Genomic DNA, 72,089 nt, shown 5'->3' with positions numbered 1-72,089 from the left:
ATAACAGTTAAAATTATTTTTAATGTTAATTATAAATACTGTTATTTTAACATATTCATTGTTGCCTACATTTCTGTGGAAACAATGGAATGTATTTCAAATTCATTGTTGTCCATATTAGTAATTATTAGATTTAAAATTTTTATTTTATAAAACTTAAATTGTTAAATTTTTTAAATTAATTTTGTGAATTTCAATATAAGTTTTGTTTTTAAAAGACTCTATTATGCATGGAACAATTATTTCAGCCACGTATTCATAATTAGTTAATACTTATTTATAATTAGTTAATATGTATTTTATTAATGATACAATGCAATCTAAAAATATGAATGTGCCTTAATATTTTCAAAATCAATTATTTTTCTTAATTGTTCTCTTTAAATGCTTTTGCCCTTTTTGAATGTGTCTGAGATTACGCATGTATATGTATATTGTGTTGGGGGCAGAGCTTGACCCTTTTTTTTGTTTTTTATTAGAGTTTACAGTTTTTATTAAAAAAATTTCAAATTTTGTGGTGGTTACTGAGTAAATTTACACATATTTTTAAAATTTTAATTAAATTATTTCTTTATTTCTTTATTTTTTATTTTTTTATTTTTTATTTTATAATCTTAAATTGCAATTTCAAACTATTTAATTTTTCGTTACCGTTTTTTTTGTTTTTTATTTGATTTTAGAGTTTTTATTAAAAAATTTCAACTTTTGTGGTGGTTACCGAGTAAGTTTACACATATTTTTAAAATTTTAATTAAATTATTTCTTTATTTTTTATTTTTTATTTTATAATCTTAAATTGCAATTTCAAACTATTTAATTTTTCGTTACCGTTTTTTTTGTTTTTTATTTGATTTTGCAGTTTTTATTAAAAAATTTCAACTTTTGTGGTGGTTACCGAGTAAGTTTACACATATTTTTAAAATTTTAATTAAATTATTTCTTTATTTTTTATTTTTTAATTTATAATCTTAAATTGCAATTTCAAACTATTTAATTTTTCGTTACCGTTTTTTTTGTTTTTTATTTGATTTTGCAGTTTTTATTAAAAAATTTCAACTTTTGTGGTGGTTACTGAGTAAGTTTACACATATTTTTAAAATTTTAATTAAATTATTTCTTTATTTTTTATTTTTTATTTTATAATCTTAAATTGCAATTTCAAACTATTTAATTTTTCGTTATTTATAAACTAATTTTAAAAAGGATAATGAAATTTTTGGAAAATAGTTACGTTGATTGGTGAAGAATTATCCGTTTGTTTGAATATTTTATCACTAACCACTTCTTTTATTTAGGATAGAAGTGGGAAGTTAATGTGCAGTTAAAATATTTTTTTATTTCTTTTTTTTCATTATTATTAAATAAAAATGTGCAGTTAGATGGTTCAAATTTTAAAAATACCTTTCCAAAAAAAAGGACCACAACGTTGAGCTTTTTTAAAAAATATATTTTTTTATTTTATTTTTAATTTTCTTTTTAGTGTTTGAAATTTCTATTATATTTTTTTTGAATTCCAATTAATTTTAATAATTTACAATTTTTTTTTTTTTTGGTAGTTCTGACAATAAACATTATAAATTTTTTAAGAGTCCAAAACGTGTTAAAAATATATATAACAATTATCTTTTTATTTATTAGTTTTATTTTCATTATTTGATGATTTATGTTTTTACGGGTTTATTTAAAAAAATATTTTTATTTTTATATTTTTAGATTTTAATTTAATTCTTCTTTGTGGTAAGTTTTTTTTTTGATTTTTATAATATACAGATAAATTATATATCTATATATAGATTATTATTATTATTATTATTATAATAATAATTATTATTCTATTATTATTATTATTATTATTATTATTGTTGTTGTTATCTATATTTCTTTTTCTTTATATGAGGAGATTGTGGAAAGATGGTTAAAATTTAAAATATATCTTTCCACAAAAAAAGGACCACAACGTTAGAGTTTTTTTTTTTAATAAATACATACACATAATTAATTTTAATTTTTAAAAAATATGATTTAGTGTGGTGCTGACATGTGACACTTTTTCTTCTCCTTTTATATGTGCAGTTAGATGGTTCAAATTTAAATTTTTAATTAAATTATTTCTTTTTTTATTTATATTTTATAATCTTAAATTGTAATTTCAAACTATTTAATTTTTAGTTATTTATAAACTAATTTTAATAAACTTTATTATAACATCTTTTAAAACAATTTTAGAAGTAGAGAGTTGACGTCTGCGGTTAGAATTTTTTTAGTTTTTTCTTTTTAATATTTTTTACGTGTAATTTAGTAGAAGTAGATAATGTTAATAAGCTTCATTATAACACCTTTTATATATGCTTGCACTATTATTTTTTTTAAATAGCATTCTTTTTCCGTCTATTTTTTAAATACAGATTAAAAAGGATTAATTAAAATTTGTAAATTGTATTTTAATTTTAATTAATAGATTATATAAAATTAATTTTATGTAATTATTAAATTAGTGATCATAATCTGAAGTTGCATATATATATATATATATATATATATATATATATATATATAAGTATAAAAAAACTATTAAAAAATAAAAAATAAAACAAAAATTAATGGACTTATAAAACATATAATTAACTTTCAGATTATTTAAAATATAATATATTTAATTTCTAATATGTACATATGTATATATTTTCCTGGAAAAAAAATGCTCAATTTTAAAAGTTTTTGACTAATTCTCTACTCGTTGAAAGAGTGAAAGATTAACATTGAACTATGGAGATGATCTTCATGTAATTTTTCAATGTTACTGAGAGATTCATCGACACTATCTAGGCCACTAATGTTATTTCATGAAACTATCTTCATTGATGTCTTTGATTTTATGCTTTGATCAATAAACTTACTTTCTTGGTTGCTTCCATTTAAAAAAAAATAAAGATAAAACTTACGTGAATTTATGATTGCTTTAAAAAACTTTCAAGTATATATGCAAAATCTTGTAAATATTCAACCTAAAGATAAATTATTTCACATCTAAATATTATCATACTAAATATTAAAAATCAAAAAATAATCCATAGTCACAACATAATTTTTTTTTAAAATAATACATTCATTTTTGAGAGTTTTCAATTTCTTTCATAATTTATTTATCATTTTTTTAATCCTCTATATAGTACATAAAAAACAACATATTTCCTAACAAAATAGGAAGAAAAAACACAGAGGCCTCAATAAAGTGAGATTTTCCCATAATTACCACAAAGTCTGTTCAGTACCATAGTTTACAACGAACTCCTCTTTCTTGAGATATGAATTGCTCAACTTAATTGTTCAACTTCTCTTGATTTTTCTCAATCATTTTTTCTTGACTCGATTATGATCATAAATTTGTGCCTTCTTTTAAAAAGGATAAATAATTTTTTGGAAAACAGTTACGTTGATTGGGGAAGAATTATCCGTTTGTTTGAATATTTTATCACTAACCACTCCTTTTATTTTAGGATAGAAGTGGGAAGTTAATGTGCAGTTAAAATATTTTTTTTTCTTTTTTTTTCCCACTATTATTAAATAAAAAATATGCAGTTAGATGGTTCAAATTTTAAAAATACCTTTCCAAACAAAAGTACCACAACGTTGAGCTTTTTTTAAAAAAAAAAATTTAATTTTAATTTTTAATTTTCTTTTTCGTGTTTGAAATTTCTATTTTTATTTTTAGAATTCCAATTAATTTGAATAATTTACAAATTTTGTTTTTTTTTGGTAGTGCTGACAATAAACATCTATAAATTTTTTAAGAGTCCAAAACGTGTAAAAAATATATAACAATTATTTTTATTTATAAGTTTTTATTTTCAATATTTGATGACTTATGTATTTTATAGGTTTATTTAAAAAAATATTTTATTTTTACATTTTTAGATTTTAATTTAATTCTTTTTTGTGGTAAGTTTTTTTCTGATTCTTTATAATATACAGATAAATTATATATCTATATATAGATTATTATTATAATTATAATAATAATAATAATTATTATTATTATTATCAACATTTTTGTTTTTCTTTAAATGAGGAGATTGTGGAAAGATGGTTAAAATTTAAAATATACATTTCCACAAAAAAAGGACCACACTGAATTGGCGAACTATTTCAGAATATAGAAATGCCGAAAACGAAGAACGTCCGATCTTGTTTCTGGATTGAGTAGAAAGGGGATATATGAAGTTCGTTCTCTTCCTCTGTGCATCTCTGTGATGGGTAAATCTCCTTAAAAAAGGGACAACTTTCGTGTAGTTTGTGATTGGATGTAACAACGTTAGAGTTTTTAAAAAAATAAATACATACACATAATTAATTTTAATTTTAATTTTTAAAAAATCTGATTTACTGTAGTGCTGACATGTGGCACTTTTTCTTCTCCTTTTATATATAGATAGATTATTATTATTATTATCTACATTTTTGTTTTTCTTTAAATGAGGAGATTGTGGAAAGATGGTTAAAATTTAAAATATACATTTCCACAAAAAAAAAGGACCACAACGTTAGAGTTTTTTTTAAAATAAATAAATACACATAATTAATTTTAATTTTAATATTTAAAAATTTTGATTTAGTGTGGTGCTGACATGTGGCACTTTTTCTTCTCCTTTTATATATAGATAGATTATTATTATTATTATCTACATTTTTGTTTTTCTTTAAATGAGGAGATTGTGGAAATATGGTTAAAATTTAAAATATACATTTCCACAAAAAAAGGACCACAACGTTAGAGTTTTAAAAAAAATAAATACATACACATAATTAATTTTAATTTTAATTTTAAAAAAATCAGATTTAGTGTGGTGCTGACATGTGGTGCTTTTTCTTCTCCTTTTATATATATAGATAGATTATTTGAAACTTGTATCCTTTTTCTTAATTTCAAATATCTTTAAGGTTTAAATTACCTTCATTTCAAAAAATGAAACAAATTAGGTGGTAACTCTGTATTTTGAAAGTAAATTTTATTTGATGTGTTTTTAATCGAGTTTAAAAATGGATTGTAACATATATAATATTAAAATTTCTACTATTAATACATATTAGATCTAAATTCATAATTTTGAAGTAAAATGACGTAAGAATTGATCAAAATTCTTCTCTTCGATAAAGTACTTAAATGTTTGACACATGTACGATTAGGTTCATGAAAATAAAGAAGAGAAGGATGTCACAACAATCAAAATTTTCAATTAATTGATAAATTGCAAGTTGCATCAAAGGAAAAACAAATAATCATCCATATTGTCCATACATGTTTGGTTGTGATCTTCAATTAATTTGTATGAGATTGCAGTTAAAGTACATCGGTATAATACATAAACATGATCTTTAACTTAGCTTTTGCGGACAACTATGTTGTTCAATTTTGAATGTGCACAAATAGACACTTAAACTTGTATAAAATTGAACAAGTAGACACATGTGTTCTACATTGCATAATACACGTAGGACACCATTCATGTAGGACACAAAATTACCATGTAGGATGAATGTGTCCATTTGTTCAATTTTATACAAGTTTAAGTATCTACTTGTAGTTACCAGCTGACGCCAAGTTAAGGATCATGTTTATGTATTATATGCCTAAAGTACATCTATCTTTTGTGGAAATACAATGGATTCAAAAGCATCAAATCTCTCTTATTCGAAAGAAGTGAAACACATCGAAATGGTACCAGCCGTACTTAATAATAGAAGGATTTGGCAGAAATATGTTAAATTGTCCCTCCTAAAAAGATTATTCCAGAATAAATGGGCAATAGTTAGGAGAGGTGCGCCAGCGGCGAGCAGAAGCAACGTTATTAGATGCCTCAGAAATTGTCGAATTCCTATTTAATCGGGATTCAAAATGGATATCATAAATATACCGAATTATAAAAAAAAAAAAGGTTAAGTACATTTTCCAATAATTAATGTATGTTAAGTGTGACTGTGTGAGAATTAACTTTAATATGTGTCTGGATACACTTCATAATTACTACTCCCTCTGTTACTATTACTTGTCCACTTTTCATTTTTTAGTTGTCCTTAATTACTTGTACATTTTGACAAATAAAAAAAGAATAATTTTTTTACCTATTATATCCTCAATTAATTGCTTTGAAAAAGGTAGAATTTTTTGAAATCTTAATATTTCAATTTATTCACTTCATAATTAATAAGGGTAAAATGGTAAACTCACTATGTCAATCATTGTTTTTTTCATAGATGTGTCAATTCAAAAGTGAACAAGTAATTAGGGACAGAGGGAGTATCTAACTAATCTTTGCCAGTCTATGCATGAAAGCAACATTAGAGCTGAATATAAATATGTCCACTTGGAAAGACAATTACTGGTTTAGAAGTAGTTAAATTAATCGGAAATGGTTCAAAATTGTCCCTGAACTATGCGAAATAGACCACTTATACCCTCCATTACATTTTGGGATCAAAAATACCACCGCAGTTATCCCAGGAGACCACAAATACCCTCAAGAGTTAACACCCCAATTTTTTAGTGACGTGGCAAGCCACATTGGACTAATCCCTCCACCTAAGCATTGCCAATTAAGATTCATTACAAAAGAACTTGACTTTTAGTGGCGACAAAGTCGCCACAAAATCTCAAAATATTGCCACTAAAGGTTATGAGTGATTTTTAGTGGCGACTAAGGCTCCAACAACCATTCGCTAGTAAAACCTATTTTTTCAACAAAAAAAAATATGATAATTAATTTTCGATTGCGACCTAATTTTCTAAAATAAATAACTTGCAATATCCATATTAAAAACATTCAATATTATTACGAAAAATAATCAAAATTACTTCTCGATTCAAATCTCCTACTATATAATGCATCATTGTACATTTTATACATTTACATATGACATAAAAATAAAACATACAGTGTCTTCAAACTCCTACTTAATCGATATCATATTTGGTTTTTTAAAAACAATGAAGAAAAAAACACAAAAAATAGAATTTAATGTTAAAAACTTTTAGTGACGATTTTCTGGGCTTTGTGGCGACTGTTGTTGCCGCTAAAGGTCTAGTTCTTTTGTAGTGAATCCTAGTTGGCAACGCTTAGGTGGAAGGATTAGTCCCACGTGGCTTGCCACGTCAACAAAAATTTGGGATGTTAACTCTTGAGGGTATTTGTGGTCTCTTAGGATAACAGCAGGGGCATTTTTGATCCCAAAATGTAACGAAGGGTATAAATGATCTATTTCATATAGTTCGGGGGCAATTTTGACCCTTTTCCGTAAATTAATTAGGGAACTGTTATATTTGAACTAGTGTATTGTAATTTTATTTAGGGAAAATTAAGCTTTACGTTGACTGGGAGAAATATTTATACGTTCTAACTCATATTTGAATTTGTAATTAACTACTTTAGTTCATATTTGTGTATAAACACTTTGTATACACTATTATACTTTATACATGCACTATTTAAACATCATTATTTTTCCTCTAAAAATGTTTAGTGGTTATTTCTATAAATATTTTGATTAAATCGATGAAAAAAGAAAAAATAATAATGTTTTCATATGAAAAAGTTAGACTTGCACCATGCATTTTTTCAATCATGAGATGTTCAGTGGAAATGAAAGAGAAAAAACATGTTTTATAGCATAAATTTCATACATATTCACGGTAAAATAATCTTTCTTTCTAGCTGAGGATTAATTCATTATATATAATTTTTTTTCTAAAGTATAATATTTATATATTATATAAATAATAAATATGACAACATAACAAAATGTTTTATGTGGGATAGTATGTTTTTGAAAATTTTCCTATTAATTATTTTATGGGGTTCTAAACATTGTATTTGTCCAGTTGATCACATCAATATTTACCGTCTTTATATTTTTGTACTAATGAAGTATATATATCTTTTGTTTTGTTTAATCATTTAAAGTGTTAATTCTCCATTGAGCTCGACTAATTAAAATATCATTGCGAGTAGACTCGCTAATGCGGATGAAGTGCTGCCTATTGAAACATATTCATTTTCAATATTTCGACACGTATTAAGACTTTTGATTAAAAACGGAATAACTCTAATCATCCTATCACAACTCATCATAATTGATGATTAATGAAGTATTGGTTAGAGGATTTACAACCACACAAAAATAAAGAGTGTTAATGATTTTTTGTTATGATATTTTTTAGGGTTTTAATTAGTTATAACGACTTATTAGCTATATATAACCATTATTTGATTGGATATATAAACAAACTAATTAGGCAAACACCATTTAAAGAGTGGTTCCCCCACAAATTGACAAGTGATTTTGACAATTTAACAGAAATGTATGAGTTTTACTTTATTTGTATTCACTTTACTTCTCCATACAAATACAATCGTTTCATTTCTTTATTGGTCATTTGTTTTGACTTTAATTCAACTTTGCTATCACTCTCAACTTGCTTCATTTATCAAACTTTCTTGTAATTATCTACAAACGAATTTAATTTAGAATTTAAAAGTTAATGATACATGTTTGATATTTGTATTGAAATTTGACTAATTTAGATTCTCACTGCATAGAGTATTCCATTTACAGAAAATGCTTTCTGTCAAAGATTTTTTCATAACAAAGACTTGAAATCGTGACATCTGATTAAAGAAGGAGGAGTCCCTTCGATTGTACCACATCCTTTGGTGGTAAAATTTATTAGATTAATCCTTAATTAGCATTTATTCCTTTATATTTTATAATTATGCGTTCATGTTTATTATTTGTTATAATAGTATTATAATTTTTTTGTTGATTTTACATATAAATTTTGTGCTTCACATTGGAAATACTGAATTCGATATTAATTTTTTTTTTGCATTCGACTCTGTAATTATCGTTATAAGTATATTATTGATGTTAACCTTTCACGACTAGCTTAGGTGACATGTATATATGAAAAGAAAAAAATTACTCATATCTAATATTTACACCATATAAATGTACGATATACTAATGTAAATATCGATCTTAAGTAATGTAGACAATAAAATTCGCGTCGAGAAAACAATAATCAAGAACGGAAAAATTATGCAAATTATTTCAAAGTGCGAGTGTTACAATCTCTATGATTCCTCTGAATTCACCTTTTGGAATATAGATTCAAGGGCTCTTGAGCTTGTTCTTGAATTTTGTTCTTGTTCTTTGACTTTAATCTTGGATTCAAGGGCCTTTGGAGCTTGTTCTTGAATATTTGATGAACTTGGACTTTACTTTATCTTGATATTGAACTTATTCTAACTTTAACTTGATCTTGATCTTTATCTTGATCTTGAATTTGAACTTTATCATGATCTTGACTTCTAGTTGAATTCAAGGGTTTCGAGCTTGATCTTGAATCCGGCGGTCTTGATCTTGATCGTTCTTGAACTTGAACTTTATCTTGATCTTGACTTCTAGTTGAATCCAAGGGCTTCAAGCTTGATCTTGAATCCGGCGGTCTTGATCTTGATCGTTCTTGAACTTGAACTTTTTCTTGATCTTGACTTCTTCAAATCTTCAATTCTTAAACTTAAACACTTGAATTCTTCAACTCTTGAGTTCTTGAATTCTTAAACTTATAGCTTGTAGAGAAATTTGTGGCTTTTGATCCACGAGCTTTCTCTAGCTTTTTATTTAGAATTCGTTTTCTTTCCTGAATTATGAGGACCCCTATTTATAGTTTTAGAATAGGGGAGTTGCGAGCGATATGAAGAGGACTACCTTCGGCCAATCAAATTTAAGTGACATGACATATGGGCTTTGTGGAGCGGGCTTTAATTAAATCTATATTTATTAGATTTAAATAATTAACTCAATTATTAATCCATAATATTTATTTGAACTAATATATTCATAAATTTAATATAATCCAAATCATTTTATAAATTTATATTTAATAAATTTTAGCACCAAATTTTTCCGATTCGGCGGTTGGACCAAGTCAGAAAGATTGAGAAATAGTACAAGTAAATTTAAACAAATGCTTTTGAACGTTATAGCGGCATGGTTTTTTTGTTAAAAGAAAAGCATAAGAAATCACGTCCTTAGTGAATTACCGCAATATGCATCATTACTAATTTTGAAGTAAGTATATTGAAGCAAAACAATTAAATTTTGAGTTGTTTTCAAAATAATTATCCAAATTCTAGAAATACTTCAATAATTCCTTAAAAATATTAAAATTTTTATGCGGTGAACGTGGATCGAACACGTGACCTTCAGATCTTCAGTCTGACGCTCTCCCAACTGAGCTATCCCCGCTTGTTTGAAAATTTCAATTAAATTTAAGTTATCACTCCATTTGAAGTTGCTTTCATATTTTATCAAGCCTCTTTAATTAGGACATGTACCAATTGAACACTCCAATTTTGATCAATTTATATCTATTAAACACAAATAACAATCGGTTTATAGAATGTTATGTGTGTATCTCACATGCTGATATTATGAAGAAAAAAAAACAAATAAAGTGATAACATAAAAATAGCGATTTAATTCTTGTACTATTACATAATTTCAATTTTCGTCCTTATGTTATTTGACTATGCATATTTAACATTCAATTATTCGAAGTATGTGATTTTGATCCTTAAAGAAGATAACGACCAGAATTACTTTTCCGTTTTTATTAAAAAAATATTATCTTTAAAAATAACTAAAAAATTATTTTTAGTTATTTATTTAGTGCCAAATGTCAATAAAAATAGGCAAGCTCTTTATAAAACAAAAACAAAAATATTATTCGAAATTCTTTCATCCGCCCAATAAAAGTGAAAAGAACATTTTTTGCCACATCAACATTTTGTGTTCGATTGGTACACTTTGAATAAGTTAAGTGTTTCATAGGTACTAATTCTAGTTAATTAGATGTCTAAGTGAATTATGTGAACAATTTTAAAAGGTCGTCATCGATGACTTAAGCCTTTCAGTTATTGAATTAGACAATTGGATAAGAAATCAATAATGACATTATATGGTTAATTTTTATGATTTGAATGCTCATTTGTGAAATTAACTAATGAACTTGAAATTATACAAATCTCTTTATTTCAGGGATATGGGAGGATTTTTGCAAGTTTGAAATTCGCCGTTAGGTATGATGAATTTTCAATGGAAAAAGTGCTTTCTAAATTGAACGTGAAAGTAATTTTCCATCCTCTCGTACTAAAGAAAGATCTTCTCAATGCTCTAATGCTCTAATACTCACATCAGATATGGACCAAAGTCCAAACTGTCTCTCGATGTTCTGCACCCAACTCACGTACTGCTTTAATAGGCGAACAACCCAACCCTTGGAACATACTACATTCCTAGGTGCCGAAGAGACGACATCAAGGTTCCAAACCTTCCCGTCAATGTGAACTCTCGGGGAAGATCAACTTGTTGTCCCTAGAGTAACTTTTATCCGTTGAGTCACCATCCTTCCACTCGACATCATCGGATCACTAAAGTCGACTTTCGTTCCTACTCGACAGGTGGGTGTTGCAGTCAAACTCCCTTCTACCTTTGCACTCGAGGGCCAATCTTTGTTCGCCCCGAGGAAACTTTCGCACACTTTCATAACCTTTTGGGAGGCCTACGCCCCATAGAAATTGTCTACCTGAGACTGTCCCTTGGTCCGTAAGTCTTGACACAAGGTTAGAATTCTAAGCCTTCAAAAGTGATATCTCACTAATGGCTTGTTTGAAAATTTCAATTAAATTTAAGTTATCACTCCATTTGAAGTTGCTTTCATATTTTATCAAGCCACTTTAATTAGGACATGTACCGATTGAACACTCCAATTTTGACCAATTTATATCTATTAAACACAAATAACAATCGATTTATAGAATGTTATGTGTGTATCTCACATGCTGATATTATGAAGAAAAAAAAACAAATAAAGTGATAACATAAAAATAGCGATTTAATTCTTGTACTATTACATAATTTCAATTTTCGTCCCTATGTTATTTGACTATGCACATTTAACATTCAATTATTCGAAATGTGTGATTTTGATCCTTAAAGAAGATAACGACCAGAGTTACTTTTCCGTTTTTATTAAAAAAAAATATTATCTTTAAAAATAACTAAAATTTTTTTTTTAGTTATTTATTTAGTGCCAAATGTCAATAAAAATAGGCAAGCTCTTTATAAAACAAAAACAAAAATATTATTCGAAATTCTTTCACGCACCCAATAAAAGTGAAAAGAATATTTTTTTTGCCACATCAACATTTTGTGTTTGATTGGTACACTTTGAATAATTTAAGTGTTTAATAGGTACTAATTCTAGTTAATTAGATGTCTACGTGAATTATGCGAACAATTTTAAAAGGTCGTTATCGATGACTTAAACCTTTCAATTATTGAATTAGACAATTGGATAAGAAATCAATAATAACATTATATGGTTAATTTTTATGATTTGAATGCTCATTTGTGAAATTAATTAATGAACTTGAAATTATACAAATCTCTTTATTTCATGGATATTGCAGGATTTTTGCAAGTTTGAAATTCGCTGTTAGGTATGATGAATTTTCAATGAAAAAAGTGCTTTCTAAATTGAACATGAAAGTAATTTTCCATCCTCTCGTACTAAAGAAAGATCCTCTCAATGCTCTAATGCTCACATCAGATATGGACCAAAGTCCAAACTGTCTCTTGATGTTCTGCACCCAACTCACGTACTGCTTTAATAGGCGAACAACCCAACCCTTGGAACATACTACATCCCTAGGTGGCAAAGAGCCGACATCAAGGTTCCAACCCTTCCCGTCAATGTGAACTCTCGGGGAAGATCAACTTGTTGTCCCTAGAGTAACTTTTATCCGTTGAGTCACTATCCTTCCATTCGACATCATCGGATCACTAAAGTCGACTTTCGTTCCTACTCGACAAGTGGGTGTTGCAGTCAAACTCCCTTCTACCTTTGCACTCGATGGCCAATCTTTATTCGCCCCGAGGAAACTTTCGCACACTTTCATAACTTTTTGGGAGGCCTACGCCCCATAGAAATTGTCTACCTGAGACTGTCCCTTGGTCCGTAAGTCTTGACACAAGGCTAGAATTCTAAGCCTTCAAAAGTGATATCTCACTAATGGCTTGTTTGAAAATTTCAATTAAATTTAAGTTATCACTCCATTTGAAGTTGCTTTCATATTTTATCAAGCCTCTTTAATTAGGACATGTACATCTTGAACACTCTAATTTTGACCAATTTATATCTATTAAACACAAATAACAATCGGTTTATAGAATGTTATGTGTGTATCTCACATGCTGATATTATGAAGAAAAAATACAAATAAAGTGATAACATAAAAATAGCGATTTAATTCTTGTATTATTACATAATTTCAATGTTCGTCCCTATGTTATTTGACTATGCATATTTAACATTCAATTATTCGAAGTGTGTGAATTTGATCCTTAAAGAAGATAACGACCAGAGTTACTTTTCCGTTTTTATTAAAAAATATTATCTTTAAAAATAACTAAAAATTTATTTTTAGTTATTTATTTAGTGCCAAATGTCAATAAAAATAGGCAAGCTCTTTATAAAACAAAAACAAAAATATTATTCGAAATTCTTTCACGCGCCCAATAAAAGTGAAAAGAACATTTTTTGCCACATCAACATTTTGTGTTTGATTGGTACACTTTGAATAATTTAAGTGTTTAATAGGTACTAATTCTAGTTAATTAGATGTCTAAGTGAATTATGCGAACAATTTTAAAAGGTCGTCATCGATGACTTAAGCTTTTCAATTATTGAATTAGACAATTGGATAACTCTACTCTTGACTTATAAATTATATATCCAAATAATCTCATTCTCAATCATTCCATACATTACTTAGCAAAGACGTAGTTATCTGAAGTGGATTATCTTCTACTTTTTTTATTTTTTTTTAAATAATCTTTCGAATGAAAAATGATAGTGACTTGGGGACATCTTAGTGGTTGGATGGATGACCACATGTATACTCTCGATTTGAAGGTCCACCCCACCCCTCTTAATTACCTCCAAATCTGAAATTGTAAGTGGGAAGTTGTTCATAATCCAAATAAATAAATTAGAATTTAAATTAAATTATTTCTTACATCTAGTATCGACCTTTTAAAATCATGTCATTAAAATCTTAAAAATATCTTTGCCGATTTCTTAGAATATGTTTAAATTGTACAAATGACACATCAAATTATTTAAAACAACTTATAATGTATCTCTCAGATGCCTTAAATTACTGAGTATATTTATTCTACTTTAATCAATTTATTTTATAAATGTAAGTTTACATTTTATTGCATCACTAAAGTTACTAGGAACTAAATTGGACTAGATTGCTCTTAAAAGTATATATGCGTGTAAGTCGAATATACTCTTATTACTCTAATATTAAGTTTTATCATGTAAAATAAGACCAATTTTGGTCTAATTAATTAACGGTAGAGACATGCATGATTAATCCAAACTATTAACGAAAGGCAAACTTAATGATTTTTCATACTTTAAAGGTATTTTTAACTCTTTTATATTTATTAAATAATGTAAAAGTTATAGGACCGAAGGATCCGAATTTCGAAACCATGAACACCAATCACCATGCATGAACAAACACACGGTTATCCGGTTTCAACATCATTAACAGTGGCAAGTATAGTTTTAGAGTTATGAGTTCAACTAAATTCAATTCTCTTTATTACTTGAATATATATGTGCAAACAACGTAACATTAACTAAATATTTGATTTTGAACCTATCAACTTAAAATCCCGCCCCGTATGAAGTCTAGGCTTTTTAATTAGAGATGGCTCAATAGATGTAATTAACCTCAACATTTACACCTTGTTTGGACGGTTGTTATTCGTTGTATTGTATTGTATTGTTATTTTAAATACAATGTTTGTTTTGATTATTACTTAAATTTTATTGTATCGTATCATTAAATTCATGGTTAGGTGACGACGAAAAGAACAATTTTAAGTAACAATCGATTTGGTGTGATCGCGTCGTTACCTTAATATTTTCTTTTCATTTTGTCTTTATTATTTATTATTTAATAATTATATTTAATTTTTTATCCTACCTTTTCATAGTGCTCTATCCCGTACCCTACTTTTATCTACTTTTCTTGTAGGTTTATCATTCAAATTATATTATGTAACGACGAAGAGCGATACAATCTATCCATAATATTCATTAAAATAATATAATATAATATAACAAAACATAATATAATACGATACTCAATACATTATGAAACAATACGTAACAACCATTCTGTTTAGTGTTATTATTTCACTTAGATTAGGAATATTTGAGGGAAAAGGAGCAAGGAAAGGCAATTTTGGATAGTTATAGCCATAGGTATGTTGAGACTTTTAACTTCAAGATATGTTTTTCCTTTAAGTAAGCATGCATGTTAACTAGCTAAAGAGTATAACCTCTTTTTAGTGTGTGTGTGTGTGTGGGGGGGGGGGTGACTATGTATACGAGTACACATATATAGAAACCAATTACTTTTGTACAACACATTTCATGAGTCATGACCAATACCTAACTTGCTACTACTCCTAGGCAAACACCCATAATATATTTACCTTCTCTCACACCTGAAAAGATCAAACACCAAATTAACATATGTCATTATGCAATATATAGCACATAAAATGTCCACACAATGCTTTTTAATTACATATATTTATATAAGTGTAGACATCAAAATTTTATGATACTCTATAAGACATGTTTAATTTTAATTGGGATTCTATAGGACAGTTCAATTTGAGTTAGAATTTTTGGAGGCTATTTTACCTTAAACCCTAACTCATGCTCATGTGCAATATGTTCTGTTGAAGATGCATCTCAAAAATTTCATAAATCCATGGAATATTCACAAAGATCAAGATCTGGCTGGACTTTCCACATCATTCTAATTCAAGAAATACGCTACAAACAACAATTGAATCATGACAAAATTGTACCCACGTTATTGCGAACAACAAGAATATAATGTCTATAAATTTTAGAGGGGGCAAAATCGGAAAGAGAATATATATACTCTCTTTACATGATAGATTTGAGACTAGGTCAACAGGGTTGGTAGAACTTCATACTCCAAACTTTTTGTGAAGTACGAAATAACTTATTTCTAATTGGAAGATAACTATTGGTTCTAAAAAGAATTATTATAGTTTTAGAAGGACTTCCTTCTTTAAGATATAGGGTTAAATGTTTTGTGCAAAAGAAAATATTTTTCATAAAAAATAATTTTTTTGAAAAATAAGCGAATCTCTTATTTTCTTGAAAAATAAGCGGATTTCTTTCCGAGCCATCAATAACTGTCGGCTTTCAACGATTTTTCATAAAAAATAATTTTCTCTCTTATTTATTCTTAATTACAATCTTTTCTCTCTTAACTAAATGAAATATCAATAAATCAATCTTTCGTTAAATAATTTCCAACAACCATCACGATCATTGTTGCCAGGAAAATATGTAGGCAAACTAGGGTTTCGATGGGCTACAATTATTTTCCTGAAGAACATTTGCAAGAAAAAATTCAAATACGTAAAATTTGTAACTTAATAACGCATATCTTATATTTATTATTTTCTTTTAACGGACATGAAAATAACTAAAGCGACAGTCGTATTAAAGGGAATCTTCCAAAAAAGAGAATTATATATTTCCAAAAAGTATTGTATGCATCAGACAGGCTGTATCAAATTAATCTTTCTGTAACACACTCATATCCACCATATTATATCCATGCACGCAATGCAAATTGCTAACTTTCACGTCATAATATTAGCTGTCCAATGGCCCCATAATTAATTCTTTCAAGCCAAGTCAACATTAAAACATACACCCTCTTAAGGTGTACATGATCGGGTTTTCTAAATATCAAACCAAATTATTTGTGTAAATTTTTTAAATTTATAAACCAAATCAAACTAATAAAATTTGATTTTTTTCGGGTTTTTCAACCTCGGATTGGTTCGGGTTTTTCAAATACCAAACCAAACCATTGTGTCGAATTTTTAAATTTATAAATCAAACCAAACTAATAAACCTCAGATTTTTGAATTTTTTCGGTAAAGTTTACATACAAACATATAATTAACTTGTGCTCCAAATATTTCTTTAGTCCAATCAAAATACAATTATCTAAGGTGTTTCTTAAGAAAATAACACAAAATATGAGATGAGTGATGACACTAAAATATTCAATAAAAAATAATAATGAAATCATCATATAAAATAAATATTGCAAAGTCATAATGAAAATGATCAGAATTTAAAAGTACTAAATCATGCTAAAATAAGTTTAATAAGTATTAGTTACATTACTAAATATTTAAGGAAAATTAAAATTAGATTATGTATTTTAATTGTCTAAACCAATGTAAAACTAAAGAACAAATATTCAATATTATTTTCATTCTTAGTGTTGAATTGATTTTCTTTTTGCATTAGTATTAATTTGATTTTGATTTAAGTTTTATTATAATTATCAACATCTATGAACTATAATCTTTATTGGACCATTCCGAATTCTAAGTTTTAAACTTGAAATAATAGATTAAAAGATAAAAACTATGAAATAGTATAAGAAATATTTTAAAATTATATCAATGTAACTATTTTTACGTATAAAATAAATTTTAAAATTACATATATAATGTCGGGTTGGTTTGGTCTCGGGTTGATTATTTTTTAGTTAAAACCAAACCAACCCAAATATAGTCGGGTTTTTTTTCCAATACCAAACCACTAGTCGGGTTTTTTGTTTGGTTTGACTCGATTTGCGGTTTGGTTCGGTTTTGTACATCCCTACACCCTCTATTTCATATAATTAACTAATAAATTTTTAACCAACATGGGTTGTGGTGCACTGGTGGGAGTGCTTCACCTAGTGCCGGACCCAAGATTTTTGTTGAGGGGGCTCAAAGTATAAAAAAGAAGTTTAGGTGGTAATGCAAGTGCGCGGTGAGCGTAGTAGAAATACAAATAACGAATAAATCAAATATGTTTAGTTTCCATCTCTCTAAAATAGAATTAAAAATATAAAAGAAATTTCATGAATTCTATAAATTAATATTTTAAAAGGATGTTGACGATATTTAAGTTTCTTCAATTAATTACATCTAATTTACTTTTTTTTCTAAAAAAAATAAATTATATTTCTATCCCAATTTCAAGTTAGTATATGAAAAAAGAGTTACGTTGAAACAAAATGAATAATAGATATAAAAAGACAAAAAAAGAACGTGTCTAATAAATTTAAACAAAAACAAATTAAAAAGAAGAAATGGAACAAAAGGAAAAAATAATGAAAAAGAAGAAGAAAGTCTAAGCCTAAAAGTTCCATTTTCCAAAGCATTAAAAAAGAGGGAAAAAAATGTTGCTATGAGATTCGAACCAGTGACCTAGTGGAATTTGTTGAACCACTTATCCATTGAGCTAAGCCTATACCTTGTTTTCAGGGGGTTCATTTTAATATATATACGCATAAAATCAGAATTTGACGTTATATATACAGTGTAGTTTTTTGACGAGGGGGTTCGGGTGAACCCCCTAGGGTCCACCTAGGTCCGCCCCTAGCTTCACCCTTAACCAGAGGTCTCGAGTTTAAGCCCTGGGTATAGAGAAAATTCTGTTGGGAGCGCCACCCCCGAATAGGCCCTGCAGAGCGCGATCCGGATTTAGTTAGAGCTCCAATGTGGGCTCCGGACACCGGGTGAGAAACCAACAAAAAAAAAAACTAAAAAATTTTTAGGTCTTTTTTCATTGTTCAAAATTACTGAATTGTTCAAAGTTCAAGATGAATGTCTGAATTTTTTTCCATATTTGTTCTTTCATTTATTGAAGTTTTACGTACATTTTCAAGGAGATAAATTGTCTTACTTACAAAGTCATATTTATGATTTCACAAATGACAATATATAGTGAGAATTATGGTTTAAATTATATCCCTAAATGTTTTTAAAAAAAATATATGTGCATTACCTCACAAATTCAGTTAATATGGAATAGAGGAAACACTCTCGTTGTCCCGTATTAGTTGGTTACTATACTAAAAATAGTTATCACATATCTGAATCAAGAAAGCATTATTTGATTTTTCACATATTACTGTGACAATTAATTATTTTTGAAAGTATTCAAACTTGTTTGTAAAGTTTCAAAGAAATTCGTAAGGAGTGAATTGGTAAAACTATTTTTTTTATTTATGATTTCTTGATATTCGTGTAAAAAGAAAAATGATCCACTACTCTAATATAAACCAGAGGAAGTATATCACAAGCATGCCCTTTTCGCTAACCTCTTCAACGCTCACCAATATTTCAAAAAACAAAAAGTATACAGTTAGATATAGGGATAAGGGTCTGAAAAATACCTCAACTTTGGTCGAATTTGCTGTTGCGATACTAAACTTTCATAAGGACCAATTACCTCCCTAGAATATTTAATACCGTATTTTTTACCCCCTAAACTATTTAATAGTGTATTTTAAAGGTATATATATGCTCACGTGGACACATTATTATTTATAATTTTGCATTATTTTTTATGACCACGTGGGAAAATATATATGTTTAAAATACGGTATTAAATAGTCTAGGGAGGTAATAGGTTCTCATGAAAGTTTAGTATCGCAACAGCAAATTCGACCAAAGTTGAGGTATTTTTCAGACTCTTATCCCATATATATATGTATGTTATATGCGTAAGCATAAACGCGTACATCGAGTGCACACGTACGTATATATAGAGAGAGATTTGGTGACTATATATGATAGGAAAATATGGAGGTAAAATCTCATTCAAATATTACAATGATGAGATTATTCAATTCGTAAAAAATACTATTTAGTGATATTAATGATAGTCGATACAATATGTATGAGTTCAACACGTAATATATATATATATTCTGAATAACTTAGAAAGTCAATTAACTAAATTACTAAAATTCTCCACATCTACGAAATGTTGTAGTACCTACTATGTATTACCACCCGATCTCCAAGCAGTACTAGCAAGAGCAGACGCACTGTCACTAACTTGTATTGATACATATTAAGTTATAATAAATTATCTCCTTTTCTACAAAAAAAAAAAAAAACTCGTTTCACTAAATAAATGAAATCCAAACAAAAATAATTTTAAGTGGGGTCTCGAAAAATTCAAACCATGAAACGTGACAGATATATTAGTAAGCCATATTCCCTACAAAATTAAAACAAGTAAACAAGCTAACTGTGCCACTATTTTCATAGAAGGGTCCAAAATATTAAAATGTGAAGGAGATTTAATGTAGCATTTATTATATTATATCAAAAATTACATTATATGTATAATGTAATTTTTTGATAAAGAAAGTTCAAATAAACCTAGTATCCAATTAGTTCCCCCCATGAATTAAGATGTTAATTATGTATTTTTGTTATTGTATTGGTATTTATCTTCTTAATTAATGAAAGTTAACATGTTATGGTATGTCAATTTTGTTTTTACTATGTTACAAATTAATTATATTATAGATATACTGCTAGTCTTATTCGAGAGTTTAATCTCCTTATTTTTTACTATTTTTTCGATTTAGGCTCCTTCCCTTTCGTTGTGTAGCCGCGCTAGCAAGTATTGTTGGGTTCGAAAGTGATTAGAAAGTCATGCGGAAATTTATATTGTGGATGTTATTGTGTTATGATATGAGAAAAAGGGTCTTTAGTTTATAGAGTTCCAAAATTTTCCTTTAAGGAAAAAATAAACTAAATATGGAAGAAAATTATATTTTCCTTTCGGGAAAAGTTCAAACATTTATGGTAATACTTTGACTTTCCTTTAAAGAAAAAATAAAACTTAAAATATGGTAAGAAAATCAGGGCAAAACCCTAACAGATACTATGAGCCCACTTTTGCTTTCTTCCTAGGTATATTCCTCCCCTACCTATCAAAATGAAAAAGAAACCACCTTTACCAGGCTCAGTACAAAACCATTCTAAAAAGTGTATTTACAAGTACCAAACACCTATAAAAAGGTTGAAATAAATTTTTTATCTATAATTATCTTATAATTTTTATGTTTTGTCGGTCCATAGAACTTTAAAATGTCTGAAAAATAGGTTTGGGAGCCAAGAAAATCAATGAAAAGGAAATCCAACCCCCTCTATATGCCCCCCCCCCCCCCCCACCCACACACATAAAAAATAATAATTGTGTATTTCTCCCAACACCTTCTACACTGTCACCCCCAACACTACTATATATAATGCCTCTAATTAACCATGTCCATGCTCTTCAAACACAAAATATTTAAAAGTTCTAAAAAAACAACACTCAAACACCATGATCAAAACTTCAAGTTGTATATTTTCTTTCTTGGTTCTTATATGTTTCTTGGTGGTGGTGGCTTTTGGTGGTACTTTCAACCAAGAATTTGATGTTACATGGGGTTATGGGAGGGTGAAAATACTCGAAAACGGGCAACTTCTCACTCTTTCCCTTGATAGAAGTTCTGGCTCTGGATTTAAGTCTAAACAACAATATATGTTTGCAAAGATTGACATGAAGATCAAACTTGTCCCTGGTAATTCTGCTGGCACTGCTACTACATACTATGTAAGTTAATCATACTTTATAAATATATTTTTAACCTGTTATAGTCGTTAACATATCGTACTTTCAAGTTATTAATTCATACTCTCCATGGATGAGATAACTTATATAGTTATTTTGAACCTAGTTGTACGTTTTCTATTTCAATTTAATTTTGACTGTGAATTCGAATACAGTTATCATCAGTGGGGTCAGCTCATGATGAGATTGACTTTGAGTTTCTTGGGAATGTAAGTGGAGAACCATATACTCTTCATACAAATGTGTATGCACAAGGCAAGGGAGATAGAGAGCAACAATTTCATCTTTGGTTTGACCCTACTAAGGATTTCCACACCTACTCTATTCTTTGGAATCCTCGAAATATCATGTAAGCATACCTTTTAATTATTTTACATATATATTATTAAATTTTTAGATTACTTAATCATTTCCTATATAAATTAAACTTATGTTATAAGATGAATAGAGGATTGATATTTAAAAGTTTTTAGATAAGAGATCACCATGGCACAAACTTTCAAAATATTAATTAGGGATAGAATGAATGAGACCTGTCTATCATTAATCAGAAGTCTTATTAGTTAATTTGAAAAAATTAGATAGTTATATTAAAAAAATACTTTCAGATTCAATGGTAAAATAGTAGTATTACTCAAATTAGATGTTTTATCATTCTATATATTGCTAAAATAGGGGTGGGGGTCGGGGGATAAAGTTAAGCAACTATATGAAAATGACCATATTAAAACTCATTTATTAAGATAAGGATTTAACTTATATTTACACCGATAGTATAATGTTCTATTTTTAGTTTAATATAGAGTACAATCTTTTTTGAGAAGTGGAACTTTCATTGAAATGAGCGATATTCACAATTTCGTAGTTAAATAACAAAAATTTCATGTTATTAACTACATATTATATAAAAATTCAATTAGCTACTAGAAGATATTAAGTGATAGATTAGCTAGGAATTACCGATAAATTCCATTGCTAATTTCATGATTTCTAGTAGTGTTTGGAGCAACAGTAAAATTGTCTTTGGGTGACCATGGATTCGAGCTGTAGAAATAACCACTAATATAATACCTGCATTAAAGTAGACTGTCTACATCTTGCTTCTCAGGATGCCACCCTTTCTTGAACCCCGCGTGAATGTTGGATACTTTATGCACCAGACTGTTATTAGTACAAGTTCTCCTAGACACACATGCTATGCAAATTACTCACATCTTCTTCTAATTTATTTATCAGATTTTTAGTAGATGGGACACCAATAAGGCAATACAAGAATCTTGAAGCAACAAATGGAATACCTTACCCAAAGAACCAGCCAATGTGGTTATACTCAAGTCTATGGAATGCTGAGGAATGGGCAACAAGAGGTGGCCTTGTAAGGACTGATTGGAGTAAAGCCCCTTTTATTGCTTCTTATAGAAACTTCAATGCCCAAACTTCCAAGAATCCCATAGCCAATTCTTGGTTAACTCAATCATTGGATAATGTTGGCTTAGCAAGGATGAAATGGGTGCAAAAGAACTATATGATATACAATTATTGCACTGATACTAAACGTTTCCCTCAAGGATTCCCCCATGAATGCACTCTAAATTAATAAGTATTTGTGTTAAAATTTCCTCTATTTTTTTTCTTCCGAGTGAAACGGTAAAAGTTGTCGTTGTGTGAATAAAAAGATTATTATAGTTTTCAGTGGTTGAAAGTTGAAACAACTTCTTGTAGAAATGCATATGATAAAGATGAGTGTGTGTCAGAAGCTTAGTGTATTAAGCTGTCCTTTTAAAAAGGTTATTGTCTTTGTTTTTATTTTTTATTTTATATTATACTATAAAGAAATGTATAGTAGCCCATTTGAGAGTGATATTGTTTGATTGTACTTATGTGATAAGTTGGAAATATTGTTTCAGATCTTGACTTGTTCTTGTTATCTCAAAAGTATCTAGGGACACAAGTTATGCTTATCTATAATATAATATATGGTACTCATTATTCATATTCCGTTTATTTTTAGATTGGACATATATATATAATCTTTCTTCTAAAAAGGGATTCTTATAAATATATATATATATATATATATATATATATATATATATATTGAAAATAGCTGCAAGACAAAAATCGAAAGCCCTTCTTTTATTGTTGTTCCTTCCAAATACATGGCTTACATACCCGGCTCAACATTCTTGGAAAACAATCGAATTGAGGGTTTGGGAGCCTAGCTATAAGTGGAACGTTTGCTATGCTATAAGGACTATGCGCCTACCCGGATTGGCTTCACTATCACTCCCGTGTAGGGGTCGGTCTATTCCAAAAAAAGGGTCCTCCTATCTGAAAGGGATTCCGAAGCGAGCGAGTTCCCTATTCCGTATCTTGGCCATCTTATCTGCAAGGGCGGCTTCCTCCGTTTCTACTTTGCATGTCTTTCATTCTGAATTGCCTCCTTTGACTCGTGCATGCTTGCGTTTAGATAGGTTAGATACTTCTTATATTAGGAGTTTGCATATATTTTAAGAGGAAAAAAAAATCAAATCGAGGATTACTCTTCTATGTTTAATACTTTTCTCATTTGCACCATGTTAATATCTCTTCATATTTATGATTAAGAATAAAAGTGGAAACAAACAACTAAAATATCTTAATTTTTTTAAAAATGCCAACTATTTAAAGGCTAGAAAGCAGATTTTCGTCAACATGCTTCTGTCCTAACTAAGGTAATTTGTTAGTTTTAAATGTTGCTATTGTGGGCTCTTTCTAAAAGGCTATGCTTTGTTTTGTAGTACCATATGCATGTTTGTCTTTAGACAAAAAAAACCAGCTACTTCGAAAGAGTGATGGTGTCCACAACTCTCAACTTATTTAAAGGGTATTTATGTAATGTTTTTGTGGTTTTACTTACTTATCGGATAAAAATGACTTAATTTTTTGTATAATCATTCAAGTTGAGAAAACTTTATTAAAATTTCTTATAAGATCATTCATCTATAGCTTTATATATGTCTTACAAAGTCTTTCTCTCACTAAATTTTTCAGTTGATATGTCATGTCATATTAATTTCTTATTTTTCAAGCCACCTAATATAAAATCTAGAATAATTTTGAATACAAACAAATCGAGTCTAGCCATTTTGTTTTACGTATGTATGTCAATTTAATTAAGTTCTAAATTCTAAAATGACTTTAGTGGGTTTTCTTAATACTTGAAATCATATAAGAAAATTAAACTTGAACAAAAATATGACTTATTATTGTTGCTTCATAAAATACTAAGAATTGACTATTTTATCCTTTTTCAGCTTTACCACACGTATACATCATTTGCAAATTATAAATTGTCAGTGATGACCCTGTTGGAAATTGACCCAACTATCATCTGTATACATCAAATAATAACAATTTTTCTTTTATTGTATGGGTCCATATTTTATTGCAAAAACATGTGGATGGCTAAATGATTTTTAATTCTATTTTTAGTTACTACTGTTTAGAAAAGAAAATAATGCAGAAATTGCTGAAAATCGACCTAAGTAATTAGTTATTCAGGGAAGACGTACAAATTTAATCTACCTATGTTTGGAAAATTTTGCAAATTCAATTGACCTTGAATTGGAAAAAACATTAAATCATGATCTAAAATATTTAGAGTTATTGCAACATAATATTATACCTGAATCTAATATTGTTTGAAAAAGATATTTTTTAGTATTTATATTTACACAATTTTTAAAACTAGAAATAAAATCTAATTATATTAATAAAAGAAAAACATTCATGTTTAGCAAGTCATGTCACTTGTCTTCTTCAAATGCAACTAGTTTTACTTAGATAGGTATTCTACTATAACATGAATCGTTGGGCCTGTGTTAGCCCACTTTGATATCTAGTATGTAAGATAAAACTGTTACGAGTCGTTTGGTAGGGTATATTAATTAAAATCGTCTTTGTATTAAATTTTTAGTGTCATATCTTCCAAAATCAAGTTGTGTACCGTCCGGTTTGCAACCCCTACTACATCTGCCTTTACGATATAAATTTAGTCCAGTCTAGGATTGCAACTAATGACTCAGTTTAACTAAATAATAAGACCCAATATTATTAGTTAACAGACGGGAGAATTGATTAAAATTTAGTCCAGCCTAAGATTGCAACTAATGACTCAGTTTAACTAAATAATAAGACCCAAAATCGTCTTTGTATTAAAATTTAGTCCAGCCTAAGATTCCATAAATCATAGTTCATAAGCTTCATCACGTGTCCATAGTCAAAAATCGTGGATCATGCATGGGTTCATATGAATTCAACTCAAAATCATGTAAATATTTCAATTTATGCATTAAAAGATAGAAAACACGTAATTGAATCATAATTGAGAAGAACCCATGAAGATTGAATAAAATCCTAACTTTGAATTGAGAATTGAATACTTGTAAAATTGGAAGATCTTGGGAACTTTACAGAGGAAAGGACTTCATAAGCGGTGAATACTAACATACCTTAGTGACTAAGCCCCAAAAGTTATGGTGAATTGGAGATTTTGAAGTGAAACCCTATCTTCTTCTTACTTAGCTTTAGAGAGAATTTGGAGGGAAATTTAGGATTTAGGAGAATAATTTAGAATGAGTAGTTTTATGACTTAAATTCTTATATACAGATTAGAATGGGGGTTAAAATGACATAGCTTAGATACTAGACACATATAAAAAGACTAAAATGGCCTTGACTTAAAAAGCTGACGTGAGACTTATATGGGAGCCCTTCACGAACCGTTTAGCTCTTCACGATCCGTGAAGGGGGTCGTGAAGGTTGGGGATCAAAATTGGATTGCAAAAACGACCACCCTAACACCCTTTCCACGGGCCGTGAACCCTTCCACGGGTCGTTTAGGCCTTCGTGAAAAGTTCACAGTTGGGCTAGGGTTTGCGGACTCATCTGTTCAACCTGCCTTACATTTTCTAAATTTCAAGGTGTTATAGTTTGCCTTGTTTATTAGGTTTCTTGTTGGGTATCGTGTTGATTGGTACTCACTCCTTGTTACTAGACTCGCGTAGGTTTCGAGTCCCTTTCAGTGTGATTGCTTTTCTTCTCCTATTTCTGAGGCTTGTTAAAGGTATGTTGAGAGGTAGTTGTTTGTCATCACGGCGGTCCTTTTAGTTCTTTATTTTATGTTTTGTTCTATTTGAGAAACAAAGACTTGAGACTTGTAATCATCTTTAAATTCCGTAATTTTATTAGTGGCTTGTACATTTGACAATTAGGTTTTGGGGTGTTAATAGAATGAATGAGTTTTTCGCTTTTATCTTGTTCTTGTTTTATCTTTCCGCTTTTCTTTCGTTCCATTGAAATGAGGTTGACTTGTCTTGATGGGAATAGACAAGTGTCATCACATCCATTTTTGGGTCGTGATATCAAGAAAGGGTAATCTCCCCCCCCCCCCCCCCTATTATACCCAACAATTTATTAACGTTGAGTTAATATTTTTGAAAAATGCAATGAGTAAATATGTTTGACACTATTAATTAATAAGGATAAAATGTTAACTCACTATATCGATCATTATTTTCTTAATAAGTGTGTCAATTCAAAATTTGACAAATAGATTGAGACAGAAGGAGTATGTGCCTTCACCGACCTGCTCTCCCCTTCTTGAGATATTTAAGTTTTGTGCACTTTTTTTTTTAATTTTAATTTCTTAGTTTGATCATTGATATGGGTAAAAGTACAACATTGAGTTTGACATTTCAAACTTTGACATGATTAAGGATAGCAACCGTGTAGGACTGTTCTACTAAGTACCACCAAAATGAAGTGTTCAAATTAGCTCAAAATCTAATCAGATACGATGTACAATTTAAGGGAACTTATAAATAATATTGACAGGTCTCATTGGTTTTGTTCTAACGATTAGAAAATCTCATCTATCCATATTGAAGAGACCTCTAACTTGCTTAGGAAGGGACGAAAAAGAGTTGAGGGATGAAGTCCTTCAATGCCATGAATCAAGGTGGAGAACTTGTTAGCCGGTTTATTAGCGTCACTAAAGCAATGACCGATGTAGTATTTATGCTCTTCGATTAAGTTTTGGGAAAATACATAAAAAACCCTCTGAACTTGGCAACAGAACTTACTTTAACACTTAAACTATACGAGCGTTTATTTACCCCCCTAATTTCATTTCGCGTGAATTTAATACCATCCTAACGGATGACGTGGCAAAAAAAGAAAAGAATTTTTTTTGAAAGCGCGTTAAGTTATTTTAAAAAAAAAGTAATGGTCCCACTTTGTATATATGAAAGAAAAAAAAGAAACCCACCCACCCCATTCTTCTTCTTCTTCAAACCCCCCCCCCCCCCACCCCACTTTTTCAAAACCCCACCTGCCCCCTCTACCTGCTTGTCATTTCTTACTCAAACTCCCCACGTCACCCTATCCCCAACCCACCCCATCCTTTTTCTCCTTCTTCAAACTCTACATTCAAAGCACATAAATAAAAAGAATCAGATTCACATAATTTTTTTTACTCTTTAATTTGGAGATTTGATTTTCCTTAAAAAGTTATGATTTTTTTTTGAAAATAAAGACTTGGGCATAAAAGAAGATGAGGTTTTGTCAACCGATCTATAATGTTAATGGTTGACAATGGCGATTGAAGCAATGGGTAGAGAAAGGTTTTTTTTAAAAACTACAAATAAATGTGTTTTTCTTGAATTAGTTAAGAATTCCACATTAGTCTGGTTCAACATGGGCTTGTGTTTTTGGTGTAAAAATCGTCATCGTGCTTGGAGTAGTGCAACACATGTTAGATCCATTTAGAATTGGTGTGGAGCAACAAAGCATAAGTAATATGTTTCCAGAAGAAGTTCAAATCAGTGCTCTTTTTATTGTGTTTAGAACAAAGAGTCTATAATTAGCTTTTAGCTTCAACTTAATTTTCCTAGTTTTAACCTTCTTAATATATAGAATATGGTTCTGTTAATTGCAAAAAAAAGTTAAGAATTAGAACTTTATTAGTATATAAAAATAAAAAAAATAAAGAACACCGACAATCGACAATGGCAGTAAATGACGTTGAGTATTGAAAAAAAATCACTGGTAATGACTTCAATTTTTCTTAAACTAATTAAGAACTAAAGATTAACTAGTATTTAAATATTCTGAAAAGGAAAGAAAGAAATAAATTTAAAAAATCAAAAATCAAATTTTAGAGAATTTCCAATGTGGCTATGATGTGGCGCTTATGTGGTTCTGATGTGTCAATGATGTGGCGCGTGTGTAATACACTTGCCAACTTGAGACTGGTATTATATTTTTAGGGTGGTATTAATTCACTTCAAATATGTTAAGGGGGGTATTTAAATGCCTATATAGTTTAAGTGCTAAAGTAAGTTATGCTGCCAAGTTCAGAGTTTTTTTTTAATGTATTTTCCCTTAAGTTTTTGACTCTTGAACCATACCATTGATTTTTCAGGACGAGTCTCATTCTCTTTCAATACATCTGGTTAACACCATGGAGTTTGTTTCAACCCAAACATTAGAGAAGCTTCTATTAGCACACCATTAAGACCATAAAGAAAAGTTGTTATTCCTTCGATGCTTTTGCTCTTTCAGATTAAATTAACATATTATAAGCTAGAAAATAAAATAATAACTAACCATTCTGTTAGAAAAATAATAGGAAATATAATTGAAGCTTTGAGACATGTAATCATTTTCTTTAAAGAGATATTGTCCATATACATATTGGGGTAAATACAAACAATTCTCTTCAAGGATACAATAAAACCCTTTGTTTATACATGCAGATTTTCTTAGGCTATTTCTAAAGAGTCTTTATGTAACGACCGGGTTCCGTCATTATAGAAAAGCCAACGGGGAAAATTTTTGGGTCGGAAAACTTTTTCGTAGAAACTTGAAAATTTTCAACCTAGTCCAGATTTGGACGAAATCGAAGTCTTGGAGGTGTAGAGAAATCTGGTAACAATCGGGTGACTTATTTATGATTTTAATTACATGAGTAGTTAGATAAGTCGTTAAGGAATCCGTACAACTTTACAGAATTGAATTTGGGTGAGTAGAACTTTCGAAATCGATCTTAGCGTGAACGATATTTTCTAAGCGTCGTTGGTTAAATGTGTGTTGTGAAATGGGGGCCTTGGAATTATTAAAATAGCTCATTGTTTCGTGCAATCCGCTTTGGCGGTGGTTTTGGTCGCTCTGGAGGGGCCGCTATAGTGGGGTGAGGGCCTTTGTAGCGGGCCAGATGTGACTTAAGATCGTAAATAAACCCTAAAACGTCTTTATTCTGCACTTTTCCGTTTTTAGAGCTAAGGAACGAACCCCAGACGATTCTTGACAGTTTTCCACCATTCTTGAGGCTAAAGGTAATATTTTAACTCCCTGAATCCGTTTTTCGATCCGTATAACGTAATAGAATGGGTAATTATCGATAGGAGAGGGTTTTGATCTAGAAACTATGGTGGAAAAAGCCATAATTTGGATACTTGGGGATCATGGGTATAATCTAGGGTTGTTAGAATTGTTAGTAATCCGGGTAATTAGTGATTGTTTATTGATTCCCGTATTATATTGATTGTTTGTAGAGCAAGAACAAGCGGAACGAATCCGAAAGGGGAAGGATCAAGTTTCTTAGGGTTTCAAGATTGTTTCGAGGTATTGGTTGTGATTCTATGATTGTGTGATGTATGCTTGTCTTTGCTTCATTATGATGCATGTATGTATGCGGATGTTGCATTATTGATCACACTTGTTGTAAATAAGGATATATGACTATGAATGCCATGAATCATGACTTGATTGTATGATTATGAGAATGTACTTTGTGATTGTGATTGTGGCTTGTTGAATGAATCGGGTGTTGCGTTCCGACACACTAATTTGGATCGGTTGCCACGTTCCGGTATGCTAACAGTTTGTTGTTTGGGTTCCATGAGAGGATCAATGACTTGTCATAATTATGTATCTTGAGAAATGTGAAGTTGTTCGTTGTTCGTAAATGTTGATAATATTGTATATGTTCGATATATACATGTGATTATATTGTTGTATTGATTTTTGTATGTTGCATTTAGTGGGATATCCGCGTGATCCTACCAGTACACTGTGGTTGTGTACTGATACTGCACTTGCTCTTTCTTTGTTGAGTACAGGGCATCTTCAAGCGGCTATTGACAGACCTCACTTAGAAGATCAGTGATCGTTCGAATACAAGGGTGGGCCAATTCTTCCGGACTGCCATGGGTTCTCTTTCGTCTATGCCCACCATTTCGAACTTAGACTTTTCTAGTTAGTTATTAGTGCATTTGTTTGGGGTTGTATCCCTTCTTGTTTAGACTTGTTGAACTTTAAATGTTTTGGTACATTGACTTTCAAGTTCTAGGTGTATTTTCCGCATTTGTTTTAGTTGATAGACTTTTGTTTGGAGTTTATGGGAACTCCCTATTTCTTTCCTTAGTATTTAACTTGCTTCCGTAACTTAAATGCCTTAGTTGTTTGGTTCTTTGGTTAACTAATTAGTATTAATGGTTCTCCCACCGGAGGGTTAGTGTGGATGCCAATCACAATGGTTTGGGTCGTGACACTTTATATTTATAGAACGTAAGAAATGACTCTTCATAAGAGTCATGTTCTTTTGTGAACATGTGATTTTTCATAAGAGTCGTGTTCTTTCATGAACATATGACTTTTCATAAAGATCATGTTCTTTCATGATCAAATACCTTTTCATAACAATCATGTTTTTTCACGAACAAATGTGTTTGTTCAATTTAAGAGCTCTATACATTACAAAATATACAACACATTCAGTTAAATTTTATAATGTAAGAAAAACATTTTACATCATCACATATCACTATCAGTGTATATTATAATTCAATTTTTATTTTATTTTATAAAAGAAACAAGAATGTAAACATTGATTAGTTTAATTGTTTTGAGCTCTATGTAACACCAAGAGTTGATGTCTTATTGTCTTGATGAGCAACTTGAAAGTGTCCTTCCAAAGGACAATTTGAATAAATAAATTAAAGGTCATCGATTAGTGTGACCACATATTAAAAGTTCATAATTTGGTAGTTCCTATGACAAATCAGCAACTAAAAGAATGATAAATTTTAGGTAAATTGAGGTTATCTAGGATTAATTTAATGACTCTGTTTTCAGCTCCAATAAAGATGTACTCCGTCTATTTTACTCTTTCCGTTCACTTTTATTTGTCATACTTTAACTCGACACATCCATTAAGAAAATAATTATTGATATATTTATTTTACCAAACTATCCCCTATTAAATGATGTCTTGAAAAATGATTTGAAAAATAAATATTTAATGTTGAGGGTAAAATATGAAAAAAAATTATTGTCTTTTCTTGATATGTCAAAAGTGACAAATAAAAATGAAAATCTATTTTAGAAATAAGTGACAAGTAAAAGTGAACGGAGAGAGTATTTTACTTGACTCATATTACTTGACACAGTCTTTAATTTTTTTTATTACATGTATAATTTATTTAACTATTATTAAGGATATTTTGGGATTTTAAATTTGACTATATATTATTGCAATTGTTCTATGTAGAGATTTAATACTAAGTGTAATATGAAAAAAAAAACACTTTCTTGATATGTTAAAATGAACAAGTAAGAAGTTTTTAATATAAGAATCAAGTAAAACAAAAAAGGATGGAGTATTCCTTCGCTCCGTCCACATTTACGTATTCATTATACTAAAAATAGGTATCTACTTTTACTTGTTCAATTTAAAGAAATTGAGAGATAATTTGTATTTTATTCTTATTCCTCTTGTTATCAAGTAATTCATATATCCATTTGTACTTGTTCAGTATTGGTTTGACACACTTCTTAAGAAACAATAAATAAATTAATAATTTTATTATATCACTTTTAATATATGATAAATTCAATATTTTGAAAAATAACTACTCCTTTCGTCCATTTTTAGTTGTCATGTTGCGCTTTTCGGAAGTTCATTTGATTAATTTTTAAAGTTAAATTAGATTAATTTAATTCAATATTTTAAACAAAAAATTTAGGTTTTCAAAAATTATACAAATAGTACTATAAATTATAAATTTTTGCATATATGATGAAAAGATACATCGTAAAATATTAGTCAAAATTTATATCGTTTGATTCTAAAAAAATAAATTGTGACAACTAAAAGTAGACGGAGGGAGTAATAGATAATAATAATAAGGAGAAACTACGAATTAAGTGATAAATTATATCTTTATATTTTCAAACTTAACGAGTAAAAAATGAATATTTATATTTAGTATACTAAATGTATAAAAGTGAAGCGAGAAAATATCATTAATTTTTTATATTTAGATAATTTATATTATAATAATTAAAAATGACATAAAAAATATTTATTTATTTATTACTTCTTTAAGGGTGTGGTAAATAAAATAGGAAAAAATCATTTTGGCGAGAAAATTTTGTCAGAATTTGGCTAGAATGGTACTTTACCTTTTAAAACATTTTTATCCTTTTAACTTTAATATCTTTTAACTAAAAAATGGAAAAAATCAATTTATCTTAAATTAAAAAAATATTATAAATTTTTTAAATTTTTAACCAAATTCTGGCAATAATGCTGAACATCATTGCAAACCATGAAACCAATCAAAACTAATGTTAGTGCAAATCTATTGGTCTATTCTAGGGGCGGATGCCAGTGAGAGATTGTATCATAAAACAGTGTACTATATAACATCTTGAGGAAAATTTATAGTCATTCCGTTTATTTTTATTTATCTGTTATATTAAAATAAGTGTCTATTTTTATCATTCAATGTAAAATATAAAGAGATAATTTATTACTCAGTTTCTAAATTTTTATTATTAAAAATTGTCATTATTCAAGGCTGATATAATAAGCTTATACTTTCATTAATTAATTTTTGTGCTTCATATTACTTGAGTCATGTTGATCTAACATACCCTTTAAGAAGACTTTAATTTGGAGTGTTTTTTATTTAATTAATCTTATTATGAAGCTTTGACATTCTAAATTTGACCGCTACTTTATATAGTTATTTAATATTAAGAATAGTATGAGGAAAAAATATAATAAATATTTAATATTAAGAATAGTATGAGGAAAAAATATAATAAATCTCTCTTAATTTGCTAAAATAGACAAGTAAAATAAAATTTTATTTTTGACATACGTACAGAGACAAATAAAATGAGAAAGATAAAGTACTTAAAAAATGTGTCAAATCAAACATAAATAAGTGCCAAATGGATGAATGAGGTATCAAAAAGGGATGAAAAAGTTAAGTGCTAGTGTATATATATTAGATAAAGCGTAAGTTCACATAGTACACAAACTTTTAGGCTTGGCTCCTTATAGCCAAGAGACAAATATGTGATGAGTGTGGAGGAACTTAAATTTTCACTAAAGGAATTTAAATATAAACAGAAAAGAGTAAAAAAAAATTCTCTTAAACTATGTAAAATTAGATAAAAATATCTTATATTTATAGTTTGTTCCAAAAACGTTCAATAGTTTGGTTTAAAAATATCCCTATATTAATAGTTTGACAAAAAAGATGCCCATATATCGTCACTAAATAAAGAAAAATAGTTTTACTAGGTCCTAAAATTTATAAAAGAACAAATAAAGAAATTAAGAATTGAGTCAATCGGATTATGGCTCGTTATTTAGCTCATTTTAGCTCAATCTATTTCAGCCCAAATAATTTTTAGACAAATTAATAACCTACCGATTTATTAATTATACACATTTTAATTAACTTAAATTAATTCAAATCACCTATTTAACACCCTTAAAAACATATCAAAGAGAAGGATTGAAAGACTTTTGAAAAGGCCACATATAATACCTAAAACAAATTTTACATAAAAAAAGGGAGAAAAAGGTAAAGTGATAATACATGATATTCTCTGTCCTTCTTTAGTTGTTATGTTTTTATTAATACTTTTTTAGAAAATCATAAATAAAAAGTATTTTTTTTATGACTAAAATTACTCTCGTTGCCGGCTCTTAATAAAAATGTGCACTCTATTTGTATTCGTATGCTATTTAATCAAGTATTATTACTTTAAAACATAGTTAGTATGAAGAATAAAGAAAATAATATTCAATTAAATATTTTTAGAACCATGACAATTTAAAGAGGACATAAAAAGTGGATCACAAGTTCATATAGTACACATTTTAACTCAAAAAATGAAATTGTAAAGCTTATTTAACCATTAGTTTTAGTGGGTCGGGTTAAGTGTAATGGGTCAATAAAATAATTAAAATGGGTAGCATGTTATTTTTTATAAATTTAGCTTAAAATAAAAATTGCATACCAACAAAATCAAATTGAAATGTCACTTAAAATAATTAAGTGACTTTGTGAGTGATATATCAACAGATGGATGATTTGACCTTCAACGGGTTAAACGTGCCATAAATGGGCTTTTAGTGGACTCAAAAAAGAAATCTTGATATAATAGATATCCCGGTAAGAGGAGGGTTATAATTTTATTTTAAATGACTTTCTAAGTAAACTATTCTTGATTAGTGACCAATTCATAAATTAACTCTTCATGATATTAATGCTATAACTATTATTTGACCGTTGTTTAATATATACCAGAGTAGGTTATCTGGCTAGGTGACAGGTGCCTAGTAGTTGAGGTTCTATTATATATGACTCATTTTAAGGGAAAATTATGTTCTAGGTCTATTTTTGAAAACGTTTACGTCACGTGGTTTATACTTTGTGTGTAAATACACGATGTAACCCATATTTGTGTACACACTTTTTATACACTATTATACACTTTATATAAGATTGATATATTATATATAATATTTTTTTTCCAAATATAATATTATATATTGGTTTACATGTCATAAATATTTCAATTTTTTTTTTTATATTTTCGAAAATTTTCCTTTTGTAATGATACATTATTTCTAAAAAAATAGGATGCTGATATCAATAATTTATCAGAGCTGACAATCTATTTTAGGAACTTTTATACTATATAATAGCCCAACAAAACCCAATAAGGTGGCCAAAATGTTTGGACTGGAAGTCATAATTTAGCTCCTATTATCCACAATTCTTGGAGTTGTATCCAACTATTTTTGGGCATTGTTACCGTTTAATTGAACTATAGTCTATCTTTTCCATATATATATGATAAGGCCTAATTAGGGCATTGTTTGTGTGGATACTATTTTATTTATTTATTGTTATAGTAAAATATTGTAAAACAGAATATACATAATATAACATGAAAGATCAATTCCAAATAAACATAATTATTGTGATGAAATATTATTATAAATGATGAGTATATATATAGGTCTGAATGTACTAGAAAAATGTTTATCAATTGTAATCCCTTTAGTAAGTGTATTACTAATAAGGGAAACTTAAAAAAATCTCACTAATTTAGGAGTTTATTACTTAGATATATACTCTAGTTTGCAATATTATGAATCTTATTAGATTTTGGTGCGTCCAGATACATCTTGACACATTTATCTCGGGATACATGAGATCAAAATTAAGTATAATTTGTTCTACATATACTGTATCCAAGTGATTTCATAAGTATCTGAGATACATAGACAAATCTTGCTTGTATTGATGTGATTCGCATGTATATAGCATACATGACTATCTCGCTCATTTCCCTCCCCATCTCGCCTCTCTCCCCATTTTAGTGTATATGATAACAAAAATACATGTATCTAGGTGCATTTTTCTCAATATATAATAAAAACTCTTAATTATGGTAAAATACGTAATTATTTAAAAGTATATATATAATATGAATATATGTCAAATCGTATTTATCCTACTAATAACTTATGCAGTATCACCATATATACATAATACAATTAAATAATTTCTTTTTCAAAATATTATAACAACAATTAGGTCAATTAACTTACTGTTAAATTCCATTCAATCTTTCCAGACCTGTTTTCCAATTCTTGAGGAAAACTTAGTGGTGGTTTGGTAGTTGATTAGAATTATGCAGGTACTATTAATAATGCAGGAATTGATTATGAGAGAATTTATATATTATTTTATGTATATATTAATGTTGGTTTAGTTATTTATATATAAGCTACTCAATATTCACATAAAATAATCTATAAATTTCTCTCATAACTTATATATGTCTAATATGCTATTTCTAATTACAAATCAAATACCGTATTAATTTTATATATGAATAACTTACCTCTTAACTATCGACCAAACATAATATTACTTATTCATAATTTAATACATATATAAATCATCTCCAAACCAGCTACCAAACGACACATACCACTAAAGGATTGAAAAAGACAACTAAAAAAGGGGTGAAAGAAAAACAATATGATTAATAATTTAAGTATTCAACTTTTTTTTTGAAATTTGGGGGGGGGGGGGGGGGACACACTTGTGCAAATGCAAAGCCAACACGTTATGACAGTGAAACTTAGGGTTTAACATAATTAAGAATATAAAAATGTATAGAAAGTAGAACCAAGTTAAAAAGGCAAATCCACCAACTAATCAGTGGACAGGCAACATTAAATCTTGGAATAAAATACAAATAAAGAGAGTCCTTATCCAATGGGGACTTCCACTTTCTAGGGTTGCGTTCATACCACTTTCTCTACGCATGGCTGTAAATTAAAATTAATTAATTTGGATTATTAAAATTAATTTATGAATGAAAGATTAGAAAACCTAAATAAGGAAAGATTTAGCAAGAATGAAACTAACCTACCTCTTAAGAATAAGGCAATGAGTAATGCTAAATGACCAGAAAATTTAGCCAGAAATTTAAAAAGTGTATAATATTTTTTTATTTTACAATAAACTAATTTTTTTTTCATTTTTTAATTAAAAGGTATTAAAATTAAAAAGATAAAAATGTTCAAAAAAGTAAAATAACATAGGTAAAATACCATTCTGGCCAAATTCTGGTCAAATTTTTTGACCAAAATGATTTTTCCTAAGGCAATAACCTTTTTACTAGTAATATTTGTCTCTAGTACAAGTATCAAAACATGTTGTACAATACTAATAGGCTTACAATATAGTTATCATATGTCAATGAAATTAATAAGAATTAGGTTAAAATATTATTACAAGAAAAAAAATTAAATTAAGAGAAGTAAGCAAGACCACAAAAGGAAAAAGACAGAGAGAATTGTTCAGATGGTAAGCACCCCTCACTTCCAACCTTAAGATTGTGATCAGATGGTAAGCTCCCAACCTTAAGATTGTGAGTTTGAGTCACCACTAGAGCAAAGGTAGGAGCTCTTGAGGGAGGGATAAAAAAAACGCATTACTACAAAGGAGGTAAATGAAACGAAATCAAACTTGAGTGAAGAATTTCATTAGGTCCAATTAATTTAGATTCGTGTTAGACATATCTCCTAAAGGGAATAAAGACTCAAATCTTTCGAAGAACAATGTGAATATAATACTTTAAATTTTCAATATCAGGTCTTCTTTATATTGTATTTTCAAGATAATCTTTAGTCTAATATTTTGTTGTCTCAATTTACGTAATATTCGTTCTTTTTAGTCTGTTAAAGGAAGTCATATTTCTATATTTAGTTACTCTCCATGTTTAAAAAAGAATATCCTAGTTTGACTTGATATAAAATTTAAGAAAATAAAGAAGATTTTTTTCTAATTTTGTGATATTAAATTAAAGTTATGTCAAATGTATCAAAATACTCTTTAATCTTGTGGCCTTAAACATTCACGTGGTCCGTGAAAAACTGAAACTAAAGTGTTGCCAAAAAAGAAGATGGGTCATTCATTTTTAAACTAGCTAAAAAGAAAAATAGGTCATTTTTTTAAACGAAGGGAGTATAATTTAATTTTAATATTTTTATTTTTGCACAAATATTTATGACTTTAGTTTTATATTACAAATTTGGGATAAGGGTCTGAAAAATACCCCAACTTTGGTCGAATTTTCTGTTGCGATACTAAACTTTCATGAGGACCTATTACCCCCTGAACTATTTAATAGTGTATTTTTTACCCCCTGAACTATTTGGTAGTGTATTTTAAAGGTATATATGTGCCCACGTGGACACATTACTATTTATAATTTTGCATTATTTTTTATGTCCACGTGGGCAAATATATATGTTTAAAATACGGTATTAAATAGTCTAGGGAGGTAATAGGTCCTCATGAAAGTTTAGTATCGCAACAACAAATTTGACCAAAGTTGAGATATTTTTCACACCCTTATCTCTACAAATTTAAAAAATCTTTCCTTCATTCTTAAATTATATGATCAATCAAATACCTTCGCATAAATTAGAACATACATAATAATTATTATAAAAGGAATAAGATTTTGTTTAATCTGCATTGATTCATTTTATAAGTTTTCACATTGATAGTAGATTGTGATGCAATAATAACCACTACTACTTTGGTAGATGGTTCATGCCATAATCTTATTGGTGGATTCTAGCCAATTGCTAACTTTATTTTCCTCTTTGAATTGTTTATTCTTACTTTTTATAATAATATATAATATAATATAGTACTCTATAACTGCCATAAGAGTTTAGTACTATGGTTTAATATAATAAGTTTCCATTAGCATATAAAATAGTATAGTAAGTGGTGAAGTTTCTCCACTTGCCATAATCTTGTCTCCAACCCCATTAAGAGAAAAAAAATAAAATTAAACAACAGAGCAAGAAAAGCTGGAGCTCAAGAAGGTGAATGATACTCAAAGAAGTGAAATACAGGAAGAAAAATTGTTTGGATTTTCTAAAATCCAATTTAATTTAAGGTAAATTAGTTTTAGGTACTTTTAAACTTTATTTTGGAGTAAATATAATGTGTATGTTATTCATTTGCTTTTTTATGGCTTTTATGGTTCTTGAGTGATTGATTTTTGGATTTTCATCTTGGTTGTTGCATGTTATTTGCTTTTTTTGTGTGTGTGGATTTCATGGTTCTTGAGTTTATTCTGATTCAATAATGAATTCTTGAAAGTTAGTATAGTTTTTCATATTGAATTTACATGTGGAAACTACTTTTGATTTTGACTTTTATGTTATAAGCATTCTAGGTGGAAAAGTTATTTAAAAATTGTTATATGTAACTTAAATCCTTTTGATTTTTGTCATTTCAGGCATTTATGTTTGTTATTGGGTATATGTGTTATCAATTACTACAATTACCTAAAAAGAAAAGTTGTGTCTTATTACTCTCAACATTATCTCGTTGTCTAGCAAGATACGTCTAGTTCTCCCTCTACTTACCTATCCATTAGGAAAGTGGAACTTTCTTGACCTTCGAAAAGGTATAAAATGGTTTTATAAATATGGTATGTTATATGGACTAATTTGTTAGGTGCTACTTGCTTGCTTCAAGCACAATACTTTGATTTCTTTTTAAAGTTTTAGACAGAGGCGGAACCAAGATTTAAAATTTATGGGTTTTAGATTCTAATCTTTTATGTTACTGGGTTCTAAATTGATAAAATGTATAAATTCAAAAGATTTTAAAGACAAATACAAGATTTAAACTAAAACTACTGATTCAGACTGATTCCGTAGCTGATATTCTAGCTCCGCCCCTAGACTTTTTTATTAACATCCTCAAATACTAAAGTGGTCTTATTGCCCCTTCTTTTGTCACACTTTTTAGCTAGTTTTCTCAAAATGCATGAAAAGGAAGAGATGCTCTATTTCATCTTTTAAGTTCAATTCTTGAGGCTATATCTTGAATTCACTTTTTTTTTAAAAAAATAAAATAAAATTGAGGGCCTAAGAAAGGGATTACAATGTGGGGAATCGAATACTCACACACGCAGACAACCAACTGAGTTACTGAGATTCTCCTTTATCTTGATTTCACATGATTTGCTATATTTTGTTGTGATCCAAGTTGTCTATCTATTTTAGCTTTACGTTATCAGTTCTGTTCCTATTTCAGGCTAATTGCAAATGATTTGAGGCTTTGAAGGTTTAAGAGGATGTTGGACTTAAACAAAATAGAACCTGAAGAAGGGAAGCTAGACTTGGATCTTCGTCGCGTTAACTATGATCTTGATGACAAATCTCATCTTAGATATGGTGATTGGGTCACTTTCAAGAGCCATTCATCTAAAAAAGTTAGAATCTCTCGACCTGAATCTCCGAGAGGTGAAAATTCAGATAGACAACCTCAGGATGCAGATTATCCCTCACTTAGCTATGAACTCGAAAGTGAGATTCTAGCCAGGTTTCCTAGGTGGGAGTATTGGAAACTTTGCCTCGTAAATAAGAGATGTTCAATGCTTCTAAAGAGTGGTGAGATATTTGAGATTCGTAAAGAGAATGGATTTAAAGAACCTTCGGTATATATGTTAGCAAGTGGGGAGACTAACTGGTGGACATTTGATCGAGAGTTTAAGTCCCGGAGGAAAATCCCTGACTTACCATCAGATGTGTGCTTCACATTTGGCGATAAGGAATCGCTTTGTGCAGGCACACATTTACTTGTTTCGGGTAGGGAAATCGATGGCCTAGTTATATGGAGGTTTGAATTAGCAACGAATTGTTGGTACAAAGGTCCCTCTATGGTTAATCCAAGATGTTTATTTGCATCAGCTACTTGTGGCACCTCTGTTTTTGTTGCTGGTGGTGTTGGTATTATGGCGAATAGTGAGGTATATGACACAGCTGAGAAATACAACCCCGATAGCAGATCGTGGGACCTACTACCGAGGATGAAGAGGAAGAGGAAGCTTTGTTCAGGATGTTACATGGACAAGAAATTCTACGTGATCGGGGGGAGGAATGAGAACGGAGAGCTTACCTGTGGAGAATTCTTCGATGAGGGTAGGAACAAGTGGGAGCTGATTCCGGACATGTTGAAGGATGATCCAGTCCTAACATGCCACTCACCACCCCTCATTGCTGTCGTGAACAACGAGCTGTACTCACTCGAGGCATCTTCAAACCAGCTGAAGCTTTACCTGAAAAAAACCAACACTTGGAAAATGTTAGGACAAGTGCCAGTGAGAGCTGATTCAAACAGAGGATGGGGAATTGCTTTCAAGTCATTGGGAAATGAACTTCTTGTAATCGGAGCTGCTTCATCGTCAGCTTCTTATTCGGGTAATTCCATGGCCATATATACTTGCTGTCCAGATCCTGATGCAATTGAGTTGCAGTGGAAACCTCTTGACAGTGGTCGAAATCGGCTTAGTAGTTTCATCTTAAACTGTTCTGTTATGGTAGCTTGAATAATGTCATTTATCTAGCAAACAACTTATGTATTATGATCAAAATATATAAGTGGTATATGGCCACTGGTTTCTGATATTTTCTTGCATATATTCACTACTGTTTGCTCTGCTATGTTTGATGTAATTTGCATTTATTGTTGCATTATTATGATTTATATTGAAGGTGTTATTCTATGGGAAAAAGGGTCTGATATACTCTTCTACTTTGTCATTTAGACATGATATACGTCTCGTTATAAAAATGGCTCATATATACTCTTACTGTTACATAAATTATTAAATTTGAGTCCACTTTTATGTGGGCCAAACACATATACATCCCCTTTAGATAGAAAATTAGCTACTCATAAAAGTATGTAAAAAAACACTAATAAAATTCATAACCAATAAAAAAAAATAGAAAAAAGGAAGGAAAAACTCATTATCAAATCTTTCGCGTTGCTCTACGATGACTCCTTGGTCTCTCAAACCACCTCCAATACATGTTTATGAACTATTTATAGGTGTAGAAAAGTCTCAAATAAAATAATCTATTCCAAAATAATTTGAAAAGAAAAATCAAATTCAGAATTGACTTGACACACCGTCCAAGCAAATTTCCAGTGACAAAAATTGTTGGGACGCATGACATGATGTTATTCTTCAATACTTGTGATTTAATTTCTTTTCCTTGGGGACAATCATTATTTCCCCACTTGTCCCCCTATTCTTTTACCTTTTTCTTTTTTGTTTTAATTTATTTTTGCTCCGAATTTCTTCATCTTCACATTATTTTATTCTTATACAATTCAATTATGATATTAAGTTTTATACTCACTCTTGTTATACGTTGCTCAACGTCACTGGGATTATATAATTCATTTACAACCATTGAAAAAAGATTGTAAGAAGATTAAAATCTATTTTAAAATCTTTGGCTTATGAGATTAAAATTATTTTCAATATTGCTACTTTTTGCCGCCACTAGTTAAAAGAAAAATGAAAGTATGTTAGCAATAAGAAATATCAACTTGTTTTGACTACATTCATTGACTCCAAAGCAGAAAAAGTCTCCTCAGCCATATTCAACAAATTGTGTAGCCATCAAAATGAAGAATCGTTGGCTTCTAGTACTCTTTTTATGCTTCAGTCTCAACAGTAATCTGTGTCTTGGAGGGGACACTATTTCCGCGAATAAATCTCTTTCATTTGGCGAAACAATAGTCTCTTCAGGTGAGAAATTTGAGCTTGGTTTCTTCAAACCAGGTAATTCTTTCAACTACTACATAGGCATATGGTACAAGAACACTATTTTATGGCAAAATGTAGTATGGGTAGCAAATAGGGATAAACCTCTTGATTATGGTACTGTTAACTTAGCAATTCTTCAAGGCAACCTGGTGCTTATGGATAAATTTCAAGGTATAGTTTGGTCAACACATGTTGCTAGGACTATTACTCCAAATAATTCAGTCATAGCAGTTCTTCGTGACGATGGAAATTTGATTTTGAGTGATATGTCAAATTCATCAACACCCTTAATACTATGGGAAAGTTTTGACTATCCAACAGATACATTGTTGCCTGGTGCTAAGCTTGGATACGACAAACGTCTTACACAAAGGGGACAGGTTCTGATTTCATGGAAGAGTTTGAGTGATCCAGCACCAGGATTGTATTCTCTAGAACTAGACCCTAGCCATGCCCGATTTGTTATAAAATGGAATAGGACTAAACAGTTTTGGGCAAGTGGTTCATGGAATGGTCATACGTTCAGCCCGTTCCCTGAAATGGGGTTAGACTACACGTACAATTACAACTGTACCGACAATGGAAATGGATCATATTTTACATATTCCCTTTCTAATTATACTAGTTCAAGGCCACCAAAGTTGAAAATAGATGTCTCAGGAAAAATTAACGAACTCGTATGGTTGGATAGTGACTCTCATTGGACTCTATTGTGGTCTCAACCTAGAGAAGTGATGTTTACGCTTATTGTGGGGCATTTGGAGTTTGCAATAATGCTAATTCATCCTGCAACTGTTTAAGCGGTTTCAAGCCTAGATCATACAGAGAATGGAGTTTGAACGATTATATGAGTGGCTGTGTAAGAAATGAAAAGTTAAAGTGCAGTGCTATTAATAAAGATGAGGATAGTTTTTGGATGAATTCAATTATGAGATTACCTGCTTCTCCAGATACTAATATTACCATTAGCGAAGCGTCACAGTGTACATCTACTTGTTTCAATGATTGCTCTTGCACTGCTTATACTTATGATGGTTCCAGTACCTGTTCAATTTGGAGAGGTAATCTATTCAATCTGCAACAAATCAGCAAAAATGAAACAGGAAGGAATATCTTTGTCAAACGCGGCTCACCTGAAGGTTAGAATAGCTAAAACATAGTAGAATTTCTTATAAACATTAACACTTAGCAACAGCAATGATTCTCCTTCTCCTTATTCTTTAAACTTGGAATAAATTCTTAAAAGATATTAATGGTAGGTTCTGAGGTCCACTGAATATTTGCATCAACGTTGTTTAGATACATATATATTTGGTGATTTAGCCTTATTAAGTTCCACCCGAGGCATTCGTCAAGTTATTCATATCATAATAGAAGGGTGATGTTGACAGTTGGAAGACTAACGAAAAGTAAAGTCTAAATTTTGATTTTTAGACAAAAGATGATTTTTTTTTTTCAAACTTCAAGCAGAAAAGTCTTCTTTCATATTCTCTATCTTTTCTTTTAACAACCATTCATTCTATCAACAAATTGTGCAGCCATAGAAATGAAGAACAGATATTCTATTCTGATACTTCTTGTGCAACTTTTATGTTTTAGCCTCAACACCAATCTTTCCCTCAGAGGGGACACCATTACTGCGAATGAATCTATTTCTTCAGGCCAAACAATTATCTCTTCAGGTGGGAACTTTGAGCTTGGGTTCTTCAGACCAGGCAACTCTCGCTCCTACTACCTAGGCATATGGTACAAGAGATTATACCCACAAACAGTAGTATGCGTAGCAAATAGGGATAAACCACTTGAACGTGCTAATGCTAACTTGATAATTAGTCAAGGCAACCTGGTGCTTCTCGATGGACTTGGAAACTCAATTTGGACAGCACGTGCAGGGAATATCAATCAAAATATTTCAGTAACTGCAGTTCTTCGTGATAATGGAAATTTGATTTTGATTGATGTGTCAAAGGCATCAACACCCTTATTACTTTGGCAAAGTTTTGACTACCCAACACACACACTTTTGCCTGGTGCTAAACTTGGATATGATAAACGTACACAACGAAAACATGTTCTGGCTTCATGGAAGAATTTAAGTGATCCAGCACCAGGATTGTATTCTGTGGAAATAGACCCAAAGCATGCCCAGGTTGTTATAAAATGGAATAGGACTACAGAGTATTGGGCAAGTGGTTCATGGGATGGCCAAATGTTCAGTGCAGTACCTGAAATGAGGTTTAGCTACATATATGATTGCAGATACACCGATAATGAGAATGAGTCATATTTTACATATTCCCTTTATAATAGTACAATCACATCAAGATTCTTCGTGGATGTCTCAGGACAATTTAAGCAACAAACATGGTTTGATGGTAACATTGATTGGAATCTATTCTGGTCTCAACCGAGAGAATTTTGTGAGGTTTATGCTAAATGTGGGGCATTTGGAGTTTGTGATGAATCTAATGCAACCTGCAATTGTTTGAGTGGTTTCAAGCCATCAGATAGAGAAAATGGTGGTTGTTTAAGAGACCAAAAGGTGCAGTGTAATGCAATTACTGAAGACAAAGATAGCTTATGGATAAGTTCAATTATGAGAGTACCTGCTTCTCAAGATATTAATATCACTGTTGGGGAAGCCTCACAGTGTAGATCTGCATGTTTCAACAATTGCTCTTGCACTGCTTATACTTATGATGGTTCCGGTACTTGTTCCATCTGGACAGGGGAACTGTTCAATCTGCAACAACTCAGCAAAAATGAAACAGAAAGGACTATATTTGTCAGGCGCGGCTCACCTTTAGGTTAGAATAACATAGTATAATATAGCTTGATTCTTTATTTCATAATGGTACTATGTTATGGATAGAATTCCTTATTAATGTTAGGACTTGACAACAATGATTCTCCTTTTTCTTTTCCTGTGTTGAGGAGTTCGTTGAGCAAACTAGAACTTAAGATAGAAATAATTCTTAAAAAGTATTAATGATAAAGTTCTGAGGTCCAATGAATGTTTGCATCAAAGTTCTTCAAGATAGATGTTAATATATCTAACATGGTTTTGGATTTCTACTTTCAGCTCAAACTAAAGCTAAGAAATCGATGAAGCTAAAAGCACTCCTTTCGTCCATAACAGCTTTGATGTTTCTAATCATAGGCAGCTTTAGCTACATTTACTATAGAAGAAGAATGGCAAAAAGAGCAGGTATTTTCTGAATGAATCTAACTCTAGAAGATATATATTTTTTTAACCGTTTTGGACTTGATATCAAAGTTCATTCTCAATCCAGTTGAGGTAATGAAACCCCCCCCCTCCCCCCCCCCCCCCCCCTTTCTATTTCAGATAGAAGTAAAGGTACTCAAGGGGCACATAAATCTCACTGGCACAAAGCTGAAGGAGAAGCAAAAGTATTGATGAATGAAAACAGTGATGAAGCGATTGATGTTCCATACTTTCACTTGGAGACCATTTTGGCTGCTACAGACAACTTCTCAAATGCAAATAAGCTCGGACAAGGAGGATTTGGTCCTGTTTACAAGGTTAAAATTACAATCTTACATCTCTGTGGACTGGTATGGACTCACCACATTGACCAATAGTAATGAGATGAAAATCTTTTGGCAGGGCATCTTTCCTGGCGAAAAAGAAATTGCAGTGAAAAGGTTATCTAGTCATTCAGGACAAGGCATGGATGAATTTAAGAATGAAGTGACTCTAATTGCAAAGCTTCAACATCGAAATCTGGTGAGACTATTGGGCTATTGCATCAATGCAACGGAACAAATTTTACTATATGAATATATGCCAAATAAAAGTTTAGATACATTCATATTTGGTAAGTTTGACAAGATCTGTTCTTTATTCTCAAGCTACTATAACAAGATTTAATTTTGTTAATTGATGTCATTCTATTTGTTCTAATGATAGCTATGCAAGATGGAAAACTTTGCAAATTATTGGATTGGAAGAAGCGCTATGACATCATAATGGGCATTGGACGAGGTCTTGCTTATCTCCACCATGATTCACGACTAAGGATCATTCATAGAGATTTAAAAACCAGCAACATTTTACTAGATGAGGAGATGAATCCCAAGATTGCAGACTTTGGCTTGGCGAGGATTGTTGAAGGAAAAAGAACAGAAGCAAAGACAAAGAAAATAGTGGGGACCTAGTAAGTATAACATCCCTTCCTATCGATCATTATTTCCTTTTGTTTTTGTAAAATACATCTAACACGTTTTCGACATGGTGTGATCAAGTGGCTATATGTCTCCTGAATATGCATCAGATGGTCTGTTTTCCATCAAGTCAGATGTATTCAGTTTCGGAGTAGTCATACTTGAGATAATCAGTGGAAGAAAGAATACAGGATTTTACCAATCAGAAGAAGCATTAAACTTGTTAGGTTATGTAAGTGAAGAAACTCAGACCTACATCATTTTTGTCTTTTTTGCAAGTTTTGATATCTGATTGGAAGTTATCACAGGCATGGAGAATGTGGATAGAAGAAAGGGCAATACAATTAACAGAGAAGTCATTACTTGAATCATGCAATAGAAGTGAAGTGATGAAGTGTATCAATGTTGCACTCTTGTGCGTGCAAGAAGATTCAAATGATCGTCCTAAAATGTCAGATGTCATTGTAATGTTGGTAGGAGAAGGTTTGAGTCTTCAGAGACCTAATCGACCAGCTTTTGTTATAAGAACACACACGTCTAGCACATTGTCTTCTGCCTCAAAATTCTCTAACAATCAAGTGACAATTACAGAAGAAGGAGGACGATAACAATGGTGTGAGATAGTCTTAACTTTTCATTTATATATGATACAATTGTAATTTTGTCCTGCAGACTTCTGAAGCACTAAGCAGAAACTAGGTCTCATGCATGCTTTCCAAAAGCATATGGCCTTCACGAAAATTGTTAAATATTAAAATAATCTTATGCATAGTCGTTATATTGTTGTTCGTAGTAACAATAAATCCTGAAATCTCTTTTTTTAATAAACTATGTGCACCCAAAACAGTGTAATATTTTAAAACACTATCTTATGTATAATCGTTAATATCTTGATGTTGGACTTTTGTAGCCATTACTTTGTTATCCTAGCACATATATTAATGCACTTTTCAGATCTCTCTAGCCTCAATCTTATATTCATCGTTTAAGTACCTGCATTGTTGAATAACCAGTCTGTTTGCATTCGTCTCGTTGTTGGATCAACTGAGTGATTGTTGTTAAAGAAAAAGGTGGGAACTCATGATCCCAGATCATAAAAGGGTGGTAGATCTGCAGAAGGCATTGGCGACGATGGCTTCTAACAACACCGGAGTAAGTGGGCAGACGCCACTGGGAACGCCCACACCACAAAGAGAATCAAGAATCCGTTTCGCAGCTAAGGCCCTTCCAGAAGAATACAGGGCTGACAGGTCGGGAAGCGGTTTCAAGATTGGAACGTTGATGCTGCAGTCTATCAGGTATGAACTCAGGTCGGGCCTGAAGGAATACCCTCCTGAACTAGATCCCCAGAGCATCTCTGACCTTGAAGGGACCAGATCCTCAAAGTTGCTCTTAACTACCATACAAGGCCAGCGCCACACCGAAACCTATTCCAAAAAGGTTCAGGATGCCGGATATACCAAAAAATGACGCAAGCTTTGTAAAGATATGACACCTGGATCTAACTCAATCCCAAAAGCTAGTTCATGAGGAGAGAATTGCCCAAGTCCATATAAAGAGACCACCAGTCCATTCTCCAACCAATGTGGGACTTTTACCTACTCTAACACCCCCCTTCACGCCCAGGCTTAGCTGCCGCGTGGACCGAAGCCCAAATGGGGACGTGGCCTGGCTTTGATACCATGTAAAGATATGACACCTGGGTCTAACTCTCAACCCCAAAAGCTAGTTCATGAGGAGAGAATTGCCCAAGTCCATATAAAGAGACCACCAGTCCATTCTCCAACCAATGTGGGACTTTTACCTACTCTAACACCCCCCTTCACGCCCAGGCTTAGCTACCGCGTGGACCGAAGCCCAAATGGAGATGTGGACCTAGCTCTGATACCATGTAAAGATATAGCACCTGGGCTTAACTCAACCCCAAAAGCTAGCTCATGAAGGGAGGATTGCTCAAGTCCATATAAGGAGACCACTAGTCCATTCTCCAACCAATGTGTGACTTTTACTCACTCTAACAAGCTTGAATACCCTCATTAAGCAAACATGCAAGGGAGATTTCGTCTATCTCGCCTTGGTCTTTTTTGGTATCGTTTCAAATAGTCGGCCACCATGACTATTTTTTAGAGAAGGTTAACTTTTTCAAAAACCAATAAACCCTTATCCTCAAAGATGGGACTAGAGCGGCCATCGCCGAGATGAAAAAAACTAGTTTTCCAGGGGGAAGATGAAGGCTGGGATATGATCTTTGTTGCACCCAACCCTGAGCCATTATGAGTATAAGGTATAGGCCAACGAGATTCGACCATTTCGACATGTTCGGCCTTAACGTACAATTGTTCGACCTCACAGAGGTCTGTGATAGAGGTGGCCGAAGATCTCTTATTTGTAAGAGGTAAGGCATCATCACAAATCTCCTCAATGTAAGACTCAGTCGGTAGCAGTGATCAATCCATTGCCATGGATAACAGTTGAGGCCTTATCAGGTTTTTTCTTCTTTTGTGGCGAAGAATTAGAGGCCACAACTGTTTCCTCAGCAGCAATGGCCGGTTATGAGGGACGTTTGACCCTGAGAACACAGTCACATACTGTCGAGCTTCCAACGGAGTAACAAACTCTTTTGGTTCGCAGCTCGGACGAACCCTTTGGAAGACCTATGTGTACAAAAATATATTTTAAAAAATGGATATACTTTCATATGAGTATTTCAGAGAAGAATTAATAAGAAATACAGTGATTTTAGCTTTTTAGCCTTTGACGCCGGATATTTGCTTCCATGACCGATCTTTGGACACGGCAATGTCCAAAACCTTTGAAACCATTGCCAGATAGGGAGCCAATAAACAACAACCAAACATGCGCTGAGTAATAAATTTCTATATGAACTTAAAACAGGGTATCAAAAGACCGCAAAGAGAGAAAATGTGCGAAAGAATGAAGACTTGTGGGTAAGGTTCCATGATTCTGGAATCAGGTACTCCAGAACAATATCTTCGGTGGTGACGATAACAATTCTCTCTATCCAACGGTGGTCATGATCATTATCTAGACTTGTGCAAGGAGAATAAAGCAAGATCAAGTAATCCAAAGAAAATGATTGACTGGCTTTCTCAGCCAACACTCAGAGGCAAGCCAGGGCCCTTCAAACGACCGTACCCACTTGCGCCAGACATATCTGGTAGAACTAGTAGAATCGGATGAAAACCTCATCTATTTCTGGGTCTCTGAAGTTGAGAGCGAAGCAGTAAGAATAGATAAACAAATAACTGGGTTTGGAGAAGTTTAAGCTCTCGATAATACCAGGAGAAAATACCCTAACTTTATCTTCTGGCTACTTACAGTTGGACCGAATGGTGGGTAGTTGTTCTTCACAGATTGGAGAAACAGTAACACTGGCCAGTTTTCAAAACTATTATATCAACTGAAGGCTCTGGGGCCTCAACTTATACTTTTTTGTTTTCCTTCGGGCCACCATCGAAGAGAGAAGAATTAGGATGAGTCGGAGACGAAACATCGTTGGTAAAATTTGGGAAAGAATGAAAATAAGAAGGTTTGAATATAACGAGATGTGAAGTTTTGAAGATTCAAGGATCAAAGGCAAGAAATCAAAGAGATGAAGAGAAGCTTGGAAAATTGTAGAAGTTGGGAATTGGTACAAAGGGCACTATTTATAGACTCATGAACGAAGAAGTCATCATTATCTTGATTGCCGCGCCATTTCTGGATCAGGATCTAGACGATGCATGGTAAGCGCATTTACAGCGATGGGATATTCGCCTCTGTGAATGTCAAGAGACGTTTCATTTACTTTCCCGCCTAGGAATTTTGAAAATACTCTGCTTTCTGGTTACAAGTTAGCAAAGTATCCGAAAAGCGGGGGTACTATCTGTATTAGGGAAAATTATCATGTATATGTGGACACTTATAACAAAGGGACACCTGGCATCAGAGTGTTACCGGAGGATGATTTAGCATAGAGACATCGGGAAGAGCTTCCTTCGAGATGTCATCGTTTAAGTACCTAAATTGTTGCACATCCACTCCGTTTGATTTTATCTCATTGCCGGATCAACAAGTGATTGTTATTAAAGAAAAAGGTGGAAACTCATGGCCCAAGGTCATGAAAGAAGAAGAAAGGGACTTGTGGCCCAAAGACACGTCAACCAGGTCTGGATAAGATCCTGCGAATCACGGGAGAATAATAGTTGGCTCACGTAACGGTATTTCCAGGTGGATTACTTTTATTGGACAATGTACCTTAGGGCTCGAGTGGAGTTTTCCTATTGGCTGGTGTATTTTCTTTGTTGCCTATGATTTCATATCATGATTTCATCTCATATGATCAAACGGGCTCTAAGAGAATATGTATCTACTTTCAAATGTTTGGTCGGCCTAAAAGTGCTTAGAGAAAAGTGTCATGGCTGACAAAATCTTGAAAGAAGCCATGAGTGGACACAAGCAGGTGAAACTTTGACAAAAGGCATCAAAAAACTTCAGTAGATTGAAAAAAGTATAAAGAAGTTACAGGCTCTTATCTAATGGGCCAACTCTCACTACCTTAAAAGTTCACTTGGGAAATTTCACAAACACATTGTACGCGATTTACTAATGGACAATAAACACACACAAATAACAAGTATTCCAATATATATTTGAGTTGTAAGAAATTGAATATGGATTAACAAAGTACCTGTCTGTGGTTATCGATTCTGCAACAAGCGGCAAGTGGAAATGCAGGGAGGCTGCAATCATTGTGGGATAAATTGGAGGAGAAATACATTGTTGACAAGTCATTGTCTCCATTTGTATCAAACCATTGGTTTAGAGTTGAAATGTGAATACGTAACACACAACACAATTAAATTGAATTGATTTGTTTTATTACATTGTTTGGACAATTGTTACTATTGTTTCATAATGTATCGTATTGTATTATATTATTTTGTATTGTTATCATGAATATTATGTTTGGATAGATTGTATCTTTCTGTGTTGATTGTTGTTACATAATGTCACAAATTCCTAATTTGAATAATCAACCTACAAGAAAAGTAGGATACGAGTAGATGTACTGTAAAAAGGTAGGATAAAAGATAAAATAAATTATTAAATAATAAATGAAGAAAATATTTAAATAACAATGCAATTACACCAAATCGATCATTACATAAAATGAATTTTTTTGTCATCACCTAACGATAGATTTAAATGATACCATATAATAGAATTTAAGTAACAAATATTGTATTTAAACTAAAAATAAGTACGACAAATAAATTGAAATGCAGAGAGTATATTAAAATGTTAATCTCTCTTCAAAAAGTATTTTTAATCACAATATTGAAGTATGTGTATATATGCTCTTCAATTAAGTTTTCTATGTCAATTAATCAACGTTTATTACTTTTAAGAATAATTCCTACTAAGGGCAAAACGAGAATAATGTACTCAATTATATTTTGGTGTTCTAAAATGAGAACTACTCCAAATCATCTATTTTTAGTAAGGATTACAAGTAAAGTGGTTCAAAATGGAGTATCATATTACTCCCTCAATTTAATTTTACTTGATTCTGTATTAAAAATATATTATTTTTTTACTTGTACATTTTAGCAAATTAAGAGAGTGTTATTATTTTTTTCATATTACTCTTAGTATTAAATAACTATATAAAGTAGTACTAGTCAAATTTGAAATTTCAAAGCATCATTAATGAGGTTAGTTTAATAAAATACACCTCAAAATAAACGTTTTTTAAGAGTTTCTCTGAAATGAAACAAAGTGAGTATATTTTATCGTTTTTATTGTTTTTAATCGTATAGATGGCCTAAAGTCAAACTTTATTATTATTATTATTATTATTATTATTATTATTATTATTATTATTATTATTATGATTAAAAAGCATCATATATATATATATATATATATATATTCTTATTGAGTATATTTTGTTTAGCTTTTTGAGATATTAAAGTTATTGCAATAATCTTCTCGTTCACAATAAGGATTTAGGAGAGTGATTCATTTTTTCACTTTTTGCTCAAACGATTATATCAATCACAAAAAAGAAGGCTATCCTTCATTTTTGTGAATAAGTTTTTTTTTTTGAAATACCAAAATAAATAATAATTAAAAGACAAATTAACCAACAAATCTATAATTGGTAAGGTGTCATATTTTCTCAACTAGAGGTCTTCGGTTTGAGCCTTAATCGGGCCTTGGGTGGAGAAAATTTAAATTAATCAGGAAACCAATACATATCGAATATCGAAAAAAAATAGAGATTGTTTCAACTTATGTTGTACCAAGCAAATGTTCACATCTCGCATTGTTTCAACTTATGCTGCTCAGATTACTCATTATGGACGGGTGCGTGTCGAATCCTCTAGACTTGATGTATTTTTGAGGAGTCGACACGGATTCAGCAATGTTTTTAAAGAGTGTAAGCAGTATATGTTTCAAAGAAGCTAACCAGGTGACTAGCAATTTAGCAAAACTAACCACCACCCTTGAAGAAGATATATACCTTCTTTCCTACTTTGACAAAAGACTAGAAATGACATCGCATCTTGATATTTAACCTAGCATAGTATTGTCGGAAAATATATGGTGAAAGTATAATATCATAAATATAATGATACGACAATTAGGATAAATACTACTACACGCACTGTCTTAGGAAATTATTTCTGTAATGTGAAATGTTTCCCAAGATTAAATAAGTCTTCTCTAATTAATTAGAGAATACATGGATCAACAAAATATAAATACTACTATAAAATAAGCAAGTCAGAAGAGAATATTTGGAAATTGGCCAAGTCTTACTACTTCACTTAGTTGTGTATCATCAAGACCACATCAACTTATATATAGGAGAGCTTAGGACGTTAAGCTTGAAGAAGAGGAAAACATTTTCACTATGCATTACTTGGAGACCAAGGAACTTAATACTTGTTGATCAAGTTGATGACATAAGTAAAGCAAGGCTGTCTCTCTCTCTGGCAGCTAATTAATAAATTAAGTATTCAAAATCTCATCTTCATTACTATATAATACTAATCTATACTGGAGATATAGAAGATGAAATTAACAACTTTGATCTTTCTTTCTTTCTCCCGTCTACGCCACGAATTAAGCAGTTGAAGAATGGATATATAGTGCAATGGCATTGATGAGTTCCAACATCATGACTCTGCCTTGTGACGTCTTGGTGGACATACTCTCTAGGCTTTCACTCAAACATGTCCACCAACTTCAAACTGTTTCAAAGTTATGGTTCAAAATCATCTCTAGTCCACATTTCAGAAAACTCTACAACATGAAATCCATGACTCGTCCTCGAGCACGTGTAGTTCAAGTACCTGACGCCAAGTTTTCACCGAGCTGGGAAATGATTAGTCGAACCATTATTATATCGGCTATGGACCTCAATATTGACAACAGTGAGATCCAGGAAGAGTTCAGTTTTGAGGATATTATGGCCCCTCAACATTCCTTCATCATATCATCCAATCTCATCATTTTCAATCACAAGGTATGCAATCCTACAACAAAAGAGATCATAGACATTCCAATATCAAGTCATCCATCAATTAGTTTCGATGCTACGTATATCCCATCCAACAATACATACAAGATTGTCCATTTATATGGTACCAAACCTGGCCATGACTACAACTTCAACTATGGTGGTAGCCCTCTAGAGTTCCGATTTGAGACTCTTACACTACGAGACGGAGGACCAATTCCTAGTTCTTGGAAAGCCCTGACACACCAAGAATGGTTTTCTAGTAAGATAGAGTCAACATGTGTAAATGGTGTAGTTCATTGGTTGCTTGAAAGAGGACCTCGAATGGAAAGGCGTATTATTTCAATGGATATTGAAAGTGAGGATTTCTTGAGTTCCGTTGGTTGCCCCAATAATCCATATGTGGAAGAGGCACCGATATTCGAGAATGTTCAGTTAGCTGATTTGAATGGGAGGTTATGTTTAGCTTACTACTCAGAAGAATTATTCAGGCTGGATCTATACTTTGTCAAGGATCGGACGAACCAAGAATGGGTAAAGGAGCATACTATCAATTTATCAGGTATGGGGAGTTGGTTCAAAATAGTGGGGTATGTACAATTACAAGGTAACAATGGAGACATTGTTATTGATGGTAAACAACTTATCCTCTACAACATTGAAGAGAATAGGTTTAGAAGTCTACCTAGGCCTAAAATGAAGATTCATATTGGCTTGTACTTTGATAGATGTTTCAAGTTAGAAAGCACAAAACTATCTATGCAACCAACTGTAGATTTTCTATCTAATTAATGGATCTTTGTATTAATGAACTTGTACTCTAAATGGATTTGAGTCTTCTACCAAGTGAAATTTTAGCTATGTAGTTCATTGAAAAGGGACGCAAAATGGTTGAAAGAGACATTGTTAAGGGAAAAGACATTGTAAAACCATTAACTTAGTCATATGGAACTGTGTCACCTAAGTAGAGTGAGGAGGTTTGGGTATCAAGAATCTAAATATGCAAATAGGAGTCTCTTGATGAGATGGTTGTGGAGGTTTAGGGGTCGTTTGGTAGCTGATTAGGAGGTAAATTGTTCATGTATTAAACTATTGCATAAGTAATATCATGTTTCGTAGCATTCTTTTATTATGTATACAATTAATATGGTGCTTGATTTGCAATATAGAAACCTGCATAACTAATATATGTATAAGTTATGACGAAATCTATGTATTATTTTATGACAGACAGAAGATAGAATAACTAGAACCTGCATAACTATTACATAGTATAACCACACAAATTCTGAAGATTGATAGATATATGTTAAAATGTTCCATAAAAATTTAGACAGTTACATAGATCAGCTGCATATCATTTAAAAAAAAGAAAGGCGCGAATCAATTCAGAGTATCTCACATTTTGAAGTCGTCTTTGATGGTAAATCTCTCACTCGTAATCGTTCCACTGCTGGCAATGGTAGTCTTGTTCTCTCTAATGTAAAACATCTATCATAATACAAGCAAGTATAGTTGACATTTGATTTTTGCAGCTTTCTTCCCCTTTTCTCTTTAATGTTGTAGCGGAAAGGCATTTTACCATTAATAAGGATGTCACCATTGTTGCCTTCAAGTGGTACATACCCTACTATTCTCACCCAATCCCCCATACCCGATAAGTTGATATCATATTCCTTGACCCATGTTTGGTTCGTAGTATGATCTTTGAGCAAGAACAGACTCATTCTTGACAATTCTTTCGAGTAGTAAGCTAAACAGAGTTTCCCATTCAAATCAGCTAACTGGCCTTGCCCAAATAGTGTATGATCATCTCCTTTAGGACAACTAATAGTCAAGAATTCTTCATTTTCACTTTCCATTGATATGATATGTGTCCCTTCCATCATTCTAACTAACCAATACATTACACCATCTACACATGTTGCATCAATCAAGTAAGAAAAGTATTCTTTACGCGCAACAGATTGCCAAGAGGTTGGAATTGGTCCACCATCTCTTAGTATGATAGACTCAAATCCAATCTCCAATACTCCGCGAGTACCTACTATTTTGTTACAACGAAATAGATGGACAATCTTGTATGTATTGGTAGAAGGGATATACGCCACATCGAAACAAAATGATGGATAACTTGAATTATTTGGTAAATTTATGATTTCTCTAGTCATGAGATTGCATACCTTATGTTGGAAAATTATGAGATTTGACGAGACACGAAAGGAATATTCACGTCTAACAATTTTAAAACTTAAATGATCTCTCTGAATCTTGATGTTGTCGCTAACAAGGTCCATAGTCGAAATTGTGATAATTCGACTTGTAGGTCCGAGGCCACTGGCTGAATATGTTTGATCAGATTCTTGAACAACAAGTGCCCGGGGACGAGTCATGGATTTCATGTTGTAGAGTATTTTGAAATGTGGAGTAGAGATGTTAGTGAGCCACAACTTTGAAACAGTTTGAAGTTGGTGGACATGTTTGAGGGGAAGTCTAGTGAGTATATCTGCAAAGACTTCACAAGGCAGATCCATGATGTTGGAGCTTAGATCCATACTAGTAGTAGCCATTTTCCCACTGATCTACGATCTAGAAAGGATAGAGAGAGATTAAGTTCATGTATCCACATCGCTACAGTTGAAAACTTGTCCAACTGTATATAAGTTTAAGGGTGTGTTTGGTGTGAAGGAAAATGTTTTCTTGGAAAACAAATGGATGTCTAATTTATTTTCTCATTTTTTGTTGGTGAGTAGAAAATATTTTTTAATGTTTGGTTGGTGGATGAAAATATTTTTCTGAAATATATCTTTTATTTTTGGCTTAAGACTAAAAATTATTTTTTTTAAAATTGAAATATTTCGCGGGGAGGAGGGGGGGGGGGGGTGTGGCGGCATAAAAAATTAAATTTTTTAAAATTTGAAATATTTTTCAAAACCAAGTTTTTTTAAAAAAAGTTTTTGATGGGGTGGCTTGGGTGGGTGGTGGGAAGGTAGGGATGGGGTCGGCGTAAAAATTAAAAAAAATTTGAAATATTTTCCAAAAACAATTTTTTCTTAATTTTTTTTTTGACAGGAATGGCCTGGGTGGGAGGAAGGGGGTAGGGGTAGGGGTGACGTAAAAATGAAATTTTTTGAAATTTGAAATATTTTCCAAAAAGGGATAGGGGTGGCATAAAAAATGATTTTTTTTAAAATTTGAAATATTGTTCAAGAACAATTTTTTTAAAAAAAGAATTGATGGGGGTGACTTGGGTGGGGGGAGGGGGTAGGGGAGGTGGCGTGAAAAATGAAATTTTTTTTGAAATATTTACCAAATTTTTTTTTTTTTAAATGATGGGTGGTGGAGGAGGGGGAAAGTGGCGTAAAAATTTAAAAAAATTTAATTAGAAATACTTTCAAAAGCAATCTTTTGGGGGTAGGGAGTAGGGGTGGTAGGGGTTGGGTGAGGTAAAAAAAATCTTAAAATTTGAAATATTTTTCAAAAATAATTTTTAATTTTTTTTTTGTTTGATGTGCAGGGGTGGGGTGCTGATTTGGTAGTAGGGATAAATATATATTTGAAATTTAAAACATAAGGAAATTTTAAAAAATATTTTTTTTAATGGGGAGGGTCGAGTACAGCGTATGTGTAGGGAAGAAAAAAAATTAAAGGATGAAGTAGAGTTTAGGAAAATGTTTTCCTTAATTTTGGAAGAGAAGTCATTTTTCTTAAATTTGAGGAAAATAAGTTGATTTGGAAAAAAATTCCAAACATTTAAACCAACCAAATATCGGAAAATTGAAAACATTTTCTAGAAAATATTTTCCTCTATACCAAACACACCCTAAGCATCTATTTGTGCTGCACCTATGACCTAACATTAAAGGACATTGATATCCATTAAGGCTAAAATAAAAGCACATTTATGTGTTATGTTATTTTTAAAGGTAGGTAAGACATGTCCATATAATAACATGTAAATACGCAAAAAGAGGGATTAGGTTGGTATATTGTATAAATAAACCGTGCCAAGTTGAGATAATCATATGTTCTGCCTTCTAAACTATCATCATAGTCATACTTAAAAAAAATAAAAATTGCTAATATCATAAAGCCATCGAAAATTTCCCATTAAAATAATTAAGCAACTTGGAAAAAAAAGTCAGAATTAGGGAGACAAAGACAACTTGCCTTATTTTCGAAAATAGTAAACTAATAATCCCCTTTATCGGGACAAAAAAAAAACCAACCTGATATAAAATATTACTCCCTCCGTTCTATTTTATATGACTTAGTTTGATTGAGTTTAAAAAAGAAATGAAGACTTCTGAAACTTATGATCTAAGATAAGTAATAGATAATTTTGTGGCTATAAATTATTTTATTAAAAATAAAATGAATATTTTAAAGTTAAATTATTACTTAATATATAAATGTATAAAAAAAATTTAAAACTGACTAATTTTTTTAATATAAATTGGGTGAGGAAGTAGGCAAAATAAAGCAACTTGCACAAAACCAGATTTATTGTCCCTATAAATTTCTCAAGACATGAATGAGATAGACACAACTACAATATCCAGCAACATAATATAGCAAAATGGATTGCAAGATTTCCTCAACAAAGTTGGCTTGTATTGTTGCTTATTTACTTTTTGCATGCTGTAAGTAATTTTTTTTTTTACTTCTTTCTCATGTGTGTATCTTGTAAGTGATAGTATATACTTCCTATATCTCATATGTACTATTATATATTTCTTTTGTTTCAATTAGTTTGTCTGATAATATAACTTAATATATAGATTAAAAAGTAAAATAAAAATAAAAATTGTGGTCTTTACACTATATAGATATGTGAAATTTATCAAAATGTCATTTAATATTATGGTCTTAAAGATGTAACATAAAAAGTTAGAACTGTGATTGTTTTGTTTGAAGACAAGTTATGTTAGGATTAATCATGTTGGGAAAAATTATGATGAAATTAGTTATGTTGCGATTATTTTTTAGAGCAACTTTCACATATAACAAACATAAAAATCATAGTTGTATGTTATAATTATAGTTTGCATAATTGCGCTGCATAGCAAACATAAATATGTATATTTCGCTATACATATACAGAAGAAAGCAGTTGTATGATTTGCTTTGGTATACATATACAAAATATCAATTGTATAATCTGTGTTTGTATAAAGCGAGAAAGAGAGAATGACAAAAGAAAACTGGGCAGGGGAAGATCGCATTTGTATAATCAGAATTTTTGACCAAAGTAAGCTATTATAAAAATCAATTTACTAAAATAATACGTTTTTTAAAATTTTTACAAAACTAGTATAAACGTAGTTCACAGTAACGTTTTATGTTATATTTTATTCAAAAAAGTTGAATAACAAAAAGACAAAAATCTGATAGAGTAAACAGACATAAAGCATTATTGTCAGTAACGTTTTATAATTCGTTATTCTGAGGCACATTTTACAGCTAAAATGTGACTCATAGCTAAAAGGAATTAATTGATGTTGTAGTAAAGTTGTAATCATTCAACTTTATTAAACTTTCCAATATTAAAATGAATATATAAATTTCTCTTTTCTTCTCTTTTCATACATAGATAATACTTTTGCAAGGAAAATAAGTTGTGAGGAGGCTTTACTACAACATCAATTAATTCCTTTGTCTCTTCTATTATGATGTAGCCATTATATTTTTTTTAATAGTTGATTTGCTTACTTATTACATCAATTTTAATTCAATAACTTCTTTATTGATAGTCTAATATTTAATAATGATAAGAAACCGATTGGTCTAATAATTGGAAGGGATGCTATCTTAGACTTGAATTAAGAAGATCTCTCATATGATTTATTTACAAATTTTGAAATTGAAATGATATAAGACAAGCTCCAATTTGTGTAAAGTCATCCTCATTTTTTTTTCCTTTTGTATAAAAAAATGTATTGTCTATATGAAAAGAGAAAGAAAAGAGAAAATCATATATATTTCAAATGAAGGTATGTACAAAATATATCTATCCATTTTAATAGTGGAAATTTGAATAATGAATGAGAGATGTACAAGATTGGATTTCAATTTTCACCATTGAGAAACGTTACTGTGAGTTACGTTTTAGCTGTAAAACGTGCTTCAGAGTAACGAATTATATAACGTTACTGACAATAACGTTTTATGTCTGTTTACTCTGTCAAATTTTTGTCTTTTTGTTATTCAATTTTTTGAATAAAATATAACCTAAAACATTACTGTGAACTACATTTATACTAGTTTTGTAAGATTTTAAAAAAACGTATTATTTTGGTAAATTGATTTTTATAATAGCTTACTTTGGTAAAAAATTCGTATAATCATAAGTGTATAGGATGAAAATATATGCATTTGTATTTGTATATACAATTTTCTCTCGCTTTATACAAACACAAAAGCAATGTATACATTTGTGTTTGTATAAAGTGAGAGAGGCGAGTGAGCAAGCGAGATCTGGGAGAGTGGCAAGCGAGGGGAACAAAAATATATGTATATATACAATTTTCTCTCGCTTTATACAAACAAACACATTTTATACATTTGCGTTTTTGTATAAAGTTAGAGAGGCGAGTGAGCGAGCAAGATTTGGGAGAGTGGCGAGCGAGATCTGGGAGAGGGGAGAGAGGGGAACAAAAATATATGTATATATACAATTTTCTCTCGCTTTATACAAACACAAACACATTTTATACATTTGCGTTTGTATAAAAGCGAGAGAGGAAAGGGAGAGAACAAGAGTGGCGAGCAAGATTCACCAGGAGAGAGGCGAAATAGCAACAGTTTGCTATAGGGTACAATTAAATCAAACTATGGTTATATCATTTAATTTGAACTAATAGTTTGCTATTATATACAATTTTCCCTATTTTTTATTGGTAGTTTGGTTTGTCAAATATGCATGGCATAAATTCTAAAAATTAGTCGTTTTTGATTTACAAATATACCCTCTAAGAATAAGTTAGTTGTTTATAAAAGAGGTTTAAGGGGATACTTTTGTTATTTTACATTTTTATCACAGGATAAGTTATCTCGAAATTAGTATTCTATCCACAAGTAGGGATAACTATTAATCCCAGTCATAATTATTAATCTTGAAATAAGTTATCCCACACTTTGTAACTAACAAAGAATTAAGGGGTACTAAAAACTTATCTCGAGATTATTTTTCTTTATCCATCATACCAAATGTTGTAAATAGAAAAGAGATATTCTTTTTTAAACCGATTAAAAAGAAAAGTTAGACAAACAAATTTAAATTTATGAAGTAATACTTATTAGTCCACTTAAAAATGATTCTTTTTTTACAAAAATAGTTTAATTTTAAACTTCTCCTTTGTTTTTAGAAAATTTCATCACAAGTTTAAGACTACAAATTCATAAAGTTTTTCTCTCTTCTCAATTTCGTATCTAATTAAACTATGTCACGTAAATTAAAATACGTGTGTTACTCTCCAATATGCAGTTTTCCAACTTCTTACGGCAAACGAGGAGGTCAAGTTAAATGATGAGTTAAAAGTTATACAACTTCCAGAGGCAAAGTCAGAAGCACTCGATGGTGTGTTTCAAGTGTTTGTAACTAGATATGGTATGATTAATATTGTCTTTAAAGTATTTTATTCCAAATTCGTATACATTTAATCAGAATCGGTTTCAAAATTTAAGTTTATGAATTTTTATAACAACTTCACAACTAGATTCATAATCAAATACTTATAATATCTAGTAAAATTTTAAAATATATACAAAATCTAGATCAGAACTACTGAATTTACGTGAATCCTTCAATAACATTGTTATAATTAGTTCTTTTATTTTTTTGCAGATCGACAACATGTTGGTTCAAAAAAAATTGGTGTATGTATCGACCCACCTCCTTGTGGATCTGATAGTGAGTGTGCTAACTCAGGTTGTGGCCACAGATGTTTGAGGGATGGCTGGGGCTTTCGTGTCTGTCACATCTAAAATTGTATTCCATGGCATTGAACTCTTATGGTTTTTCTTATGAGAATAAAATTGTTTGTATTTGAAAGTTTGTAATCGCAAGTATTTAATTATAAATGGAATATGGAGATTTTCGATTTATCAATACAACATCTTAATTACAATATTGTTTATAAAAAAAAAAATGATTCAGCTAAATTTGGATGAGGTCAAGAACGCGCGTCTTAGCTCAACTCATTAGATTTAGTTATTAGTAGTTGAATATTGTGATATTTGTAACACAAAATAATGGCTTCGGTGCGGGGTCCATTCAATTATAAGACCACTAAGACTATCTCCACCCCACCTCTATTTTACTCTCTATTCTCTATATTTAGAGAGTAAAATAGAGAATGAGCTCTCCAACCGCACTTGTTTTCATTCTTTATTCTCCATTTATAGAGAGTTGAATAGTAGTTTCAACTCTCTATTTCACTTTGTGATTATTTTATTATTATTTCTATTATCTTATAATTAACACATTATTTTTCATATAAGACCATTAATTAAATATTTAATATACGTAATTCTTTTTAAATGTAATATAATATTTTGAAAAATATATTATTTAATATATACTATTTTCATCTCAAATTAATAATATTTTGTTTTAAAAAAAAATTCGTCACTTTAATATGATTTGATATTATTATTAATTGCCACTATGATGAATGCACAAATTAAAATGATAAGTTGAAAATTTTCATTTAAAAATACAATATATAACATAATAATTTAAATACGAGATAACACAATACATAACATAATAATTTATCACAACAGTTTTGGTTGCAATTTATGTCCACTACTTTGTATATTATATAATATTTATTTGCAATTTATGTTATTTAGAAATTTAGAATAAAAATAAAATTTTAAATTAAATAAAAAAATTGAAAAAGTAAAATTTATATTACATCTGAATTATACAAAGTGATTATTTGAAAAAAAGAAAAGAAAATTATATTATGAAATAAGAAAATAAGAATGAAATAGAAATAATAATATAATATTGAGGAGAGAAAAAAGAATCCCTTTTAGAGAGTAAAATAGAGAATTGGGTTGGAGTTGATTGTCTGAGAAAATAGAGACCTCTATATTTGGAGAGTAAAATAGAGAGTAGGGTTGGAGATGCCCAAGTAATGATTGGTGCTTCAATTTTTTCTAAAGATGTATTCTATATGTAAATTGTTAAAAAAACTAGGTTAAGTTTGGAAAGAGAAATGCAATAGTTTTTTTAGGTAATTATAGTATCATTTCTTATGTGGTTATCTTTTTGTTGCCTCATTTATATCGTGGCAATTAACATGAACTATTATTTTTTTATATTTATTTTTCATTTTTCTTTCACTATTTTATTATCTTAGTATTGAATATTTTGAAGTCTCCCAAATGATAAGACATATTAAATTACGATAAAATCTATTGTCCTTTGTCTACAAAAAAAACAAACTTAGTTTTTTAAGTCTTCTTTTAATTTCATTCATCGCTACAAGTCAACATTATTTCAATATCATTATATCAACTTATAAAATTCAATGCAACACTATTTCAAAGTCATTATATCAACTTTTCAAATTTTTGAGGAAGACTTTGTTATTTTAACTTAATATTATATTTTCATTAAAAATTATATTGTTTATATTCTTGCTTTATAAGATTTGCGTATATTTTACCTCTCCAAATCTCACTTGTAGAATTACTAATTATGTTATTATTGTTATTCAATTTATATTCCACAAGAAGAAAAAAGTTAAGCTCTCTATGTGAATTTGACTTTAAACTTTCAATCTTATTGAAATGGCACTGCTTCTATGTGCTTGTGGGAATATAGACAAACCTGATAAGCCCTCTTATACTGAATGAATACTTTTTTTTTTTTACCACGTAGTGGTATATAGGGATGTCAAAATCAAACTCAATTCGCCTAAGTTGCTCAATTCATTCAAGTTTGAGTGGATTATTGACTTACCAAATTATTAGGTGGATCCATTTCAACCATTAAAAAATAGATTGATATATAATTTAAATTAACTCATGAGAAATCTTGTCAAAATATTTTTTATTTAATATGTTATATATAGTCATAAAAAAATAATAATTTTATGAGCTACTAAATTTTTTTTTATAAACGAACAAGTAAAGTAATTAAAATGTAATATGAATTGAGCAAGTTGAGTTATGACGTGTATTTTAGCCCATTTCAATCTAACTCGTGAAATTACATAGACGTTTAGTTATGAAAATAAAAAAATAATTACTTTATTTGAAAATTTTGAAGTTGAAGTTGTATTTGAACTATACTTTTTACAAAGAATATTTAGTATTTGAATATATTTTGTCTGAATATGACTTAATCCCTCAATTTCTAAAAATTAGAAAATCATCCAACTTGACTAGCTTAACCATGTGTACATATATTCATTCGACTTGACACATTTTTTGTTGGTGGCTTGAGTTTCTTAAAAAAATAGACAGAAGGATGAATCTTACCCTAGGGTTTCTAGTGACTCCTACTTAGGCAGCAGCTGCGTAGCTATCATGGCTGCTACGGCCACTGGACGGCCTCCTTTCGAGGTTGTCCAGCCCTCCCCACCACCCCAAACCACCACATACGCCACCCTTTTCAATTCAAATACTATAAATCCTAAGCAATCTGCCCTAATTAACTAAAAAACAATCGTAAAATCAATCGAAATAATTCATGGAGAACCTACTATCACATTTTCAATGGAGGAAAGGCGAGACTTTATGATCGAAGAGGGATTACATCAAGCAGTGGTGTTTAAATTATCCCATGGTGAGTCAGATTTGAAGGTATTAAGGCCAATTTTACCGAAACATCTTGGTACCAAGGGCAATTGTTTAGTTGGCTTACTTGCTCCAAGACAAATTTTGTTTAGGTTTGATCAATATGAAGATTATGTACTATCTTTATCTCGCTCAATTAATTATCTTCTCTACAATGGAGAGGAGGGTTTTTCCATGGTCCATTGGATATAGCCCTAAGGAGGAAACGACGTTAGTTATGGTTTGGATTTCTTTACCGAACTTATCTCCAAATTTATTTGCAAAGAAGTCTCTGTTGTCTATAGCATCAATAGTTGGGAAACCAATAGTTATAGATAAAGCTACTCAAATCAAGTCAAGACCTAGCATGACCAGGGTCAAGGTTATACTTGATCTAATGGAAAAGCTTCCAAATCGTATAAGGTTGCAGTTTGTGGATGGAAAATCTAGTAAGTTGATTGAAGTTTTTCAGGAGATTGTATATGATAATCTACCTTTGTATTGCAATTATTGTAAGCACCAAGGTCATGATGAAGATAGTTGTCGTTTGATCTAAAAAAGAAATCAAAATAACAAACAAATTGATGATACCATTGAAGTTGCTTTAAAAGGTACTACCAATATTGAAAAGTATCAAGGCGATGCGAGAGAAATATTAAATAAAAAAGAAAGACTATAGATGTTGATCAATCTAAAGCTACTTCTTTAGATCGACAATTGGTTGCTTCCACTTCCGAGCAAAATCATGTAGACTCAGTGGATGTTAATACAAGTAATATTGGTATTCAAACAACTACCGAAAACAAAGTTGATTGCAATAACCAACATGCTGCTACTAATGAGGTGCAATCAAAAGAAGTTGGGCTGAATTTGATGTCTAATGCAACTAAAAACATAGGGTGGACATCAAGAGTTGAGATTGATGTGCCACGAGTTGGTTCAGGGAAAAAATTAGTGGATTCAGGACAAAAACTAATGGATACATCTGATGTTGATGCTGAAAATTCTGGGGAACATGTTTTGCAAGTTGAAAATGAGAATCCAACTAAAAACTGGACACTGGTTGCACACAAAAAATCAACTAGTAGTCGGATCCTTCCCCGACTAGTCAAAATAATTCTCCATGTAGTAAAAAGGGTCCAACTGAGAATTTTCATGACAGTGAGAAGAGGCAAGATACTAGTAATGTCTCAAGAGACCAATTATGTTCGAATAACTTTGATGCTTTATTGAAGACTACTGGAAAGCAAGTAAGGTTAACATAGAATGACAACAATTTGATCCAAGAAAAACAAGTCTCACCACCTGCTTTGAATAGCAAATTAAGTCCAGAAGCTCTCGTATTTGTGCCTAAATGTATGCTTGCAAAGAAGAATGAGTCAAGAGCCTTAGTGTCAAATACAATTGATTTGGGTGAGGATTCTTTTGATGAAGATGGAGTGGATTTGGGTGAGGATTCTCTTGATGAAGATGAGGAAGACAATATGCTTTGATAGAGTGGCTAGGGAAGGGGATATATCACCTAGGCAACAAAGAAGTGGAAGCAACAAAAGCAAAAAGAAGACACATGGAAGGCAACATAGTTGGGACGGTAAATGACTGTGGAGTTTGTTCCAAGACACCAACCGATGCTACAGGCAAAGCAAAACCATTTGACAGTATCAATAAGTTCAACTACATCCAATAAATCCATAAAGAAGGTATGAATCATCAAGTGTTGTTGGATAGGTTTGAAGAAGAAGACAAGCGAAAAATACTTCAAGTTACTTTTGATGGGCAATCAATCTTTTTTAATTCATGCTTTTGTAATAAAAAGTTTGAGGTTGATAACTCAACTTTCTTCTTAATTGACATACTTTTACATTATTTAAGCATCATCATTTGTAATATCATCATGAAATGTATTACAAACTCTGTAATGATCAGAAAATACTTAATTCTCTCTAGCTCTTATTTTCTTCATACTTATTAGGTAGCAGAAGCTAGGTACTTCATTAGAATTAGTAAGATAAGGCCTAGCCCCCTGTGCTTGTACTTATCCCTATTGATATTTTTTATGCTGTTTAGTGGTAAATTTGCTTGAAAAAAAAACAACTTTTTGGACGGTGCAAAATATTTTTTGTTCATTTATTTAATAAGCATGTATTTTAGGTTTAAATCGTACTTCAAGTATAGCTGAAAACTCTAAAATTTGCCATTGAAATGAGCTACTTTCCATCACCAAATAGGTTCATCCAATTGCAACTTTTGGTATGGTAGGATCTCCATTTGTTTGTGGAGGGTCTTCAATCCGAATTCAAGGCGTTATTTGTTGATTGATCAATTTTGTATGTATTGGTAGACTGGGATATACAATGAACTGATCTTCAAACTTATCGGTCTGCTCTGAGCTTGTTCAACTGTAAGTGCTCCAAACTCTTGTTGTTGTAGAATCTATTCAAATCAATACTTGCTTGGAATTGACGCAGTGTAGGAGTTATTGTTATGTGATTTCTTAGGTCTTTAATTAAAAGTAATTGGAAGAAAATTTTGTTTCTATCGAAATGAAGACTGGAAATGATTCTAAGACACTGGTTTGAAACTGTTCTATGTCGGTAGACTGTTTGAGTAGAGGCATAAAGAGTGTACATACCCATCGACATCTTCTAGCTACTGGTTTCATTACTTTTGAAGAGTTAATGTAACAAGAAGAACTTGTTTTAGCATTAAAGGTGACTCATCCTTGGTTGTTTTACGTTACCTTGTTACTTTTATTACTATGTTATGTTTTTCTCTACAAGACCCTTCGTCACTTGAACGAAAGAGGTTAAATTTCATTGCATATAATGGGAAGAAACTTAATTTATATCTGTTACAAATACTGGGCAAACAGGACTGCAGAAAAAGTTAGTGATACAAGTTTCAGCAGTGTGGCTTTAAATAAACACAGTTTGTTAAAAAGCATATGCAATAGTGACTCAACCACCTCTATCCTTTTCTTTTTTGAACTTTCTGTTGATTAATACTTCAGACATTTGTTTTGGAGTTTTGTCCTTTAATTGCAACTCCTTTCTTTGTTTCTTTCCTCAATGCTTTTCTCCTGCATATTTTGGACAATTTTTTCTCTTTTGAGGGAGGTGGTTGGGCCAATAGCATATTGAGTAAAGAAAGAAAAAGTTTGAAATATTATACATTTGAAGGCATCAGGAATAATCGACTTACTCGAGTACTTGGATTACTAATGCATACTACATTCTAAAGAAAAAATATTCATGTTTTGAGTACAAACATTCAACATTTCCACCTTTTGTCCGAGGACATTGATCAAGTACCAACGCGGAATTATCACTAGACTCTTTTAGGACCAAAGTAGAGGTCAACTAGGGACGAGACAGTACAATATGGCTCATCTTTATGTCCTAATCTCACCCCTAGCCCTTTCCATGTGTATTAAATGGCTTCACTATTCCTGCTAACGTCCTTCTTCAACTGTAATGGTCATCTGATTGTTTGATACGATGTAGTTCTTATCAGGGGAAGAAGATGATGTGATAGAAGTGTGTGTCCTTGTTACAAAAGCTGGTCTATTAGGTGTTGGAAGGTTAATAGGTTCCCCTCTCAGCATTACAATGACATCTGACATGTTAGGACGATGATTTAGATCTTCTTGTACACATAGAAGCGCAACATGTATGCACTTTATTGCTTCACTTCTGTTGCATGATTCAAGTAATGACTTCCCTCTTAATTGTATCTCAGTTTTTTCTGTCCACAATTTCCATGCCTGTGATAATTTTTCTATCAGAGAAACAAAGCTAAGAAGAAGATAAAATAATTAAGTCATGGGAAGTTTCTTCACTTACATAGCCCAACAAGTTTAAGGCTTCGTCTGACTGATAAAATCCCGTGTTCCTTCTTCCACTGATTATCTCAAGTACGACTACTCCAAAACTGAATACGTCTGATTTGATGGAATACAATCCATCTAGTGCATATTCTGGAGACATATAGCTGCTAGATTTCACTAGGTGAACAAAATATTTGAGTACAAGATTTTATCCAAAGCTCCTTTTGTAAGAAATTATTGACAGGAAGGAATATTGTACGTACTAGGTCCCCACTACTTTCTTTGTATTTGCTTCTGTTACTTTTCCTTCAACAATCCTTGCCAAGCCAAAATCTGAAATTTTAGGGTTCATCTCCTCATCTAATAAAATGTTACTGGTTTTTAAATCTCTATGGATGATCCTTAGTCGTGAATCATGGTGAAGATAAGATAGACCTCATGCAATGCCCAATATGATGTCATAACGATTTTTCTAATCCAATAATTGACAAAGTGTTCCATCTTGCATCATTACCATGAAAAAATTTGGTACGTCAATAAAATTAGATCATTATAAGAAATGTAAGACTTTGAGAATAAGGAACTTAATAAGGCTAACTCACCAAATATGAATGCATCTAAACTTTTATTCGGCATATATTCATAAAGTAATATTTGTTCCGTTGCATTGATGCAATAACAATAGCCTCACCAGATTTCGATGTTGAAGCTTTGCAATTAGAGTCACTTCATTCTTAAATTCATCTATGCCTTGTCCTGATTGACTGGATAACGTTTTTACTGCAATTTCCTTTTCACCCGGAGAGATACCCTGCAAGATTTTTTCATCTCATTACTATAGGTCAATGCGGTCATGCCAGTCCACATAGATGTAGGAATGAAGTTCTAACCTTGTAAACAGGACCAAATCCTCCTTGTCCGAGCTTATTTGCTTTTGAGAAGTTGTCTGTAGCAGCCAAAATGGTCTCCAAGTGAAAGTATGGAACATCAATAGCTTCATCACTGTTTTCATTCATCAACACTTTCGCTTCTCCTTCAGCTTTGTGCCAAAGAGATATATGTTCCCCTTGAGTACCTTTACTTTTATCTGATTGAGAATGACCTTTGAAATTAAGTTCAAAATGGTATAAAAGAAAATATCTTCCAGAGTAAGATTCATTCATCAAATACCTGCTTTTTTTTGCCATCCTTCTTCTATAGTAAATGTAGCTAAAGCTGCCTATGAGTAGAATCATCAAAGCTATTATGGACGAACGAATTGTTTTTAGCTTCATCAATTTCTTAGCTTTAGTTTGATCTGAAAGTAGAAAGCCAAAACATGTCAGATATATTAACATCTATCTTGAAGGACTTTGATGCAAATATTCATTGGACCTCAGAACCTATCATTAATACTCTTTAAGAATTCTTTTCTGGCTTAAGTTTTACTTTGCTCAGCCAACTCCTCAACACAGGAAAAGGAAAAGGAGAATCATTGTTGTTAAGTGCTAATGTTAATACCATAACAAGCTATGTTATACTATGCTATTCTGACCTTCAGGTGAGCCACGTTTGACAAATATAGTCCTTTCTATTTCATTTTTGCTGAATCGCTGCAGATTGAACAGATCCCCTGCCCAGATGGAACAGGTACCAGAATCATCGTAAGTATAAGCAGTGCAAAAGCAAGTGGCGAAACATGCAGATCTACACAGTGAGGCTTTCCCAACTGTGATATTAGTATTTTGAGAAGCAGGTACTCTTATAATTGAAGTTATCCATGAACTATCTGTGTCTTTTGTAATTGCATTAAACTGCACCTTTTGGTCTCTTACACAGCCACCAGAATAATCATTTGAATTCCATTCTCTATCTGATCTTGGTTTGAAACCACTCAAACAATTGCAGGTTGCAATAGCTTTATGATCACAAACTCCAAATGCCCCACATTTAGCGTAAACCTGACAAAGTTCTATTGGTTGAGTCCAGAATAGAATCCAACTACAGCTACCATCCATCCATATTAGTTGCTCAATTCTTCCCGAGACATCTATGATCATTCTTGATGGGATAGTACAATATTGTAAGGGAATATGTAAAATATGACTCATTCTCATTGTCGATAAAGCTGAAATTATACATGTAGTTTATGCTCATCTCAGGCACTGAGCTGAACGTTCGGCCAATATATGAACCACTTGCCCAATACTCTGTAGTCCTATTCCATTTTATAACAAGTTGGGCATGCGTTGGGTCTAGTTCCATGGAAAACAATCCTGGTGCTGGATCGTTCCAATTCTTCCACGAAACCAGAACCTGTTTTCTTTGTGTACGTTTGTCATATCCAAGCTTAGCACCAGGCAAACATGTGTGTGTTGGGTAGTCAAAACTTTGCCAAAGTAATAAGGGCGTTAATGCCTTTGCCGTATCACTCAAAATCAAATTTCCATCATCATGAAGAACTGCAGTAACTGAAACATTTTGATTGATGTTTCCAGCAAGTGCAGACCAAATTGAGTTTTTATGTCTATCAAGAAGCACCAGGTTACCTTGACTAATTATCAAGT

The 72,089-nt window shown here is 31.0% G+C and overlaps 5 protein-coding genes, 1 long non-coding RNA gene, 1 other non-coding gene and 1 pseudogene across 8 annotated transcripts; 5 read left to right on the top strand and 3 right to left on the bottom strand.

Annotated features, from left to right (window-relative positions):
* Positions 1 to 10,229: 10,229 nt before the first annotated feature.
* Positions 10,230 to 10,302, bottom strand: TRNAF-GAA (transfer RNA phenylalanine (anticodon GAA)). Its single transcript has one exon. It is a non-coding gene; the product is annotated as a tRNA-Phe (tRNA).
* A 10,989-nt stretch (positions 10,303 to 21,291) lies between these two features.
* Positions 21,292 to 23,654, top strand: LOC125830553 (xyloglucan endotransglucosylase/hydrolase protein 24-like). Its single transcript, XM_049509736.1, has 3 exons — positions 21,292 to 21,664; positions 21,838 to 22,031; positions 22,919 to 23,654. Exons 1-3 carry the CDS (start codon positions 21,392 to 21,394, stop codon positions 23,277 to 23,279), a joined length of 828 nt encoding a protein of 275 aa, XP_049365693.1. The 5' UTR covers positions 21,292 to 21,391; the 3' UTR covers positions 23,280 to 23,654.
* A 15,748-nt stretch (positions 23,655 to 39,402) lies between these two features.
* On the top strand, positions 39,403 to 42,067 carry LOC125830572 (F-box/kelch-repeat protein At3g27150-like). Of its 2 annotated transcripts, none has more exons than XM_049509752.1 (2): positions 39,403 to 39,529; positions 40,681 to 42,067. In XM_049509752.1, the coding sequence occupies exon 2, from the start codon at positions 40,721 to 40,723 to the stop codon at positions 41,972 to 41,974; it is 1,254 nt and encodes a 417-aa protein (XP_049365709.1). In that variant the 5' UTR covers positions 39,403 to 39,529; positions 40,681 to 40,720; the 3' UTR covers positions 41,975 to 42,067. The 2 variants fall into 2 exon arrangements, with proteins under 2 accessions (XP_049365709.1, XP_049365708.1); XM_049509751.1 differs by having other exon boundaries at positions 39,412 to 39,529; positions 40,711 to 42,067.
* A 4,226-nt stretch (positions 42,068 to 46,293) lies between these two features.
* Positions 46,294 to 48,000, top strand: LOC125830552 (G-type lectin S-receptor-like serine/threonine-protein kinase At4g03230). Its single transcript, XM_049509735.1, has 6 exons — positions 46,294 to 46,415; positions 46,554 to 46,750; positions 46,836 to 47,046; positions 47,148 to 47,385; positions 47,474 to 47,624; positions 47,701 to 48,000. Exons 1-6 carry the CDS (start codon positions 46,313 to 46,315, stop codon positions 47,998 to 48,000), a joined length of 1,200 nt encoding a protein of 399 aa, XP_049365692.1. The 5' UTR covers positions 46,294 to 46,312.
* Positions 48,001 to 54,557: 6,557 nt separating this feature from the next.
* LOC125830582 (putative F-box protein At4g38870) lies at positions 54,558 to 55,715 on the top strand. The gene has a single exon (XM_049509762.1). The coding sequence runs from the start codon at positions 54,558 to 54,560 to the stop codon at positions 55,713 to 55,715; it is 1,158 nt and encodes a 385-aa protein (XP_049365719.1).
* Positions 55,716 to 56,311: 596 nt separating this feature from the next.
* LOC125830581 (putative F-box protein At4g38870) lies at positions 56,312 to 57,493 on the bottom strand. Its single transcript, XM_049509761.1, has one exon. It carries the CDS (start codon positions 57,491 to 57,493, stop codon positions 56,312 to 56,314), a length of 1,182 nt encoding a protein of 393 aa, XP_049365718.1.
* Positions 57,494 to 59,483: 1,990 nt separating this feature from the next.
* Positions 59,484 to 62,784, top strand: LOC125830549 (uncharacterized). The gene is made up of 3 exons (XR_007443147.1): positions 59,484 to 59,566; positions 62,410 to 62,532; positions 62,770 to 62,784. It is a non-coding gene; the product is annotated as an uncharacterized LOC125830549 (long non-coding RNA).
* Positions 62,785 to 69,168: 6,384 nt separating this feature from the next.
* Positions 69,169 to 72,089, bottom strand: part of LOC125830580 (G-type lectin S-receptor-like serine/threonine-protein kinase At4g03230) — an 11,607-nt pseudogene continuing 8,686 nt past the window's right edge.

Source organism: Solanum verrucosum, unplaced genomic scaffold (assembly GCF_900185275.1).
Source record: "Solanum verrucosum unplaced genomic scaffold, falcon-dt-bn FXZP01000004.1, whole genome shotgun sequence".
Lineage (NCBI taxonomy): Eukaryota > Viridiplantae > Streptophyta > Magnoliopsida > Solanales > Solanaceae > Solanum > Solanum verrucosum.
Note: the sequence above shows the minus strand (reverse complement) of the source record. Positions and strands in the feature narration are given on the sequence as shown.

Bases quoted from the DNA above. Each gene is read 5' to 3' on its own strand.
- LOC125830553 (XM_049509736.1), top strand. From the start codon at position 21,392: ATGATCAAAACTTCAAGTTGTATATTTTCTTTCTTGGTTCTTATATGT. The intron at 21,665-21,837 runs GTAAGTTAATCA...ATTCGAATACAG, and splicing joins GCACTGCTACTACATACTAT to TTATCATCAGTGGGGTCAGC. The intron at 22,032-22,918 runs GTAAGCATACCT...TTTATTTATCAG, and splicing joins TGGAATCCTCGAAATATCAT to ATTTTTAGTAGATGGGACAC.
- LOC125830572 (XM_049509752.1), top strand. From the start codon at position 40,721: ATGTTGGACTTAAACAAAATAGAACCTGAAGAAGGGAAGCTAGACTTG.
- LOC125830552 (XM_049509735.1), top strand. From the start codon at position 46,313: ATGAAGCTAAAAGCACTCCTTTCGTCCATAACAGCTTTGATGTTTCTA. The intron at 46,416-46,553 runs GTATTTTCTGAA...TTTCTATTTCAG, and splicing joins AAGAATGGCAAAAAGAGCAG to ATAGAAGTAAAGGTACTCAA. The intron at 47,386-47,473 runs GTAAGTATAACA...GGTGTGATCAAG, and splicing joins AAGAAAATAGTGGGGACCTA to TGGCTATATGTCTCCTGAAT.
- LOC125830582 (XM_049509762.1), top strand. From the start codon at position 54,558: ATGGCATTGATGAGTTCCAACATCATGACTCTGCCTTGTGACGTCTTG.
- LOC125830581 (XM_049509761.1), bottom strand. From the start codon at position 57,493: ATGGCTACTACTAGTATGGATCTAAGCTCCAACATCATGGATCTGCCT.